General features: G+C 43.4%; 1 protein-coding gene across 1 annotated transcript; it reads left to right on the top strand.

Annotated features, from left to right (window-relative positions):
- Positions 1 to 12,334: 12,334 nt before the first annotated feature.
- On the top strand, positions 12,335 to 33,923 carry kcnv1 (potassium voltage-gated channel modifier subfamily V member 1). Its single transcript, XM_056286944.1, has 3 exons — positions 12,335 to 12,648; positions 17,371 to 18,026; positions 33,373 to 33,923. The coding sequence occupies exons 1-3, from the start codon at positions 12,335 to 12,337 to the stop codon at positions 33,921 to 33,923; spliced, it is 1,521 nt and encodes a 506-aa protein (XP_056142919.1).
- Positions 33,924 to 72,089: the final 38,166 nt, after the last annotated feature.

Raw genomic sequence — 72,089 nt, 5'->3', positions numbered from 1 at the left:
TCCAAATCTGAATTTGAAATGAGACGGTCTCTATCTAGCTATCGATGTTGTATCTTTTCATATAGATCTTCAAGCTTGTTATCCACGTTAACGTCACTTCTTCATCAAACTTGCTACTTCGTGCCATAATCTTTTGTATTTAGCTGCTTTGGGGAGGACTTTGGACACTACGCGGCCTAACATTTTTCCCTGAGAATTTCTTATCTTACAGTAACTGTTAAAATGAACAAGAACAGCAGTATAGTTTATGATGTGGATATTTGTGGATTAGCTATTATCTTAAAATACACCAGTAAACGAGAAATCATTAAAAGGGGCATTTGTATATGAGAATAATTGAGGATTGTAACTTAAACAGTTGGAAACATGTAAATAGTGCCTCATACATCCAGGACTCAGATTTACTTTATCTACCAGAGGGGCGGCACGACTGTCAAAATTTCTTCATTTGTTCACTCAAAACTTGCGATGTGAGATGAAACCCCTGATACACTGTCCTACTTACATCACAAATATTTACGAAAAACGACATTGTTGACATTATGTCCATCTTGTGACTATCCCACGGCCTAGTTTTTCTCTCTGAAATAACATTTTGTAGTTTCAGTGAAGAAACACGATTTTTATTAATTTCCTGTATGATTTCAAACTTTCTCCAACTAACTGTCACCACCAATATCAGAATCAGAACCAGAATACTTTATTCATCCCCGAGGGGGAATTGGGTTGTATTACAGACACTCACGTTCTAATAACTAAAAACTAATAAGACTTAAGCAACTAATAATGTTTGTGCATCTTTTTGCATAGCATTTATACAGACGGGTGACAAATGAAAAGAGAAAGCTGAATGCTTTATTCCTATAGTGAGGTGGTCCGGGGGGCATCTGTCATTTTTCCAACCCAATTGCGATCAAACTTACATGTGATGAAAACTCTGACATCCGGGGCATGGTTTGGGTGCATGTGTCCCCTTAGAGGGAGGGGTCACTGCAAATTAATACAAAGTTATTCTGGGTGATCATCTTTATCCTATGATGAAACGTTTCTATCAGTTCAACACCTATGAGAGATTTTGGACTGGTGTGTTAGACAGTGCTCTCCACCACCATCATCAAAACACCAAATGAGGGAATATCTTTTGGAAGAATGGTGTTCATCCCATCAGTAGAGTTCAGACTTGTAGAATCTATGACAAGGAGCATTGAAACTGTTCTGGAGGCTCGTGGTGGCCCAACACCTTACTAAGATACTTTATGTTGATTTTCCTTTCATTTGTCACCCGTCTGTATGTCCGTCTGTCTGTATTTAGATAGATAGATAGGTTATTTCTGGAGCACCCAGTCCTGCCATGGTGTGTATGTGAGGATGATGAGAAGAGGGATAGAGAGAACGTGGAGTGGTATAGGCCTCAGGTTGACAGTCCTCAGTGTTTCGTGTTCTCATGAATGATGCAGGGTTAGTTCTCATAACCAGGTTTATTAACCAACACGACGAGGATGCAATAAGACGACATACGTGTAGCTGGCATCCAGCACTATCGCTTCGCGGGCCTTCACCCGGTAACCTGTATGACTGAGTGTTCCTCAGTACGGTGTCTGCAGTGGCTCAATAAACATCAGCAATAACAGTCACTGATCTACACTCAGGCTGGATGCTCCAGTAATTGCCTTGAGAAATGAGGAGCAGTCTGCAGACATCCTCCATATGGTTGGCAGGTGGGATCCAGAAAACTACCTGGACCTCAGTAAATTAGCCAAGGTATTTTTATCCTGGCAGCCTTCTGCATATAGGTAGTCTGTCTCTCCAGTATCTCCTGCTGCATTTCCAAAATGTCTTTAAAAAAATACACACCTGAAATTCATTACAACACACATAATAACTTTGCACAGATGTTGTTCAATTTTATAAAATTGTATCAGCTTAATTTCCCACTTCATGTCTTTGTGTTTTTATCCTTATATTTTTATTTGATTTTGTGTACCCTTTTCTAATAAGCTCATCTTTTTTCTGTTTGATTCAGCTTATTTCCTGCTACTTCAATAGCTCAAATGTACTAAGTGGAGCAGTGGTTCTCATCTAATTAACTATAATGCATTATAATGTAATCTTGTTTGATATTTCAAGTCTAGAGGGTCCGGTCCCAAACGTGTCAGACATTCATACTATCCATTAAAGGTGCCATGTGCTCTCTTAAAACATAATGTGAGTAAATATCATCAGGTGCTGTTGAGTGGCAAGCATTTTTTATGATAAAGCTCTAAATTGATGGGGCCGATAGGAATATTGGAATTTGCATGTAATACAATTCAGAGCCATTAGATCATTTTATTATTGTCATTAACATTATTATTATTATTATTATTGTTGTTATTATTCAATTTCAGAGCTCTTAGTAATAGACAATGTAGATGTGGTGTAATAGTGACTGGTTCTTTTGAATCCCTCCCTCCAAACTTTTTCATGTTGTGATCCAGCTGTGGGGATACTTTTTGGCTCTGGAACCACTAAATATTTTGAGCAGAAAAACATTTTGTTTTGTCCCCCCCATTAATCCCTTCAGGGGAGATACTTCAATTTAATCCCTTCAAGGAAGATAAATAAGATAAACCCCTTCTGTGGAGATATCTAAACTTAATCTCTTCTCAACTGTCTATTTGGTGGACTGCATCCTAATTCAGGAGGCTGCATTGTTGGAATACAAATGGGACAATTTAACTCTGGAAGAACGAGACTCTGATTCTTCCAGGACTGTCAGTTCAACCCACAGACCACTCAGCATAAAGAGGGGCAGGAGTATACATCCATCAGTAATCACTGATCAGAGAGAGCTGGCACGGGGGGGGGGGGGGGGCAAGAGGACATTTTCAGGTTGAAGCAGGATAACATTAATGTAGAAAAATACTCACTTCTAACATTTTTGAGTTACACTCCCAAATAGTCTGTTGGTCGGGTTGTCGTAGCTGTATACCACAGAGACAAAAACAACTTATTTTAGATAAATAAATAAATGGGTGTATGGTGCAAGCTGTGAACACTGACTTAGTTCTACTCAACTGAAAAAATGTAAATAAATAAATTAGATAATTTCGCAGATATGAATTTATTTGAAGATTATGCCCTCAGATCTCCATATCATTTTTAGACCTGCATGACGACACATGGTGGCGCCTCCAGATGGGAGAAAATGCAAGAAAATCTGGAGCAGCATCAGTCTGACTCAGGGAAGCGGGGGCCGGTTGCTGGGTAACACTGCTTCGCGCTGATTGGCTCCCCCCCGTTCCGACCGGCTCCACGGTGATTTTAAACGGCGCCGGGAGTCGACGGGGCTGCAGAGAGACGCGGTCTCTTTTCGGGCATACCCCGTCTGCTCCCTTTAACTTTGAGACGTTTCAAAGTCTCAAACTAAAGTCTGCAAGCGTATTTGGATCGTGGCCATTTGTGTGGCACCGAACCGGTTGTTTTGTATGAATGATCTAGGAGCGCTGTCTCCTAAACTCCTAACCCTAATGTCAAGGATGTTTGACATTTAGACCAGGTAAGGCTCTCCACTTTTTTTGCCCCCCCCCCACTGAAACTAAAACGTAACTCGTATTTGTCGTTTAAGATGACGTAACTTTTGAACGTGTTCTGCCACCGTTCACGAAGTCGGAGAAGATGCTTTGATTGTTTTGAGCGATGCTTTTTGTGGAAGAATGCGTGGCCACTTGTTAATTCATTTGTGACAATGATTTATGTATGCTGCCCTGTAGTTTGTTTAGGAATTGGTTTTTATGGGTCTACCTCATTCAGAGTGTGCCCTACGACGTTATTGCTGTGTGTAATAACAATACATACTCACGATCACATCAATATCGCCCAGATGTCCAGTTCCAAAATACAGCAATATATTGATTAATTGTGTCGATCTTTGTCGTTTTTGTAAAAAAAAAAAAAAAGTTAGTTTAAAAAAGAAAAACCTAATTTCTAGACTGTTTCATGTAATGCAAATTATGTCTGGTCTGATGAGTGTTGGTTCGTCTCTCCCAAATAGGTTTCTTAAATCACACAGGCCATTACTCTAAACCATCCAACAAATGGAGAGGAAATGACTTCATCTCCGAAGCGATATTCCCGTTTCGGAAAATGATCACTTAACGTCCATCATAGTCTCTTAAAATAAAGGATACAGTCTGTGTAGGCCCACGAGTTCAAAATATGTATAGCAATGACTCAAAATGTAAAAAAAGACACGTCATTTTTATTTTGTGCCAACAGTAATTAAAAAGAGCGCCATTTGGCGTCCCCATAGGACATCATTGGGATAAAAAGCCTCTCTTCCTGCGGTCCTCACATCCGATTCATTTATTTTAGCGATATACCGACAATATGAGTAGACTTAACGACTTTTCTTCTTTTTCATTAGCAAGTTTGGATTAACGTTTGTTTTGCTATAGCCTGCGTTTCAACTGTAGCGTTCACAGCTATAAAGATCACACGTAAAGACTTTACAGCCGAATGTTATCTTTATTCTCGGCTGACGTCGGCCACAGCCACGCCGTAGTAACCAGCGGGTCAACCCCCCCCTCCCTCGACCAACCACAGGCACGCACACTGACCGACATAACATGCATTCCTGTGATTGGCAGAGAGCAGGGACGATAGACCGACTCCGCTAATCAGAACTCCCAACAGTACAGGGTCGCTACACAACGCAACTCTATTTGTGAACAGACAGTAATGAGGTAATAAGACGACATAAGTTATTATTAGATGTAGAGGCACATGATATACGTGATATAGAGTTTATCAAACTAGTGCAGCCCGTTCATGACTTTGATTTGCCTCCTTTTCTTCACGAACTTGCACCTGCTGTGGAAATTTGTAATCTGAGCGTGGGGAGGGTTGAGCTGCAGTGTGTCCTGTTTGCAAAGAAAATACATGCACGTGAGACAAACTGAGCTAAATATGGAACTGTTTTATCAGCTTCGCCGCTCTACCGGAACACTTTAACCCCTTCTGCTCCAGCCTAATTCCTATTGGTCAAGTACAGTAATACCACATCTCCCCTTTCTAGAGAACAAGGGGTAGACTACCTTTGTCTCACTACACTTTAGAAGATTATTCTGCCTCTTGTAGAAAGGTCTGTTCCTATCTAATTCCTGTGAGGAAGAACAATGTTAACATGGTGTTAAAGTGCTCAAAACTACCCTTAACAATTAACATAGGATTTGTTTAACTTAACACATGGCTTTCCCCCCACATATTCTTATTTCAGTTCTCAGGTTCTCTTTTTTCAGTTCACAGATCAAGTATACTAGGCTTAACTATATCTCTCCCGGACCTGGTTCTGACTGTGGAAGTTTCTGCAGGTGAGTCTTGGGGTACCACAGCAGATGACATGGGAGCCTGCTCAGAAGTGTGCTCTGGCGTTTGTTGCTGTGGTGTAGAACCTCTGACTTGTACAGGTGTGTGTACAGGTTTCAGGTGCTGGTGGTTGCGTCTCAACATCCCCTGAGGTAGATCCACTAAGTATGACCTCAGAATGGAATGATTCTGGAGGACAGTTCCAGACACCTTGGAGTCGGTTACCCATACTCGTTCTCCCGGTCACAAGTCACACAGCTTTAGCACGCTGACACCTGTTATAGTTGTCAGCATCTGACGTCCCCTTCTCCTTTTCCTTCCGGGTGAATGCAATGTTGTCAGGCAGTGCAGGGTCCAGCGGAGAGGGAAGAGTTGGCACCATGGTACGAAGACATTGGCCCATGAGGAGCTGAGCTGGGCTATAACCACTCTGGAGAGGTGTGGCTCTGTAGGTGAGTAGAGCCAGGTAGGGGTCTCCTCCCTTTTTCAGGAGGTTTTTCATGGTCTGGGCTGCCCGTTCTGCTTCGCCATTGCTCTGCAGAAACCTCAGGCTACTGGTGATAAGTTTAAACCCGTACGAAGCCGCAAAGAAAGTTAAGGCTTGCCCAGAAAACTGTGGCCCATTATCTGACATCAGGATCTCTGGGATGACATGGCGTGCAAAAATCGACCTCAAATAAACAATGACGTCGGTGGACCTGGTGCGAGTTAATTGTGGAATCTCAACATACCTGGAGAGGTAATCAATGACAAGCAAGTAAGTTTTGTTTCCCAGGACAAACAGGTCCGCCCCAAACTTTTGCCATGGTCTTTCAGGGCATTCTGATGACATGAGTGGCTCTTTGATTATGTTGTTCTTGTACGCATATCCTGCATTGAGCACCATTTCGTTCACATGCTGGCTGAGTCCTGGCCACCACACAGACTGACAAGCATGTGCTTTACACTTCACCACACCTCGGTGTCCTTTGTGTAGTTTGCCTAGCACATCGTTCTGCATTGCTGAAGGTATTACGAGCCTTGTGGCTTTCAGCAGTAAGCTGTCTTTTACTGTATGTGTGTACCTTGCTCTGGCCAGTAGCTTTTCGGCACCAGTTCCTGTTTTGTATGCACACGTGAGCAGACACGGATGGCTTTCAGCTGCTCTTTCAGGTTTTCCATGTATGTGGGACTGACAAGTAGGCTTTGCATGACACAGTCCACATGAATGTTGGTGCTTTCCATCAACTCCTGATCTTCTGTGGACATGCATGCTTTCACAGGGCAGCACGACAATGTGTCCACTGTCCAAAGTGACTTTTCTGACACGTGCATGAAGGAGTATGAGTAGTATATCAGCTGGATCCTGAAGCGCTGGATTCTCAGTGGTAGAAGATCCAGTGGTTGAGCTCTAAGTAGGCTGAGGAGCGGTTTATGGTCAGTCTCCAGGCAGAAATCTTTCCCCATGAGGAAATCCTAGAACTGTTCGTAGGCTCGTGTGAGGCCCGGGGCCTCCATCAATACCTGCGCGTACCATTGTTCAGTTGGAGTGAGTGACCGTGATGCATAAACCACAGGTTTCAATTTGTCCTCCCATCTCTGCAGAAGAACGCCTCCCAAGTAATACAATGATGCATCGGCTGACATTTTGGTGTCTGTTTGGGTAATACATGGACAGCACAAGAGGAGAAAACAGTGCTTTCTTCAGCGACTTAAATACTGTGACCTGGTCCACATCCCAGACCCAACAATTTTTCTTCGAGAGGAGGTCGCAGAGTGGCTTATTTTTTTCCACTAGCCGGGAAATGAACTTTCCCTGTTGATTGACCATCCTGAGAAAACTCCTCAATTCGCCCACATTTGTGGGCTCCATCTCTGTGATGGCCTCCATCTTTCTTGGGTCAGGGTGGATGCCCACAGCTGTAATGATGTGACCAAGAAGACCACCTCACTCTGGGAGAGTTCACACTTGTCCACATTCAGGGTGATGCCTGCTTTTTCCAGTCTTTGTAGCACGGCATGGAGTAGAGCATCATATTCTCCCTGATCCTGCCCCCACACCAGTAGGTCATCGATGTGGCAGACCACTCCTTCTAAACCCTCTGTAACCTCTGCCATCCTGCGCTGGAAGTGTGCGTGTGCTGAGGCAATACCAAATGGAAGAAAGTTAAAGTGGAACTGACTGAAGGGTGTAATGAATGTGGTGTACTTGGCTGATTTCTCTGTAAGTGGAATCTACCAGAACCCCATGTTGGCACCCAGTTTGCTGAACACTTTCGGTAGCTTGTGTTGTGGGTCTTTGTGTCCATATTGTCGACATGGCTGAGTAAGCTTAGAGCTACAATGGCTGGCAACCTGAGCAGGGTGTGCTCAGGTTTTTTTTGTTGGTTTTTTTTATTTCCCTCCTTTTTTCTCCCCAATTGTACCTGTCCAATTATCCCACTGTAGGGATGGAGAGGGGGTGGAGCAGCGGCCGGGACAGCAGCGGCCGTCCCGGTTGCTGCTCCACCCCCTCTGTCGACCTGGGGAGGGTTGCAGACTACCACATGCCTCCTCCGTTACATGTGGAGTCGTCAGCTGCTTATTTCCACCTGACAGTGAAGAGTTTCACCAGGGGGGATGTAGCACGTGGGAGGATCACGCTACCCCCCCCCCAAACAGGCGCCCCAACCGACCAGAGGAGGCACTAGTGCAGTGACCAGGATACATACTCACCCGCCCGCCCGCCCGCAGACACGGCCAATTGTGTCTGTAGGGATGTCCGACCAAGCCGGAGGTAACACGGGGATTCGACCTAGCATCCCCGTGTTGGTAGGCAATGGAATAGATCGCTACTCTACTCGGACGCCTTGTGCTCAGGTTTTTGACCACACAGACCTTCGCCATGGTCTGCTTGGCTCCTCTCCTCAGCTGCAGTCTGGCGAACCCCGACACATCCAGTGGAATGCATCCTGGACCAAGCAAAGGTTTCTCTGCTTTCAGGAGAACAGGCTGCTGTGCATTAAAAGAATGCTGTTAAAAACACTGTGACACAGCAGTGACGTCTGCTCCAGTGTCAAGTTTGAAAGTTATGTTTTTGTCCATTATGCCTATTTCAACAGTCCATACATTATCATGAGATGTCACAGAGCTGAGAAAGAAGCTTTGGCTGCACGGCACACGTACTGGTAGTGACCTTTTTTCTAAACAGGAATGGCACTTGGCATCATTAGCAGGACATACAGGGCAGTGACGAATGCATCGACAGGCTCGTTTGCTTCTTGCTTGTGCATATTAAATGGTGCGCATTCGTAAACGATATCCTTTTTCACTACAAAGAACGACTGAAAGCTATCCCTCACTTTGGCGTATTGGTGCTCCATGACTGAGCTTCAAACTTCTCGAAACGTCAACTTCATCTCCCATACAATAGATCAAAGTCTTCACCTGGTTCTCTTCAGAGCTTGTTGTTAAATTGCTTGTCTGATGGAATCTCTCGAATCTCCGTATCCATTTTGTCCACTCATGTAGCTTGGAAAAATCAAAGGGCTCCAGTGGCTGAATACTAAATGTAGCGCTGGGTGTGTTAGCCATTCTGCTAGCTCCTTCCCCACTCTGCTCGTCTTCACTGTAACTCATTTAACTCACACACCAGTCTCTTTTTCCCCTTCCAGGTGGACCTTCTCCATTCCAATTTAGTTTCACAGCACTTCTGACACTATGACGTGTATCAAAGAAAATATATGGACATGTGACAAACTGTGAGCTAAATGTGGAACTGTTTATTAGCTTCGTCGCTCTCCAGGAACACTTTAACCCCCTCCGCCCCAGCCTCATTGCTATTGGTCAAATACAATAACGCCACAGTGTTTATACCAACGACATCATCACGTCTGTATCACATGCGAACGTCATCATATCTGTATGTTTCGCATAAACGTATAGCATGCTAACTTTAGCCTAAGTCTAAACGACTTCACACTCGACACTGCACTTCCGTGGATCCTCAGCAGTACACCCGTCAAGTGTGAAGCTGATCGGATGAACAGTTATCGAGAAAATCGAAGGACAGGTAATACATACATACATACATACATACATACATACATACATACATACATACATACATACATACATACAGAGATTTCTTCCATTTTAGTGTGTTCTGTGTTGTTATACAAAGACCACTGTGTTGTAATGACATCTTATTCAACAGTCTATTCACTATTCTCGTTCACATGTCATCAAACGGGAAAGTTTTTTTCCCCCCACGGAAACAAAAAAGGATGAACAGAATTTCACCAATGAAATCTACTAAATTGTTCCTCTGCACAAGACCTGCTGACAAAGTTCAGTTGAAATCCATCTACATGTGTTTTGAGACATGCATCTGACAGACAAACAAGGGCAAAAACATTGAGTTATATGGTAAAATGCAAATTTTCATCTTTAGCATTTAAAATCTTCCACTCCTGTCAGAAAGGCACTCACTCTTTTCTACCCATTATTCTGTTTTTCTTCCTAACACATCCTTCTTATGACATTGTATGGTCATGCTATCAGGGAACTAAGCCCCAGGTCTTTGCTCTTTGCTGATCTATTGTAGGAAGCAAAGCTTATTCTAAGGTCGGTCTTATTGTGAGCATCTCTGGACAAATGAGTCTGCCCACATGCCAAAAATGTAAAAATGTGATATTCAAAAGCTTTGGGGCATCTTTTTGATACCGTAAAACTAAAACTGGTTTCAGGAAGAACTTACAAGTCAATTTCCACAAAATACACTAATGATTGCTGGGGTGTGAAACCAAACTGTGAAAATATTCATATGAGTTCTCTATTGAGGTGACATGTTGATATTAACATTAACATGTTTGGTAGACTAGTAGTTATCTAAAATTTCTTGTTACAAGCTGTTTCTTCAAGTTGCCCTTGACCTCACGCTGATCGCCTCTCGTCTCACTGATTTTTTTCTAAATTGCTCTAGATAAGCTGATGTCAGCCGCCAGCCAAATTGATATGAAAGACAGACTTGTCCCGAAACTAAGTCGCCATCGTCTGTTCACCACTAAAATCTTGACTCTTACATGCACCACTCACTACAACAGCTTTAAAACAGTGTGAGTCTGTCTTCCGTTCCTACTGCTGACTCTGATGGGCTCATGTAATATTCACATCAGAATTACCAGGATGACAATGTTAGGCTCAGGCACTTACCAAAAAGGGAATGAATGATCACAGGAATAGTGGCATTAGATCTATTAATTAGGTAAGTCAGCTAAAATATTTAAATCTCCGTACAGCGAGAGCTTGGGAAAAATAGGACACAGCCACAGGCTTCTTCCTTCTTTCCCCTATCTCTCTCTCTCTCCGATATACTGTGCTTTATTCATCTTTTATACAACTGCCATCTCGCTCTGTTCTCTTGTTTTCCTTGCATCTTCATCGGCCGTCTGTCAGTTCAGTTCAGCTCAAGCTCGATCTTGCCGTCTCCCTCTTCGTCTCTCTCTCGCTCTCTCTGTCTCTGTCCTCATCACTCCCTTTCTGTTCTCTGTCTCCTTTCAGTCTTCCTCATTCGCTAGTCGATGGAAAGAAACGGGTGACATGGTTTGCAAATTCCTCCCCTGGTACGCCGTCTGAATATAGAGGTTAAGTGAAATCAGATTATCTCCAAAGTAATCCTGGAAAGTGTACTTCTGCGACAGCTTTATAGGATGTAGCCAACATATCAGAGGACAAGGAGGTCATTTCCCATCCATTTGAATTTAAGACAATGTTCTCTCTGGGCTGTTTGGTAGGTCTTATGCTTTTAAGCTTCGTTTCCAAGTGTCTGAAGAAGTTGTTGGTGCACGTTCAATCAGGAAGGCCTTACATTCATTGCACGCTTAACTCCACCCTACCACATTATCTTTCAACAAAGCTGTGATGGTGTCCGCCTGTCTATTTAAACCTGCCAACCTTACAAGCCCCCCCCCCCCCCCCGCTGTAATCTCAGTGTCCAGTGAATCTTCCTCTCTTCTTTGTGTGTGTGTGTGTGTGTGTGTGTGTGTGTGTGTGTGTGTGTGTGTGTGTGTGTGTGTGTGTGTGTGTGTGTTTCGCACTGGGTGATGTGATGCTGGACAGGAAATTTTTATAGTAAAATTTTATCTTTTAACTGCTATTACTATGGAAAATGTCCTCCAATGAAAATAAAGTTACATGGATTTGCTGATTTGTCAATTGCTGAGCACGGGTCCTTTCCTGCGAAATTTTTACTGGCGTACAGGAAGTGACATATTTATGTATTTATACACTAGCATTTATCTAATGTGTATGCTACTATTTAGATCTAAATCAATTGCATTGATTTTGTTATTTATACAGAAAAAAATATAAGAAGTCACAGTGTTGGAGACCGTGATCCACAATTGTTTTCTTACATCATTGGAGTGACATGAAACAGAAGTTTGGAAATTGGAGCTAAATAAAACAGCGTGTCTACCATCTTTTTTTCCTCATCTTTTCTACTGTCTTTTCCATTTGGGGAAAATTCCTGTAGAGTTTCAAAGTTGCAATGTTTAATTTCTGCCTACGTGTTGACTGTTATCATTTCAGGATGTGAGCAATAACAACATAATTGACACGCAGCTTGGCTCCTCATCAAGGAGGTCTTCAAACTACAACAACGAAAACAGATACTCCACCTCCTGGGTTTTTGAATGCAGAAATCTGAGTAGTCGGTGGGATGTGAGTTGTTTTTGTTTTTTTTCCTTGTATGAAGTGTGGGTTTGGGTTTGAGTCGAACCTATTTTGAAGTTTCAAGATGTTACGCTGTTTGAAATGTAGGCTAGATGCCAACTAAAGCCAAATGGTGGTCAATAATAAATAACTGTGTCTGTCCAATTCCCATGTGGCCCCATGTGGTTGGCTTTCTCCATCAGGCTCACCATACCACCTCTTTTCTTTCATCCCTTTCTAATTCCCTTTTCTCCCTCTGCCACTCAACCTCCTTTCCACCCCTCTTCCGCCCCTCTGCCTCCTGCCCAGGGCCCTGATGAGCTGCTCCTCTTCCAGTCCGGCAGTTGGCAGGGCTGACCTCTGCAGAGACAGGGGCTCATTCCTGTCCCTCAACTCCAGCGTCTTCTACGGCGAGATGCCGGCATCTCTCAGCAGCAACCCCCTGGACTTCTTCATCATCAACGTAGGGGGGAGCCGCTACGTCCTGTCCCAGCAGCTACTGGCTTCTTACCCAGAGACAAGGCTTGGAAAACTGGCCTGCTCAGGCCGCGACTCGGCCCTGGAGCTCTGTGACGATGCAGACTTCCTGGAGAACGAGTTCTTCTTTGACCGCAGCTCGCAGACCTTCCAGTAGGTGACCTTGCTACTGACCTATGAGAGGTCAAACTGAGGAGAATGAGTTCAAAATTCATGACCTGCCCCCAAGCATTGTTGGTGCATAGTAGACTGCAGTTAGAGGTATTAATATTGCTTACATGAAATCTAAACCCAAGTGATAATGACCTTTACACTGTAATAACAGACAAAAAAGGTACCTCTGATTTCCCTGGTGACAAATTTAACAACAAAAAAAAGAAAAAAGAAAAAAAAGATAGCATCTGATGGCTGCTTTCTCTTTCTTCCAGGGTAAAACGCACATTACCCTCAATGCCTATATGTCATATGGGAGCACCAAAAACTCTGATATCCCTTATTGCATGTAACACAGGTGAAATGCGTTGGAATCAGCGAATTAGACCAACAAAACATGAGCCAAAGGCGACATGATCGTGTTAGCCAACTAAACTCTCTGGGTAGACTTGTGAGAAGCTGGGGCAAGGTGTTCTACTACACCATTGCCACTTGGCGTCTAAAGGCCCGGAATCAGACTACACAATATTTTTGTCTTTCATGATGGTCACCATGTCAAATTAGGCAAGCATAGTGCCACACATTCTTGCCGTGTCTTGGTCGGAAGACTGACAACACTACAAGTATGACCCCGACCAATCATCATATGCTTCCTTTCATGATCTTGCACGAGTTCAGAGGTTGTCGGGGAGGAGGGTCAACAAATTATCAGTCATGGCTACAGAAACGCTATGTGTGATGCTGGTGGTCTTGTGTTCCAAAATGAAAAAGAAAAGAAAGAAAAAATGAATGTTGACGTTGTTGGGTTAGGCTTAGTAATACAGGGAATGATAACCTAGCATAGCTTAACCAGCTACTCACTGGGTTGCTGAAGTGCCCCCACTATTTCTCATCAACATTTAGCCTATCTTTCTTGACTCAGTCATGGTAGTCCCTTGAAGAAACATCTAAAAGCCCTGCAGGGGTATTGTTGTCACTGCTCAACGAGCCTTTCCTCAGTTTCGTCATTCCACCTGACAGCAGCAACAGCAGCGTCCCTCTTTCTCTTTGCCATGTTTACATATGTGCACCAGAGAGCAGTCTGTCATCCTATTGGTCAATGTCAAGGAACACATCATAGGAGTTGTCAGACTAGGCAGGAAAATACAAAAAACTGACATACTAGACCTTCCGACAGGCTGTCGTGGGGCATCCTAGATGCCACATCGGTGTTCTTCACTTATGTCACACCACATCGTTCCCAATGTTCATAATCAAGCCTGACACCAGACATTTGTTGCCAATGACAAAATCATGTTAAAATCGGGCTGAAATTGTGTAGGCTGATCCTGGCATAACCCACACCACCAGCACTGTCCTCTACTTAAACACCTCTTTTATGGTCCTTTTTCAAAATATGAGTGAGCAGAGACGGGCTCTAAAAGAATTCTGCCTGTATAAAATTTTAATCTTGAACTTTTCAGTGAAGGGTTTTGCAGAAAATTGCTTATTTTCAGCACCGCCACTTCACATTAATAAAACTACAAGTTAACACCTGGCAACTGTCCATTACAACCACCATGCTGAACACTGAGCAGCTTCCCTGGAGCAACTGAGAGCTTAAATGCCTTGAACAGTGGGCTATCAGAGGTTGTTTAGGGTTGGAAGAGACTTACCTTTTGACTTTCACAGACCAGATTTTCCCTGCTGATTCAGCAGTTCAAACCAGCAGACTTCTGGTCACAAGCCATCCTCCCTAAGTCAGGCCGCCACCTCTTTGCCCAGTATTAGAGGTACAGCCTGTGGGCTGAGTTTCTGGTCAGGAGGAAGCATCTCAGTTTGCCTCTACATGTCAGAATCAAAGGTGCTGCTGAGACAGGAGTAGTGGGAATACGTTCATGTGGGGCTGGACAGTATATCGTTTCAGAATCGAAATCACAATCTACACAAGTGCAATTGTAACATTGCAAAGGATGCAATGTAATTAGGTTAAAATGCTTAATACTTGATATAAAATAAAGTGTAGCAACATCTACTTTTTTATGACTACTCTTCAAGAAAAAACATTCTAGTGCGTCTCAGAAATAATATAATTTAATCTGATTTAATGACTTTTTGGACAACTGCCATATTTCACCCTCTTAAATCACCCTAATCATTGCCGAGTGGTAAATTCCTCATAGAAGGAGCTTTGAAAGTGAAAAGCTGCATAGATCTGATGAATTTATTTTACTCCCTTTTATTTCGTTCATATTGCAATACATTGTTAAAAACAAATACATTGCAATGTTAATTCATCATTCTGCCTTACTTTCATGGGCTCCCAAGCAATAAGTCATACATATAGGCATCATGAACGTTCAACTAGTTTAGGTGCATCAGGATGGCATGAGGGAAGTTATATGAAAAAGTTTAAATTGTACTTAATGTAAAAAAAAAACAAAAAAAACAATTACTACTGCAAAATGGAGGTGATAGCTCCAGCAGTAACAGCCGGATGTTGGCAAGTCATCAAGTGCTAAAGAAGGACAAGTGATTTGTTTCTCATATGAAATAAGTAGCAGGAGAAACAGGAACACACCAGATGCAGACTGTTTACTTTAATCACTTGACTATGAATTTGCAGCCTTTATGCTGACACAGCAGGTGCTGCATCTGAGGTGTTGGCAGTACTGGCACCTGATTGATCCTTCTAGATCATAATCAGCTTCACAGTCTTTTCTTTGGTCTGTCTTTGGTCTATTGAGACCTGCTGGTCAACTGGTGAGACAAGACAAGTGACCTAATATTCTAATATTATTTATAAATTATATAAATGATTTTGAATAATATTATTTTAAATTATATTAAATAAGACGAGGCCAACTAATGGCAGACATGAAATCATATTACCGTTCTTTGGCCTCCTGTTTGGGGCTTTTACTTCCTACTTTTAAAAAAATTCATCATGACATTTTGTATTAAAATGATTCTTTGTAGTTTGCAAATACACCAGAAAACATTTACAAATCATGTGACTCTTTCCACTACAGACTGAGACACTCAGCACATCTGACACTTCTGAAAATACATGCATCACGTGTATGTGTGTGTGTGTGTGTGTTTGTATGTTTTTATATTTTTTTACCCAAACAAATATTAGAGCTAGCACAAAACCTTGTTAAACTCGAGGTGATCTTCAGGGCTGTCAGTTTGCGTTAACTGAGATTAGCACCTACACCTGTTTGATGCTCTGCCCTTTACACACACTTAGAGCATACACTCATTCACACCAACCAACCTTTAATTTAGATATCGGATGCTGTTCATGTTTGTAGACATATTTAACGAAGTAAAAGAAATCACTTTCCCGTGTGTCATATGCATATTGTTTCATGTGTTTTTCAATTTGATGCATTATTCAAAGTAATCTGCAGTGTTGCTTGGTATGTTCTTTACTCTCAGTACATATGCTATCTACTCATATATTTTCGGAATGTGTGTGTGTGTGTGGTGTTAGTGTGTGTGTGTGTTAGTTAGTGTAGATAGCGGGACCGAAAACTAAAGCATTTATGATCCTAATTCTTTTTGGAGGTGGTAGGTATTGTCTCAGAGAGTAAGGGGGAAATCCCAGAAAATTAAAATTATGCATAAATATGCAAAATACGCATTTTTCTAAAAATGGCTAAAAACCACTTTTCTCGGCATTTCAGATGATTCTGAGCATTTGGGGGGAGGGAGTTGGAGTGGGGGGGGAGGTAAACCACTTTTCTCGGCATTTCAGATGATTCTGAGCATTTGGGGGGAGGGAGTTGGAATGGGGGGGGGGGTTTAGGGGCAGGGGAAAGGCGGTTAGCTGGCAGGATGAAGAGGAGGGAGATTTAGACGGGTGGATAACCAAATCGCTACATTGTAGCGGGGTTCTTCTAGTAATGTTTATATATCATGTCTTGATACATTTCCTCATCTACACATTTTTACACAACATGTTCTGATTCAGTAATGTCATCAATTTCCATGGACTGCATTGGACTGCACATGCAGTCCATAGGTTATTCATAGGTTATGAATAGAAATGCAAATAGAAAGACACAAACGAGTGTCTGATAACACAATCTTAAAAAAAGAAAAGAGCAAATTTACATTTGCTGTTATTCTATGTTGTATGTTCCCCTCACATTTTCACATGCCGCTAGTTTTGCAGTGCAGATTGGGTTATCACATGCTCGTTCACATCTTTCTATTTGCATTTCTATTCATAACCTATTTTCCACCTTGCTGTATCCAATTATCTGCTGCTTCCACTATCCATTTATCCCATGAGGAACATTAGAATCTAATATAGTCTAATCTAATCTATTATATATCATCTATTAGCTATAATCTAATCATCACATTCTTCATACATTTTATAATTCTATTATAATTCTGTTGTCCTCTTTCAATGTTGTATTCTGTAAATTGTGTAAATACAACATCCATTGCATGTTGTCCATCTTGGGAGAAAGAGCCCTCCTCTGTTGCTCTCTCTGAGGTTTCTTCCTATTTTTTCTCCGTTAAAGGATTTTTTTAGTGAGTTGTTCCTTATCTGATGCGTGGTCTAAGGACTAGATGTTGTGTTGCTGTAAAGCCCCTTGAGGCAAATTTGTAATTTGTGATATTGGGCTATACAAATAAAACTGATTTGACTTAATCTAATCTAATCTAATCTAATCTAATCTAATCTAATGTGTTTTATTCTATTCTATTTATTGTTCCTAACAGGTATGTAATGAACTACTACCGAACTGGCCACCTGCATGTGAAGGAGGAGTTGTGTGTGATATCCTTCCTGCAGGAGATTGAGTATTGGGGCATTGATGAGCTCCGTATCGACCCATGTTGCCGGGAACGGTACTACCGCCGCAAGGAGTTTAAGGAAAGCCTGGATGTGAGACCAGAGGTGGAGGCAGCCAACAGTGATGAGGAGGATTTTACAGGTGCAGCCTGCCCGGCCTTCCGCCAGCGCCTGTGGGACCTGCTGGAGAAACCAGAGTCTTCAAGTGCTGCCCGCACCTTTGGCTCACTGTCCATCTTCTTTGTGGTGGTGTCTGTAATAAACATGGCCCTCATCTCGTTGGACCTGGGAGAAGACCACACCAGCGGGAGTGTGGTACTGTTTGATGCATTGGAGTACATGTGCGTGGTGTGGTTCACAGGTGAGCTGGCGCTCCGGTTTCTGTGCGTGAGGAACAAGTGCCGGTTCAGCCGCAGTGTGCCCAATGTCATCGATCTGCTGGCCATTTTGCCATTTTACATCACACTGGCGGTGGAGAGCCTCCATGGAGAGACCACTGAGCTGGAGAACATGGGCCGCGTGGTGCAGGTCCTCAGGCTGATGAGGTCCCTCCGCATGCTGAAGCTGGGTCGACACTCTACAGGTAAAGTCAAATCAATCATCAATAACTCAAAAGAGATTTAAACAAGGATTGTTTTCATTTTGTCAAGAATATACATTCTTTAGTGTATTACACTATTAGAATAGACAAGTGTGCAGGGGTTGAATAGGTATTTGCATGTTGGCATGTGAACTGATAAGGGATCTTGTGTAATCTTGTGTGATCTTATTTGCACAGGGCTTCAGGCATCCCCTATGCTGGGGATGATCTGGGTTGTGTGTTTTCTAATACAGAAGTCTTGACAGTAGATCAGGGCTGTGAGTCATTTATTTTTTTCAATCAGCTCAATCCAGCAACCCCATACTGAACTTCTAGTCTCCTTGGCTTTGTCTCTGAGACAAAGTTAGGGCCGGCAAGAATTAGAAAGGAAAGGGGAAAGGCCGTGTTTTCAAGACAAATTTGACTTAAACCAATTTTTCTGTTTGTGTGTTTGTTATTCAATTGGATGCGAGACTGTAGACCTTTGCTGAGAAAGACATTTACATATAACATTTAATTAACACCCTGACCCAGAGCAAGAGGATGGGTCATAGCTCTCCTGTCTTGCACAGAAGCTCACGGGCACTTGACTTTTGATGGGATTAAACTTGTGACCATTTAGTCACACACACTCTCTAACCCCTGGGCTTCCTAGGACATAAGCATTTAGCTTTGTAATTTGTTTTTTTTTGGGGGGGGGTTCCCACCTTTTCTCCCCAACTGTATCCAGCCCACTCTTCGGAGTCGTCCCAGTCACTGCTCCACCCCCTCTGCCGATCCGGGGAGGGCTGCAGACTACCACATGCCTCCTCCGATACACGTGGAGTTGCCAGCCGCTTCTTTTCACTTGACAGTGAGGAGTTTCGCCAGGAGGACGTAGAGCGTGGGAGGATCACACTAGGAGGTTCAAACCGGCAATCCCCGTGTTGGTAGGCAACGGAATAGACCGCCACGCTACCCAGATGCCCTTAGCTTTGTAAATTCATTTTATCAAAAAGTAACCATTTACAAAGGGACACAGTTTGCCTCACCATGAATTGGCGACATTAAAACAACATAATCACAAAAACTGATGAAAAGCGGTCATCAATGACGTGTTCTCCATTAGTAGAAGTTAAAGTTTGGGTCGTACAAAAAAATGCTTGCCTTCAGTTAGCCATGACACAACCTGTTTTTTATCACATCTCGTTGAACTAAAATTACAGCAACAAATGTAAGTCAGCCATTTGCTTCATGCCCAAAATGGGACAACTGAATAAAAATGAACTTTTGCTAGTTAAAATCTATAATGAAATTTAATGATATTTGCACATCTTGCAAAGTAAATAACCTTGTCTGTTTTTAAATGTTGTTGCTTCTGGCATTTGTCTTTTGGAGCAGCTCTCAGTCTTAAATTCTCAGTGTCGTCTCTTGGTAGTTTGTCCTCCAAATCTCCACGAAATATGGAGGCATTGTGTTCATGTTTGGGACATGGCAGATAAGAGTCACGTTTAACTGAAAGAGCGTATGATGCCATCTGATGAGTAAATAGCGGCTCTATTAGTTGTACCCAGATCTTGTGAGACACAGTCAGCTGAACAATCTTATTTCAACAAGACTTGCCAAAAGGTAGAATTAAGCTAATTGTTGAAGAATGGGACAATACACACACACACACACACACACACACACACACACAAACACACACACACACACACACAAGTACACACATTGCCCTTATCAATATGGGAATTCAAATCTTCCACTTTCTAGCCCATTCTTTAAAGAGTAATGTAAAAACTATAAGCCGTAATCAAATGTGATTGACATTTTTTTAACAGAACAGATATTTTTCAGACTTTACATGTTGGTACCAGATAGACGGAGGGCCAGGCACTGTTTCAGCTTTTAAATCTGCACTCAGTCAATTAGAGTCCTCTTTGCAGGCCAGTGCAGTTTTCATAATCATGAATAAGCAACAGTTCACACAAACCACAGTATAAACCATCCAGAATGTGTAAGATATATTACACAACATCACGTGCCCAAGTTTATCTGATCTTTATGGAAACATTTACATCGCCTATGATACATCCTAAACAGATGGATGCATCAGCGTAGTCTGAAAATAGGCATTGCAAAAGCCCAGATGTTTCTTTATCATCAACTTTGCATTCATTTGGTGGGTGAATAATGTTGTTTAAAGTGTAGATAATTTTTTTACAGAACATGTGTTGAGTGTCCACGACTCAACAAGTGCGAGTGCGACTGATAAACTTTGGTGTACATTGTGCAGATGCAGGCGGCGACATCATCATTTACTACCCTGAAACTGCCCCAGTATTCTGTCAGCCGAATTTTCCACTCTCCATGCCGGCTGACACACACACACACACACACACACACACACACACACACACACACACACACACACACACACACACACACACACACACAGAGGCAGGGAGGTTAACCATACTCTTGTTAATCATAATTCTTCCTGCCTGCAAGCCGATGTCTGAACCACACCCAGCTTGTCGCGCTGCGGTTGTGGAATTTGAAGCATACACTCTTCCCGGTAATGTAGGCAGTGTGTGGAAAAGATAGAGGTTTGAATTTGTGAAGTTGGTGGCATGAGATTACTTCTGGCATGTATTTATGAGGCTAGAGCCTATTGTGTGTGTGTGTGTGTGTCTGCTTTGATCTGGGTGATTTTGGGGAGGGGAGAGGATTTCTCATCCTGACTGCTTTCTCCGAACCATGAATAACAAAAAGCAGAGATGTACAGGGGAGGGAGAGAATTTTTTTGACCTGTTGGTTTTCTTTCTCCCTTTTTCCACCAGACAAACTGACATTATATCCACTTTGTAATACTACTGGCATTCATCATACTTTTTTATTAAAGATTATTTCTTTCGGCATTTTCCACCTTTATTTGATAGTGATAGTAGAGAGAGAGACAGGAAAGGCAGGGGGGATGACATGCAGCAAGGGGCCTGGGCCAGATTCGAACCCAGCCCATTGCAGTAAGGACTCAGCCTTATGTGGTACGCGCTCTACCAGGTGAGCCACTGGGGCGCCCCCATCATGCTTTGAACTTGTAGTTCTTTCTGTTGTTGCTGCTTTGTGAGATTGCCTTGGTGATACTGTCTTGAACTGAAAGGGGGAGAGAGGGAGGAGAGAGAGGAAGAATAAATGAACTGCACCAGATGAGCGCGGTGGTGACTCAGGAGGTAGAGCAGGTCGTCTAGTAACTGAAGGGTTGCCGGTTTGATCCTCGGCTCTTCCATGCAAAAATGTTGTGGTGCCCCTGAGCAAGCCTCCCAACCCCAAACTGCTCCCGATGAGCTGGTTGTTACCTTGCAGGGTTGACACTGCCATCTGTGTGTGTGTGTGTGTGTGTGTGTGTGTGTGTGTGTGTGTGTGTGTGTGTGTGTGTGTGTGTGTGTGTGTGTGTGTGTGTGTGTGTGGTGGGGAGAATTTCATTTGTTCCTCAAATCTTCTAGAGGAAAGTAGATGATGTGTTTTTGGCAAGCCTTTGATCTTAAAACCCCCTCATTCATTAGAGCTCAAATCAGGCTGCCAGCACTACAGGGGATTACATCAAGTTTTAGAAAATATCATCTACATGAAAGCATTGCCTAAACAAACATATTCTGGGTTTGTTTTTTTTTTAAATCTATATTTGTCTGCAGTAAAAGACAACACAGTACAATTTTATTAGAGTTAAAGCATATTTAAAAGGTTTTGACCATACGTAGTGTTTTACAGAGGGTGAAATAACCATTAAGAACAAACAATATTCAATTTCAATTCAATTCAATTCATTGTCATTAAAAACAATGTGCAGGCACATGTTAAAAATGAAATGAGGGCTGTGGCTTCACCAAACAGTGCAAGACAGACACAGACAAACACAGCAAACACAATATAAGATATACACACATGAAGACCAAAAGCTAAAAATAAGTTAAAAGAGAGCTGGAGTACAAAATATTTAGAAATATCTACAGACATTCAGTGGGTAGCCAGGTTCAGGTGGGCAACAGCTTGTGGAAAGAAGCTGTTTTTGAGCCTGGTAGTGCGGGCTCTGAGGCTCCTGTAGCGCTTCCCAGAGCGCAGGGGGGAGAACAGGCCATGGTTGGGGTGGGTGGGATCTCTGCTGATGCTCAGACCCCTTCAAAGGCAGCGTTTGTGATAAATGTCTTTTATGGCTGGGAGCTGGGTACCGGTGATATGCTGGGCTGCCTTGACGACCCGCTGCAGAGCTTTCTGGTCTACTGAGGTGCAGTTGCCGTACCACACTGAGATGCAGATGGTCAGGATGCTCTCTATGATGCAGTGGTAGAAGTTGGTGAGAATTTTGGGGGGTAGACGGGCGCTCCTCAGCCTCCTCAGAAAATGCAGGCATTGTTGGGCCTTTTTCACAAGGGCCTGGGTGTTTAATGTCCACGAAAGATCCTCGCTGATGTGGACTCCAAGGAATTTAAAGCTGAAAACATGCTCCACTTCCACCCCATTGATGTGAATTGGGGAGTGGCTGCAGCTTCTAGACCTTCTGAAGTGCACAATCAGCTCCTTTGTCTTCTGCACATTAAGGACAAGATTGTTGGTAGTACACCATGATGTGAGGTGCTCAATCTCGTCTCTGTAGGCCATCTCGTCATTGTTGGTGATACGGCCAATGACTGTGGTGTCATCTGCAAACTTAACTATAACATTTGAAGGGTGAGTTGGCAGGCAGTCGTGGGTAAAGAGGGAGAAAAGGTGGGGGCTCAGAACACAGCCTTGAGGGGCACCTGTGCTGAGGGTCAGGGTGGAGGAGGAGTGGTCACCTAACCTAACAGACTGAGGTCTGTTGGTCAGGAAGTCCAGGATCCAGGGAGGGGTTGAGGCCAAGGGAGAGGAGTTTGGTGGTTAGTTTGGCGGGGATGATAGTGTTGAAGGCAGAGCTATAATTTATAAACAGCATCCGGATGTATGTGTTTTTAAGTTCAAGGTGGGTCAGAGCAACGTGCAGGGCAGCGGCAATGGCATCCTCAGTAGGCCTTTTGGGACGGTAGGTAGTCATTCAGACATGTGGATGTTGGTTTCTTGGAGACAGGAATGATAGAGTTGGTCTTAAAGCATGCCGGGACATTAGATTGGGACAGTGAGAGGTTAAATACAGGTGTGAAGACCTCAGCCAGCTGGTCGGCACATTCCCGGTAGACCCAACCCGGTATGCCGTACTGTCCGGCAGCCTTCCGTGTGTTCACTCTGCGCAGTGATTCTCTGACCTCTGCGACTGATAGAGTGAGCACCTGGTTTTCTGGGTGGCTGGGGATTTTTGTGTCTGGGTCAGTATTGTCCTTGTCGAAGCGAGCATAGAAATGATTTAGCTTGTCTGGCAGGGAGGCATCATGGACAGTGGGACCGCGATTAGAGCTTTTGTAGTCTGTGATAGACTGAATACCTTGCCACATTCGCCGAGGATCAGGGTTATTGTGAAATTGGTCCTCTATTCATAGGGAATAGGGCATCTAGATAGCATAGCTGTCTATTCCGTTGCCTACCAACACGGGGATCGCCAGTTTGAATCCCCGTGTTACCTCCGGCTTGGTAGGGTGTCCCTACACACACAATTGGCCGTGTCTGTGTGTGGGAAGGTGAATGTGGGTATGTGTCCTGGTCGCTGCACTAGCACCTCCTCGGGTCGGTCAGGGCGCCTGCTCAAGGGGGAGGGGGAACTGGGGGGAATAGCATGATCTTCCCATGCGCTACGTCCCCCTGGCGAAACTCCTCACTGTCAGCTGAAAAGAAGCAGCTGGCGACTCCACATGTATCGGAGTAGGCATGTGGGAGTCTGCAGCCCTCCCCGGATCGGCAGAGGGGGTGGAGCAGTGACCAGTAAGGCTTGGAAGAGTGGGGTAATTGGCCAAGTACAATTGGGGAGAAAAATGGGGGGGGAAAAAACCACAAAAAAAAACCCAATAGATTAAATGATAAAAAAAATCACTTACTGGAACAGAACAATTTAATAAGCACATCTAATTTAGATGAGATCGGCCTCTTTATGATAAGGTTTATTCTAAGTATATCTGTGGGTTTTTATGTTTTTAGCTGACAGCGTTACTTGATTTAAAAAGACCATCTCTTTGCACAGACGATCCTACCTGGCGGATGATGTCTCAGTCACTGGGACACTAGTTTACCTTTGCTTTATCGAAGCCCCAGCACAACACTGATTTTTGTGGTATTGCGCTACCATTGCTGCAGTTGTGGTGCAACTAAAATTTGTGTTGGTTTCAGTCTCTCCTAGACTTTCTGGTACAAGTGTTACCGTGCTGTTGATTGAACTCAACTAACACATTTCATTACTCGGGCCTGCAGAATGAGCAGCTGCAGAATTAAGTCTTATTTGCATAAGCTTATACGTTTATTCTCAGAGGTCCCATGTGATGGAGGTTTTTATGCATAGAGCTTTGCAGAACTGTCGGTACAGACATTTTCAGCAAGGAAGGCCTTGGTGAGAAGGACAGTCCTCAGCGCATGTTGGCATGCTCTACCCATCGAGCTGCATAGGGAATACAACCACTAACCCTGGCAGAGTTGTTGCCTTGCTCTGCTCAGTGACCCGGTGCTTAATTTTTTACATCATTAGATTTCATAACATCGAGCAGGTTGGTGATCCAACCAGTCGACTGTAAAGGGAGACAATCACTACATCTGGGCAGCATATTAGACACAACAGTGGTATTATTATCATTATTATTATTATTATTATTTTTGATTTTGAGATACTTTATTGAGCCTCGTGGGGAAATTACACTCGGCATTTAACTCATCCTAGCTGTGTAGCTAGGAGCAGTGGGCAATTGCCATACAGCACCTGGGGACCAACTCCAGTTCTTTTTCCATTGCCTTGCTCAGGGGCACAGACAGTAGTATTAACCCAACACATGTCTTTTTGATGGTGAGAGGGAACCGGAGCACCCGGAGGAAACCCACCGCAGACACAGGGAGAACATGCAAACTCCACACACAGGACGACCCGGGATGACCCCCAAGGTTGGACAACCCCGGGGTTCGAACCCAGGACCTTCTAGCTGTGAGACGACAGTGCTAACCACTGCGCCACTGTGCAGCCATTATGATATATAGTCATGATATAGACACGTTTGGTTCTATTAAAAGGCTGAGGGTCGATTAAAATATACAATATATTATTGCTAACTTATACTATAACCTTCAAATAATCAACCCATTGCAACCATGCAATGCAAATGCCCAGATGAATGGCGTACGTCATGAAGAAAATGACAACATAATAGCAATCCTCCCTTGAATAAGCAAACTTATAAGCAATCTATAAGCAAATTCAGACAAATTAAAACACAAATAAAAACAAAACAAACCAACAATTAAGATTGCCTTTTGACCGTCACAGTGCCCGCTTTACATTTCAGCTGCCACGCATTCGCATTGAAAGAGGCACTTAGTTCACAGACGTGTGCTACATAAATATGTTATAAGCACCATACTAAAAGTTCATCACTTGTCCTCATGAAAAGACGAACCAAATAAGTGTTTCGGAGGCAGGAAAGCAGAAGTAACTCGGCATCAAATTAAGCAGTGCACTAACCTGCACAGTGGTTTTCTGATGCACTGTTGTACATGGTGTCAGCATTAATTTTCCATTATGGCTGATGTGATGGTAGTTTCTCATCCCTGATTTCATAAACCTTGTTTTAAGGTTCAATGGCACATCAATGAACCAGCAGGCTCTGATCCCTTACGTAATTAGATTATACATAACCATCATTCTTAATAACATAAGACCTTATAATTACGTAACTATCAGGCACCGAGCAAGGGATACAGAAGAGATGGACAGAGAGAGAAGGGAGGAAGGAGAGAAAGAGATCAATTCCGAGAGAGTAAAATTAAAGAAAGAGAAAGAGGGATGATATTTACTTTGGTTGAAATAACTATACTGCATATCTGTGTGTGTGTGTGTGTGTGTGTGTGTGTGTGTGTGTGGTAGGGCAAAACACAGAATCTGTAGCGTGTCATGGGGTGCTGTTCTGTAGCCAGCCCTGACCTCTGACCCCTGAACTTTTACCTCCCTGGGGAGGGGGGGAAGAGAAAGGATCATTTCCCTACAGAGATGAATAAAGAATGGCAGTGTTAATAACGGGCTGTCTCTGACAACCTGCAGCTCCTCCCTCTTATTCGCTAACACGCTCTCCTCACCTCTAAGTATGAGTGTGTGTTTGTGTGTGTGTGTGTGTGTAGTAGTAGTAGTAGTAGTAGTGTAAGCCGTCTTCAGTGACCAGATAGGGTCAGATTAAAGTTCAGTAGAATACACAGATGATTAATAAAAGCGAAAAGAGAATCACATCGCTCAAGGACACCAAGACCTGACATCTCCCCTGAGCATTGGTAACTGGGATCGAGGAAACCCCCAGGAGTCCTTGAGGAGGTCCCACCGGGTCCCCAATGAAATAACGATTAGTTACACTGGAAAATAACCCCTTTTTTCAGCTTTTGTTTCTATTTCTACCTTTTTTCCATGTTTTTACCCAAGTGTCTGTGATTATTGATTTTCCTTTTGTCTTTCAAACAAGAGACATACTGGAATGAGAAAAGAAGTTCACTTGACGAGTACTTAAAGTGCTCAGACCAGAGGTTTGTTTCCCTGCAGGCCTACAATGAAGGCAGATGGGCTTGAATTTAATGTTTGGAGCTCAACAGGCTGCAAACCTTTAGCAAGCAGGCTCTGTGGGCTGAAGTATATCTGTCTGAGGTTCCCTCACATGAATTAGTTTGGCAACCCTGCCTTATAAGTGCATACAGCAGACACGCCTGCTAAACATACCCCGTCTAGACGGATATAGCTGCTTGAGTCTGTAAAAACAAACGGCGTAAGAAATAATTCATGAAGAAGAAGCGTGTAATTTGTCTACTTTATAGCAATTAACGTCACCAACGAGGAGATTGTTTTCTGCAGCACTGCTGACTGAATGCACAAATGCTTGAATGAATGAACGAGTTAATATTTGTCTTTTTATTCCAGACATTTATCAGACCTTCTTATTCAGAGTGACTTACACTGAGACCAGGAGGAAAGTAAAACTTCCGTTCCTACATCCTTAACAGTGCAGGCAACCAACAGTAAAGAGGTCAAAGGTCTTTAATGGCTGGACAAATGAAAAGAAAAATGTATAAGGGGGGTCATGAATTACCAATTAACCCATCCCTCACTGGATTACAAATATCATTGTAAAAACAATTTCACTGCCTCTTTTTGTTTTTGATGGAATAATAGGGTATATCTACCCTAAATACACTATACTATACTATACTACTCCACTGCCATGCTATGCTATACTTTGCTATATTATACTATGTTGCGCTACGCTACACTACACTATGCTATGCTCGTACATGAGCCGTTTGGATTTGGGATGTGTGTAATTGCTTATGGCATGAAACAGGTTTGTACTGTCTCAAAGAATTTACTTGACTCACTGGAATATATATATATATATATATATATATATATATATATATATATATATATATATATATGTGTGTGTGTGTGTGTGTGTTATTATAAATGAAATAGTAAATATTATTTACTACTCGGTTGTTACTGCTTACATAATATGAACCTTTAATATAATGCACTTTCACTTTTATGGTAAAAAATAATCAGTTTATCCATCAACCAGTTTTGGGTTTAAAAAGTTGATATTATTATAACATACCATATCAGCCTCTGGAGATGCCTGGAGGACAAGTAACTTTTAGAATGCTCCCTCTCCCTGTGTCCTCCACAGCCTCTCGCTCCTCCTATTAGTTTTTCCTGGCGCATGTTTCTTTTTTGTTTGGATTCTTCTCCCCAACTGTAACCAGCCAATTACCCCACTCTTCCGAGCCGTCCCAGTTGCTGCTCCACCCCCTCTGCCGAGCAAGGAGGGTTGCAGACTACCACATGCCTCCTCCGATACATGAGGAGTCACCAGCCGCTTCTTTTCACTTGACAGTGAGGAGTTTTCCCAGGGGGATGTAGCATGTGGGAGGATCACACTATTCCCCCCAGTTACCCCTCCCCCCGAACAGGCACCCTGACCGACCAGGGGAGGCGCTAGTGCAGTGACCAGGACACATACCCACATCCGGCTTCCCACCCGCAGACACGGCCAATTGTGTGTGTAGGGACGCCCGACCAAGCCGGAGGTAACACGGGGATTCAAACTGGCAATCCCCATGTTGGTACGCAACGGAATAGACCGCCACGCCACCCAGACGCCCTGTTGGTGCATGTTGCTTGATGTCACAAATTCCTCCGTGACTAATGGAGAAAACCCGGTGGCAGACGGTGTAGTTGGCCTTGCACATATTCTCTAAGTCACTTTAGCCGCTTGTCAATCCTTTTGGCCAGGGACCCTCTGCGCGCTCCCTCCCGCCAGGGGTGGGATGGTGCGGTTGGGCCCATCTTAGCTCACAGCTCGTCAATCGGTGTGGGTGCGGCTGTGCAGAACCTCTCCCCTCTGAGGAAGGGCTATGCGCTACAGTTTTGTCGTCAACCTCCTCCTTTCAGCTGACGGTGGCAGGCCCGTGGCCAGTCCCGGACCTCCCCACAGCCCTGCAACAGACAGAGGGTGCAATGCTCTCGCGTCCAGTTCTGGGACAGCGCCTTAGTGTTTGGAAGTTGAGAGGATGAGGTTGAGCGACATGGGCCTCCCAGAGGCGGTAGTTGCAACTATTCAAAATGTGTGTACCCCTTCCTTCTCCAGAGCTTATTCTGTATGCTGGTGGGTTTTTGTGATCTGATGCGAGGCCAGGGACCTCAACCCGTGCTCTTGCCCTTTGCATGATGTTCTGCAGTTCCTACAGGACCTGTTTGATGGTGGCTATGCTGCTTCCATCTTGGGAGTGTTTGCAGCAGCAATGACTGTGGGCCATGATGGATTTTGCCTCTTCATGGTCCTTAGCCACCGCTTGGTCAAGCACTTACTGTTGTGGGTCCGCAGGCTGTGGCAGGGGATTTGTTTGCCTTGTCGGTACATCCCTCTTGCATGTATGTCAATGATGACAAGGGGTCAGTAGACATATGCTCCAATCCGTCCTTCTTGCCAAAGGTCATCAGCTCCTCATTCAGGTCAAGGGTCATCCATCTGAGAGTGTTTTTTCCTCCTCCTCACACTGACAGGAAGGAGGAGTGCCGCCACATCTGGTTTCTGGTGAGGGCACTTTGCTGTTATGTGGAGCACTCGGAGATGTTCAGGAAGTCCGACTGGCTGTTTGTCTGCCATCGCTGTCAGACTCAAGGGGCCCCTCTATCTGCGCAGCAGCTCACTCACTGGATTTGTTATGTAATCATCAAGAGTTAAGATGCATTGGTCTGCCTCACTCCAGTGGGCCTCAGGGTGCACTTGGGGCGTTGCGTCCTCAATGGCACTTTTCCAGGGAGTGTCAGTGGAGGACATCCTCTTGGTGACTTCCTGGTCCTCTACTTCTGCCTTTGTGCAGTCATATCTCAGGGATATGACTGCTGACTCAGTGCCCCATTCAGTGCTTGGTGCACTGTCGGGAGGGGGGCCTCATCTTCAGCTGATTGAGAAGTCACTTGTGCCAAGCCCTTGGTGGGTTGTTGCAGTACGGTACAAGACCCTCAGAGGGGAAGTGCTCAACTGTTGGACTGTTGCTGTGTAGGTTGTTGTTTTGGCTAGTGTCTACTAGTGTCAGTCGGGCCCAGCTGGGAGTACATTCATCCCTAACGGCCTTCATCTTAGGTGCCCGTTAGAGGGCAGAGCACGTACAGCATAGAAATAGCAGTTACTCTGGATGTAACTCCGGTTCTTTGAGTACATGCGTAGCTCTCTAACCTCAAGCCCAGCTGATCCCAATCTTTGTTGCTGAGATCAAAGGGAGACAAGTAGTGAAGACACAGGAGTTTTATAGGGGGTGGGGTGTGGCTCCTACCACCTGATTGGGTGGTGAGCAAAAAGATCTGTCTCAGGGTGCCGAGGTGAAGCCTGGATGGGTAAAGCAATAGCGAAGCCCATTAGACGGCTATGGACGAACTCATAGAACTGGAGTTACATCCAGGATAACTACTATTTCTGTTTATGTAGTTTATGCCAACGCAGACCTAATGAAATGGATTAACATGTCGAACGCTGAACAGCACAAACAACAAACTCTCTTTGAGGCCACAGCTAATCTTTTGTTTTGCCTTACTTAATTATCTCCAACTGTTAGTGGAAAAGAGAGAACTCAAGTCATTCCAGGGAATGAATGTTGCGCCTTTTAGACATTCAGTTGTTTGGGCTTTTATATATTTATTTACCACGTTGCCTTTTCCTTTCACAGTTGTGCAGCTGCAGCATTTTTCATTCCTCTCTATACTAAACATGGGGAGGGTTGACAATAAGCAGTGATGAGATGATGACATGCTGTCACCCATCTTTCCTCAAAGATAACATCCAGAGAAAGAAAAATTATGAATTAAAAATTTTCCTTACAAGAGGAAATTTCGGTCATGGAAAAAAACAGTCATGGACACCTGCTGTGGTTAAATATTTACTGTTATGAATGTAAGGCAGAATAAACTGTTAGTCGCTTTTGAAGTGAGGAGTTATCTTTATATGACTGCGCAAAAGATAAATGTGCTTTTAAAGACATGTATTCTTTTAAGTGTATAGACAGTCTATGGAAATTGTGGTTGCATTTTTCTTGGAAATCTTGGAATCCACACTCAAGTTATTATTTAGATGTAGTGCATTGCTCTAATCCTTAGCTGTGTGTGTGCTGAGGCCTGGGTAGTGAATTGAACTGACTTTTTGAAGTGGCAACTACAGTAGTCAGAAAGGAAATCGAACAGATCATTCTAACGTGTAATCTTTGAAGAAAAGACAATTTTATTTCACCTGCTGCATTTTAACATTTTTCAGACTTTATCCATGGAAGGTATGTTCAATTATTATTCTTCTGCAGCCCCTGCTGGCTTAGACGGTGTCCGATACTGCCGTGGCCGCCTACTGCCAGCCAGTCTGTAGCACAGCTCATACTCCTGTTTATCTGTTGAAAAGCATGTGGTTTTAAAACCATGTGTTGTGCACACACAACAGTGACCTCGCTGTTTGCGGAAAAGGGATTTCCCTCATGGTGTGGTAATGGGTGATTAACTGTGTTTATGTATTATTAATCTCTCCTCTCCTATACTTTATAGACTCTTTGGGAAGGTAAAAAGCTTTTATAAAGAATCACTTTTAAAACCTTGGTTGACCCAGTTTGGCCTAGTTATTTTGATTGGCTGAAAGGTGTGTGTGTGCGGCGCGCTCTCTTATTGGTCCAAGGGCTGATACTGGTTTTCCTTTTTCTGATAAAAATCAAGTTGGCAAGTTAACAGGTCATGGTCAAGGTCATCCTTCCTTCAAGAGGAAAAGCCTTGTAAAAAGCCAGTCTTTAAGGAGCTTCGGCCTTGAATGGGTTTCATTCAGCAGACTGGCTTTACCTACAGATACAAAAATCTCAGGAACATTGATTCCAAGGCTTTTCAGTGACAATAGCCTCTTTTCAGTGGCTAATCTTTGCAAAGCAACAACCAACCTTAATATAAGTGCCCTAAAAACGTACTTCCTTATTCAGCTTCTCACTGTAAGCTGTATGGTCCTGCATGGACAAACTACTGACTGTAAAAGGAAACACTTTTAGCCATGCCAAATGAGCGATTTCAGCATTACGTGTTTTCACTGTTCTCTCATTGGTTTGAGTTGGGTGGGATTGTGTTGTAGGTTACTGACGTCAGGTAACTATGAACCAGTCAGATCTAGGGACACACTTTTGTCAGCTATGTCTACCGTACTCCACTGACTTACCAATACATGCTTCTTTGATATGCCAAGAAAGTCAACAATAAATGTGGAAACATTAAAGGGCACAAGAAACATTACAAGCACAAAGTTATCAAAATTTGATATAGAGAGATGTTACCTCCAGCATACGACCTGGAGGTAACAATGTATTCAAGCATTCTGGGTTTGTCTAACTTGACACTTAATAATGTAATGAAATAGACAACGAGTGGCCGCTCTAGTGGCCGAGCGGAATAAACCACCGTTCTTGCAACCCGCTCGTCATGTGGCTGGGAGGTTCGTATCCCAGACTCGCCGTAACCGGTCACGGCCAGAGCGTCCACGGGATAAGGCATTCATTAGGTCACCCTTACCCGAGGGATAGTGGGTGTAGATCGGTGTAGTGTTCTGGGACTAGTCGTTCTCCAGCGACCCCTCTGACCCACCCGGGCGCCTGCAGCCAAGCAACTGAAAGCATTCTCCCTACGCTTCCTTCGTGGCATGAAGGCGATGCAATCCATGCGAGGCTTCAGCGTGTAAAATAGCGAGAGTAGCCGACACGAGTTTGAAGGAAGCTGGTGTAACGACTATCTCCTTCCTGTGGAAACGTGAGCCAGGGGAGTTATTCGACAAGAGTTCCGGCCATATGCCATTGGGTTAATCGGGTGGGATAAGGGGGAAAACTAGAAATAAATTTATAGAAAAAAATAAAATAAATGGACAACCAGTATTAGAAAGAGAACCGAACACACACACACACATGATTCTTACCTTCAGCAAGTCCCAAGGCTAACTAAAGAAAGACACTGGGCAATGTTGCCTGCTCTCAATCATGGCTATGCAGGCACATTGTAAAAACAACGACAAGTCTGTTACATTATACATCTCAGTTAGCAAATGTAAGTTTACCTCTCATCAGAATCAGAAACACTTCGTCATTTCATTTCATGCACAAGAAGTGAAACAAAGCATCGTTTTCCCCAGCCCACAGCAGTGCAACACAAAGAAAAAAAACTACAAGAACTACAAGAACACATATATCCAAACTAACACCTAAAAATTGGTATCTGTCAGCTCGAACACGTACGGCTGACCATGCCAATCCTACCTGATGCTGCCATTGCTAGCAGAGCACTAACTAGCTATCACTCACCACCATGTCATCGGGTTATTTGCTCATATTGTTGGCGAGACACTACTGTCATCGGTCATTACGTGTTCAGACCATGGCCACACAATCCTGATCAGTTTCATGGGCGTGTTTAATTATATTTAGTTTGTTTTTTTTAATTGACGCGAATGAAGCTTTGGTTAATAGTTATTGAGTCACACATTTTTAATATCATTTTATGATTTGTACCACACTGTCATTGGCTTTAAGAAGTATAAAAGGGCTATGGGCAGTTCCTGTCTGAGCTTTGCCCTCAATCATTCAGCATTGTAAATAACTGTAATAACTGTTTTTGAATGGAGAAATCTGGGGAGTATCTCACCTTAACATCTCCGTTCCTCTCTCTCTGCAGGCCTGAGGTCCCTGGGCATGACCATTGCCCAGTGTTACGAGGAGGTGGGTCTCCTCCTCCTTTTCCTGGGGGTGGGCATCTCCATCTTTGCCACCCTAGCCTTCGCTCTGGAGCATGACCTTCCTGGCACCACCTTTGCTAGCGTCCCAGCTGCTTGGTGGTGGGCAACGACCTCCATGACAACAGTTGGCTATGGTGATATCCGGCCTGACACAGCCCCGGGAAAAATCCTGGCATTCCTCTGCATCCTATCAGGTATCCTGATCCTGGCGCTGCCCATCGCCATCATTAACGACCGCTTCTCTGCCTGCTACTTCACCCTGAAGATGAAAGAGGCTGCACTGCGTCATGGGGAGGCGCTGAAGAGGCTGACACGCGGCTCGGTGGGCGAGGCTGGCATGTTAGTCAGGGCTCAAGGCGGGGTTCAGAGCGGGACAGTGGGTGGGGTGAACCTGAGAGACGCATATGCCAGGAGTGTCCTGGAGATATTGAGGCTGCAGGGGAGGGAGAGAGCCAGCACCCGCAGCAGCGGAGGAGATGACCTCTGGTAGTTGAGCTGAGACATACACTACCGTTCAAAAGTTTGGGGTCACATTGAAATGTCCATATTTTTGAAGGAAAAGCACTGTACTTTTCAATGAAGATAACTTTAAACTAGTCTTAACTTTAAAGAAATACACTCTATACATTGCTAATGTGGTAAATGACTATTCTAGCTGCAAATGTCTGGTTTTTGGTGCAATATCTACATAGGTGTATAGAGGCCCATTTCAAGCAACTATCACTCCAGTGTTCTAATGGTACAATGTGTTTGCTCATTGGCTCAGAAGGCTAATTGATGATTAGAAAACCCTTGTGCAATCATGTTCACACATCTGAAAACAGTTTAGCTCGTTACAGAAGCTACAAAACTGACCTTCCTTTGAGCAGATTGAGTTTCTGGAGCATCACATTTGTGGGGTCAATTAAATGCTCAAAATGGCCAGAAAAAGAGAACTTTCATCTGAAACTCGACAGTCTATTCTTGTTCTTAGAAATGAAGGCTATTCCATGCGAGAAATTGCTAAGAAATTGAAGATTTCCTACACCGGTGTGTACTACTCCCTTCAGAGGACAGCACAAACAGGCTCTAACCAGAGTAGAAAAAGAAGTGGGAGGCCGCGTTGCACAACTGAGCAAGAAGATAAGTACATTAGAGTCTCTAGTTTGAGAAACAGACGCCTCACAGGTCCCCAACTGGCATCTTCATTAAATAGTACCCGCAAAACACCAGTGTCAACATCTACAGTGAAGAGGCGGCTGCGGGATTCTGGGCTTCAGGGCAGAGTGGCAAAGAAAAAGCCATATCTGAGACTGACCAATAAAAGAAAAAGATTAAGATGGGCAAAAGAACACAGACATTGGACAGAGGAAGACTGGAAAAAAGTGTTGTGGACGGATGAATCCAAGTTTGAGGTGTTTGGTTCACAAAGAAGAACGTTTGTGAGACGCAGAACAAATGAAAAGATGCTGGAAGAATGCCTGACGCCATCCGTTAAGCATGGTGGAGGTAATGTGATGGTCTGGGGTTGCTTTGGTGCTGGTAAGGTGGGAGATTTGTACAGGGTAAAAGGGATTCTGAATAAGGAAGGCTATCACTTCATTTTGCAACGCCATGCCATACCCAGTGGACAGCGCTTGATTGTCCTACAACAGGACAATGACCCTAAACACACCTCCAAATTGTGCAAGAACTATTTAGAGCAGAAGCAGGCAGCTGGTATTCTATCGGTAATGGAGTGGCCAGCGCAGTCACCAGATCTGAACCCCATTGAGCTGTTGTGGGAGCAGCTTGACCGTATGGTACGCAAGAAGTGCCCATCCAACCAATCCAACTTGTGGGAGCTGCTTCTGGAAGCGTGGGGTGCAATTTCTCCAGATTACCTCAACAAATTAACAGCTAGAATGCCAAAGGTCTGCAATGCTGTAATTGCTGCAAATGGAGGATTCTTTGACGAAAGCAAAGTTTGATGTAAAAAAAATCTTATTTCAAATACAAATCATTATTTCTAACCTTGTCAATGTCTTGACTCTATTTTCTATTCATTTCACAACATATGGTGGTGAATAAGTGTGACTTTTCATGGAAAACACAAAATTGTTTGGGTGATCCCAAACTTTTGAACGGTAGTGTAAGACTCAGGTCATAATGGTCTCCTCCAGTTCGGTAGATGGTCCTGCTTAAGAGAGCGATTCGGTTTTGACTTTAACAACAGTCAACTGGTCTGTAGTAAGTTTTTGGGCAAGGATGGCCAGAGAGTAAACAAACACAGACATTTCCATCTGTTGATATTCTTGTACAGTTCACGATGAGTTCCGCTACCTGTTGGCGTCCTATTACAAGTTGTTTTCCTTTTGTATTGTGCCTAGTTCACACTACATGATTATCGCCCTGATTTTCCACTCCCCGACAGTTTTGGAGCTCCTCAGCAAAAACCCCAGATCAGAGGGAAATCGGCCTTGGTTCAGCACTTGCATATCGTCGCTCGAGCGCTATGTGTGAACTGTTCAAATACGAGAGCCGAGAGGCTCACTGATGCATCGTAGATGCATCCCAGATATATAGCAGGCCAAATATCTGGATGTGTCGGGGAGTCCAAATCCTGTACTGTGACATGTGTGACTGGCAATGTGAGCGCAAGACATGGGGTGAGGGGAAACCTGGGGGAGGAGTCGTAACACAACGTCGTAACATATCCCAGTCCTCTCATCCATATTCTTTTTCCCCCCCCCTTGTTTTTTCCCCGCTTTTAATCAGCGCACAAACAACTTGGATCGCTCGTTTATTGCGGACATCCATTTTTGGAAGAAAAAAACTCCTGTCTCGCGCATGGTATCGCATTATTCTCGCGTGTGTTTTCGTGAAAAACATAGTTTGGAGACCAGACAGACTCATCGAGAATTCTTTCTGGTGAAAGATCTTGTAATGTGTGACCCCCCTGTCGCCGCTCAGTCATGTGGTGTGAAAACCACAACAACTTCAAGATGTCCCGATTACAAGACAGCAAGTTGTGTAGCGTGAACAGTACATCGATCTGACGACTTTGAAAGTCGTGTAGTGTGAACTAGGCATTACTTTCCTTTCACACTCATCTGAGAGTGGGTCGCTTGTTTGGTGCCAGTCTCACTGCCTAACCAAGAGCTCACAGTATAAACAGCTTAAATCAAATTTTCAGTCCTTTGCCGTGTGTCTACAAAGCCAGATGAGCTGTTCTCAAGCAGCTATCGCACAAAACCAGGTTCCTGCTATCATAGTATCCATAAACTGTCAAAGTGCTGCTGAGTAAGACACTGAAATCCAACACGCTGAATGTTGTAGTGTCTACAACACAGTTTAACCATGCAAGACTCAACCACCTGTGGAGCTTTGGACATAATGGGGGGAAAAGATTACCAACTGTCAGTCAGTACCAGCAGCCATACCAACATGTACTCTGGCTCTGCCAAATGACGGAAGCTAAACAGGTATGGGCTTGGCTAGTACTTGGATGGGAGACCTCCCAGGAAAAACTGTGTTGCTGCCGGAAGTGAGGTTGGTGGGCCAGTAGGGGGCAGTCTTCCTTCCGGTCCTAACAAAATAACAAATATCAAATCCCAATGCTCCGGTGCAGTGACGGGGACACTGTGCTGTAGTAGATGCCGTCCTTCGGATGAGACGTTAAACCGATGTCCTGACTCACTGTGGTCATTAAAGATCCCATGGCACTTGTCACAAAGAATAGGGGGTTCCCCGGTGTCCTGGCAAAATCCCCAACCTGGCTCTCCCCATCTGGCCACCTAATCATCCCTCATGTAATTGGCTCAATGATTCTTCCCTCCACGTCAAGCTGATGTGTGGTGAGCGTTCTGGTGAAAAATGGCTGTCATGCATCATCCAGGTGGGTGCTCCACAATGGTGGTGGTTGAAGTGAGTTACCCTCTTCAATGTGAAGCACTTTAGGTTTCTTGAAACCGCTATATAAATGTACTTATTATTATTATTATAAATACTGGCAAATTTCATTATTGGCTAATACTGTATGTCTACTCTACCAGCAGCTTCATATGGTAACCAACCACCATTTGGAGGACCTCTTCCTCTTTAATACTCAGTTTGACTTGTGAAATAGTGAAAGTAATTTGTGAAATAATCATGCAGTGTGGTCATAATCTGTAATGTGCCATCGGGTCCCTCAACAGGAATGTGAGAGATCTGGCTTGGAGAGGGCAGACCTCCATAAAAACAGCTCTGTGGTAAAGAAACATTCTTATAAAGATGTCCCTGAACTGTTAGTGTTTTTTTTAAAGCCCTGCTGGCACATGCAAAATATTCACGTAGACAGGACCTTGTACTGGGATATTTTGATGTATAGTAGTGGACAGTTTAATCTTAAATACTATGTTGGCCCCAGTCTTACGTATCGTGTTTGGTTTATTTGCTTGTCTACATATTATTCCTCCAAAACAAATGTCACCTTATTTAATAAAAAAAAGTGTCTATAATTAAAATTAAGTATCGTTATTGGGGCAGAGAATGTTCTTTCTTGTGCTTTTAAGTAGGGCTGTCCCGAATTCCATTTTTTGGGTAGCTTCGGTAGTAATCAACCGTGAATATTCGGAGCTACGCCAGGGGGCATTGCGCGGGAAGCAGTCAGCCAGACATTTTTCTGTTGTCAGCTGAGATGCACGGCATAGCGGTGCAACACGTGTCTTTCGGTTCTGTTATTCTGCAGTATTGTTGTTTGTATTGTTATTTGTTAATAAATAACATTTTCCAAAAGGTTTGGTGTGTTTCATGCATGTTTGTAATCCCGAGGGATTTGGCTGAACGATGTCCTATCTATGCACTTTTTGTGACGTAACAGCTTGTGACAATTTGTTATTATCATGGATAAATAATAGAGCTACTTAAATGCTCATTAGAATAGGCTCCGCATCCAAGATAACGCCCGAGAAAGTGCTGTGAAACAAAAGCGCAGAAACAGCATACTAGCTCCGACAAATTTAAGATTTGAGATTTATATTTATTTATGTAATTTCTCAGTACCCGCATACATTGGAATGAAATCTATCCTCCGCGTTTAACCCTTCCTCTATACTAGGAGCAGCGCGCGGGGACCAACTCCAGTTCTGCATTCGTCAGCTATTAGCCTAATACAACCTGACCCTTGGGCGTAACTGCGACCCCCGCACTTTCACAGAAACATGATTCCATCCCCACCCCCCACCCCCAATCTTTTCCTGAGGTAGTCATTGATTAAACGAAACCGAGTTCCCATACATGAAAATCCATTGGTCAAGTTAGATTGATTGAACGGCCATCCAGCCAGTCACAGCCATTTGACCAGAGCCGGCCCAAGGCTTTATGGGGCCCTAAGCAGAATTCGATTTGCCCCCCCCCGCCCCCCATGCTAAACCCACCTCCCACCACCGAAAAAATTATGTCCGTGCTTGATCGTTACCATACCATTGTCATGACTTACTACTGTGCTGGAAAGTCTTAAAATAAACCACCAGACAATGCATTTATTGAACAAGTTAACTATTTTAATTGCTTTTGAACTGTGCCGAAGTGCAGAGCAGTAACAAAGAAATAAATTATTTTCTTACATCAAATGCAAATGCAAAATCAGACAATATTAAATAAATTAAATAGAAACTTAAATAATGACATACAATGAACAGAGGAACTTCTAACAGTTAACAATATAACAATAAAGATTAAAGAATATGTAGATGAATAAAACCTATTTGGAAAACTATGGTGTTCAAAGGTGTGCTAATGGTTCAGAAAATATCCCAAAATAAAATGCTTTCAGTTATCATTCTCCTTAAAATCGTTGTTTTCTGGAGGCAAAGTCATTTATGACGTCATTGTAGGAGATCTCGCGGCCAACTGTATTGTTAATGCTTATAAGTGCCAGTCCACTCAATCTCTCTTGAGCCATGGAAGATATTAAGTTTGTTTTTATCAATTTCAGCTTGGAAAAACTGTGCTCTGCAGAAGCTACAGTCACAAGGAGAGTGCAGACTATCCTTAGAGCTACCCAAAGATGTGGATATAACTCACTAATCTGATTTTTTTTTTAAAGTAGCCTAATCAGCAACAAGTTATTTCACATAGAAAAATCTTGACAGTCCAACAATATGTTGCATTATAATATGTTGAAAACGATCAAGGACGTGATTTAAACGCGAAGACCAGCTATGTTCTCTAGACTTTTAACTGACTAGCAAGCTAACTGTTGGTTACTAACCATAATGCCTTCTTTGGTCTACATTATATACAACATAACCTAGCTAGCATGCAGGAAAGTTTGCATGTTGTTTAAACATCCTAAAACAGTATTGGCATCTTAAATCACCGTAGCTCTATGACTAGTAGCAATAGCTATTTCTATCTTAAAGGGGTAACTGTCGCTACTGGCATATTTTGACAGCTAATGTTAGATCAAAGCACTAGCCATCTAGCTAGCTAACTATGCTAGCTGACGTTAGCTCACCATACCTTGGCTCGTTTGAGGCATCTATTTAACTAACGTTATTGTAAGTGAATGTTCATGATAACATGCCATAATTGGTCGTGGAAACATACCTTTAACCTGCTGTTTTTTGTTTTTGTTTTTTGTCCTCCTCTGCTTTCCTCCTCTTTTGCTTCTCTGCGCCAGACGGAGAAACCCTTTTAGGTGAAATACTGTCGCAATGTACTTGCTTACAGTTTTAATGCGCATGAACCTGACCCCAGCTCTGACATAGACAGCGGAAATGATTAAACCAGTAGCATTAATTTGTCAGTCTGTTAACAACATGATATCAAAATATTTTGTTTTTGTTTTTTGGTGATTACTACTGATATGATATATAACACACACACACACACACACACACACACACACACACACACACACATATATATCAACCTGTCGTGTTTGACATTTTAATCGCTCTTGGGGGCCCCCTGCTGGCGCGGTGGCCCTAAGCGACCGCTTAGTTCGCTTATGCCTTGACCAACACACCCGGCCAGGCAAAAGTAAACAGTTCAAGTGTGGTGAAGTTACGTGCATTCAGAAACTGCTTCTGTCACTCGATGCTGGCTGTGATAAAGTATTAGGGAATAACACATCAGAGGGATGAAACGGGTATTTAACTAGTTATTAATGTATAATTTTCTTTTGTAACCTTATCTTGTTATGTGATGTGTTAGCTAACATTAGTCACTGAACATAAAATGAAATAGGTAAACAAACTTAATGCAAGCTAATGGTAGCGGACATTATTTAGCTAGATAGCATTTTCACAGCTAGATAGCAAGTTAAAGTCTGAATGCCCCCCTCTTTTGGGACATTTCTTGCACCCTCAGTTTACAATGTCTCTTGTCTCACCAAGCTGCTAATTAGTAGGCTAGCAGTCTGTAGCAGACCAATGTTGGCTAGTTTGATAGTATTTGCTAGTGTTAGTGATAGTTTGCCAGTGAAATTCAGTGCGTTTGACGTTGCTCAACATTTTCATTGTTTTTGTTATGCAAAATAGGAGGAAATGCAAAAAGGAACATTACATTCTTTTATTCAGGTCTTTTGATTGATCGGATTTCCATACTTGCTGATGACTTAAGCAAATTAGCAAAACAGCAATTTTTTTGAATTCAGGCAAAGCAGTAAATCTTATTGCATAAAGTTGAAAAAAAAACCTTTATATCAATGTTGTTTTTTCTTTTTCATTTTTGTATAGAGTCAGCTAAAATCAGTAAACCATCTCAAAAGTAACTTTCAAAGCACAAACATCAACAGCTGTTTATAACTACAGTCATGAAGATTTATATGCAAACAAAAGTCTGTTTTAATATTTTCTATTGTTGTTGCATTTAAGATAAGGGCCAACCAAAAATATCCGAATCATGAAGGCTTTTCGAGATGCTCATTGTAATTGTTTCTGTCGGACAGGACTTTTCAGGGAGTAATGACGTGGCACATGAATTTTTATGTATGCACCATAGTAGCCAATTGCAGAACTAGCAGCGAGTCTAAAGAGGAAGCAAAGTTTTTGATGCTAGCAAGCAGATATGAACAAGCTCATAACATACCTTTACCAACATATGCTACAACATCAATAGCTAAAACTCACACAGTCAACCACAGTTTTATTTGACAGCGTGGAAGAGTTCAGTGTGACACCAGTCGTAACTCTGCTTCAGTTCATATGGCTGTTTGGGATTTAGATAGCGCTGACATAAACACAAATCTCCTTAAGTGTCAAGTCAAATAAAGAAAGACAACCTTCGGGGCTGTAACTAATAAAACAGGTGGAAAATTCCGAGTCTGCACTGTGTTGTGGGTAACATACAATTTTACAGACCTCTGCCGTGTCAGTGCTACATTACATTACTTTACATTACATTACATTACATTACAGCCAGTGGCTCCGGCAGCCGTAGTTCTGTATGCTCTCTCTCTCTCTCTCTCTCTCTCTCTCTCTCTCTCTCTCTCTCTCTCTCTCTCTCTCTCTCTCTCTCTCTCTCTCTCTCTCTCTCTCTCTCTCTCTCTCTCTCTCTCTCTCTCTCTCTCTCTCTCTCTCTCTCTCTCTCTCTCTCTCTCTCTCTCTCTCTCCTTTTGCAACTCCGGGGTCAGCGTGGCCTTTTGTCATTACATATATCAGAGATATCTGCAGGGGTTACCCAAAACAAAAACACAGGTCTCTCTCTCTCTCTCTCTCTCTCTCTCTCTCTCTCTCTCTCTCTCTCTCTCTCTCTCTCTCTCTCTCTCTCTCTCTCTCTCTCTCTCTCTCTCTCTCTCTCTCTCTCTCTCAGCCATGACACAGACAGATGGATGAAGAAACTAAGGCTGTGGTCACACAGAAATTGGCAGAGAGAAATTCCTTTGCTTTCCCTTGTAAAATGGTTGGGACCAGAAGCTAGGCGACCGAAAACCCTTAACACAATAAAATTAAGAAGAAAGCCACTTTATTTTGTCATTGTACAGGTTACAATGTAATGTGTTCTCTGCATTTAACCCATCCCATTTTATACGAGCCATGGGCAGCTGCAGTGCCCGGGGACCAACTCCAGTTGTTCTTTTCATTGCCTCGGTCAGGAGCACAGGCAGGAGTATTAACCCTAACAAGCATGTCTTTTTGATGGTGGGAGGAAACCGGAGCACCGGGAGGAAACACACGCAGACACGGGGAGAACATGCAAACTCCACACAGAAAGGACCAGGGATGGCCTGGGGTTCGAACCCAGGACCTTCTTGCTGTGAGGCAACAGTGCTAACCACTGGGTCACCATGCTGCCCATTAATGAAACATAGTTACTATACCATCTACTTCTACTTCGTGACTGACAGCAAATCGTGCCATTTATTTTTTTGTGTAGCAATTTATATTTTGGAAGAGCACAATAATATAAAATTGGATGGTTATGCACTGCTAAAATGATAGCTTCCTTTATTTATGCTCCCTAGCAACCATCCTGTCATGAGGTGAACACAGTGGTTGACAGTTTTGCTATTGGTCGATTGGACAAATTTGCCACCCAAAGGTCACCAAATTTGAATTCGACGCAAAGGTACCGAAATGCTTAGCAACGAATCCATTGATGTGAACTGAATTTGCCGCAAATTTTTTTGTACACCAATGCTGATATAACTTGGGCCTAAATGACAAAAACACAACGTCAACAAACACTTGTTACATGGAGGACTACTACGGCGCCCCTAAGGGGACATGGGCGGATTTTTTTTTTGTTAACTATTTCGTGCTCACGAGATACTAACTGGTGCGCACGAGATAGTATCTCGTGAGCACGAGATACTAACTCGTGAGCACAAGATACTATCTTTTGAGCACGAGATACTATCCTGTGAGCACTGTAGTGATATAATGCTATGTATATCCACTGGAACTGCACTAGGTGTTATGTACTACCCTGACTGTTATTATGGTTACACCACTACCATGTATGGTTATTACGTCTGCCTACTGAGCCACGATTAAACCTGAGTTCTATAACCCGGTGTGGTCATTGATCCTCTACCAATACTACCCCAAGTATTACTTCACAAAGTTCTACGTTGTAGACGTACCAGGGCCAGCCATAGTTGGGCTGCCAACATGTGAACTGTTAAACCTAGTGACTGTCAATGTAGATGCAGCGACCGAGAAAGGAAATGCAAACCAGGAAAAAGTCAACACAAGACAGACAAAACCCAAAATGACCATATCAATCAGTGCAGATCTAAAGAGAGCATACCCAGACCAGTTTGACAAAATTGGCAACTTCAATGGAAAGGCCAAGCTCTTCCTGAAAAAGGATGCTGAACCATTCGTAGACCCACCACGTAAGTGCAGCATTCACATCAAAGACAAACTGAAAGATGAACTGAATAACCATACACGGTGGTGGTGTAACCATAATAACAGTCCGGGTAGTACATAACATCTAGTGTAGTTCCAGTGGATATACATAGTGTAAACTACTAATAAGAGACGTTAGCCGCTGGCTAGCGGGTTTGACCCTTTAGCCTAGCGGTTAGTGATGTCGCCTTGTGGTGCAATACACCCCGTGTCGAATCCCGCACCGGGCAAGAAAATAACCGGTTACTATAGCATTATAGCACTACAAGCACGAGTTACTAACTCGTGAGCACGAGATAGTACTTCCTGTGGCGCGTTACCACCTAGCCTTGGGTCAGCTGAAAGAATGGCAGCAGAAGTGGATTGTTGTCTTTTCTGAAAACCCGAAATATACCTGATAGCATCATCAACCAACTAAAAGATGAAAAGGTAGGCTAAATGGTGCCGCCGTTCTCTCATTGCATGCTTTGTAGATGGGCTCACGTTTCATGTTTTAATCCTAGTCTAGTTTCGCTAGTTTCTGTGCCTGGGATTTTTAATTTCCTTTTTAAAAACATGTGTTGACATTTTCCCTGCTTCTTACAGATCGACATCAGTGTCATAAACGTTATGACTGATGAGGAATTAGGACGGTATATCACAAGATATGGGGACCGACTTGCACTCCGAGCATTTTGTCGGCAAAGTAACTGTGACAAACGAAACGTCAGGAGCTGGCGGGTCAGTGAGGTCCGCTCTCATGCAGCAAGTAAGAGACAGACTACTGGGGGCCCAACAGAAAACTCCTGTCGACACAGCAGCAGCAGGCCCTCGTGCTGGAAATAAAAACACATCGAAAGACACACAACGAGTTGAAATGGGATGGCTCCACTTTGATAACGGCACTTATCATCAGGTCGGAACAAGAAATGGAGGTGGCACACGACACCTGTCTGTCCAGAAAACAGTAACTGTGGGTGAATTACTGGAGACTGGCAAAGACTTGTGTAAACTACTAATAAGAAACGTTAGTCACAAGTTAACACATCTGACCTTTTAGCCGAGCGGTTAGTGATGTCGCCTTGTAGTCCATCGGCCAGAGCCCAAAATTTCCTATTTCGGTACACTCAAGGTGGCAAAACTTACTTATAATTTTTGAAAGGATCCATGTCTGTAGATGATATTTTGGTATGATAACCATTCCTGAGTGGCAGCTGTATCACAGTTATCAGCTCATGAAGTTAACCACCCCCTAAAGTAAATTGCATTTTAGACGCTGGTGCATATCCTGGTTTAGCCTCATGGTCAGGACATTTTTCCATGTTCTATAATATTGTCTTTTGTATCATTTTAAAGGGGACCTTCTTAGCTTTCATTCAAGCCCTGTTGTGGATATTTCTCACAAATATAGAGGTCACTTGAGCTCTTCAACCCGTCAATAACACACATCTTTCTGCAATGTTCGCCTAAACTATATACTTTCTTTTAGCCCTGTGGCATCTAGGAATATCAGGGACACAAAACACAAAAACTGGAATACTCACAGGACTGTAAAGATTCAGGAAATGTATAATATACCCATACTATTTCATTGTGTGAGGTGATTGTGAACCTTAAATTAGAAGGGCATTATTACTAAGAAACTAACTAGACCAAAGCCACTTAGTCCATGGGTCAGACCAGATATCGATATCACCCAAGGTGACACAACTTCACTGGTGCCATTTTATTTGGTACACTAACAGAAATAAAATAATACATGATAACCTTTCCAAATGAGCAGCTATTTCATTTTTCTTTCAGGAAACCTGTTTCTGTGCCTCTCACGATTGTGTATTTGCCCAGATTTTTACAAATATAGCATTTCAACACCCCTTGTACTGATTAGCCTAGCTTAAACTCTGGGAAAGTTCTTAGTTGGCCAACAACCAAGGATAACCAGTACTGTGTACTTCCATTCATTGTGCTAAGCTAGGCTAACGTGCAGCCAGATAGCTTTCTACTAAACACATATAGAGGAAACTGGTATCTATCTTCTTGTCTCACTCTGGAGAAGATTGTAAGCTAATTTCCCATAATGTTAGCATGTTCTTTTAATGTATATGTTAATATGATTAGTTAAAGTGGCTACGAGGAACTTTCATCTTGTGTTGATTTTAGCGGCCTCATGTGGACAAAATACAGCTGTTGCATAGCAACTAGGTAATGTATCTATTTGTGGCTATGTAAGATAAATAATGGTAATATGACGCTGGTGAAGCAAAGTAAACTTTGTTTTAGTAGTGTTCATACACCTAAGTTACATGTATTTGTTTGTATGTGGCAGGTGAAAACTGACTGAATATGGCCACTGGTGAACAAGCAAGTTTTTACCCAATACCAAAGCGCCCACGGGTGGAGTGCATTATCCACTGTTCTGATGATACAGATAAGCTGGTTTCACTACAAAGTGTCGACTCATGGAGAACTCTGCTCAGGGCAGCTCAGATACGAAATCATGCACCAGATTTGAAACTGGTAAAAGACATTCCTGAGGGACAGATTCCAGCAATCTACTACCACAGAAAGTGTCGCAGTATCTTCACTATGAAGCAAATTCTTGATGGCCTCCTTGCAAAAGAAAAGAAAAGTTGTGTCTCTGCTGAAGAGAAACAATCTAAGAGAGTAGCTCGACATGCTCCAAGTACATCTAGGACTTATGATGCAGAGTGCATATTTTGTCAGAAAAACAGCAAATATTCCAAGAGACAGAATACGAGAGAAGTACTGGTGCAGTGTCGAGAACTGCGAGCTGATGCAAAGATCAGGAGTGCAGCCACAAAGAAAAGGGACAGCAGAATCCTTGCCATTGTGAGTAGAGACCTTGTAGCAGCTGAAGGGCACTACCACAGGCCATGCTATAGACTTTACACCAAAGAAGAGGTTTCCAAAGGAGAGGTTGCCAGCAATGAAGATGATGATGCTGCAGCCCAGTATGAAGCTGCTGTGAATAAGGCATACAATGAGCTGTTCCTCTTCATCAGGATGGAGCTTTTTGGCAATCCTCAAGTGATGACAATGACTGATCTCTCTTCTAGACTGGTAGCTTCAATGAACTCCCAAGGCATTGCCCAAGTCAAGGAATCAACCAAGAAGCACATAAGGCGAAACCTGGAGAGTGAGTTTGCTGTAGCCTTGCAGATATTCCCTGATGAGAAAGGAAAATTCCTCCTCTATCCCGATAACTTGTCCATGAGGGAACTTGCCAAAGAAAATCAGTCTCTCAAAAGGGAGCTGCAGACCCTGAAAAGTGTCAGTGCACAAGATGTTATAGCCAAAGCAGCCATCAAATTGAGAGCAGACATTAAAAGTCAAGATGTTCCTCAAACCTGGCCGCCTGAAGTCAAACCAGAAGCAGAATGTCCTACCATTCCAGAGTCGCTCATTATCTTCCTGTACTCTCTACTCACAGGCTCAAATGATCCTGATCATGCATCCCAGAGAGTGCAGTGCCTTCTGCAGTCATTTGGCCATGACATAGTATATGCAGTGACATGTGGAAATACCAAGCCTTCCAAGCACATTGTTCTGCCATTCAGTGTCAAATCGTTGACAGGAAATGTAGAGTTGATAAACATCCTCAACCGATTTGGTCACAGTGTGTCCTATTCACAGATGGAAGAGATCAACACTGCCCTGTGTCTCCAGAAACTCTCATCATCAGGGAGTGGCATTGCCCTTCCAGCTAACATCCATCCTGGCATATTCACAACTTTAGCCTGGGACAATATCGACCGTCTTGAAGAAACTGTCAGTGGTGAGGGAACATCTCACAGAGTCAATGGGATTGCTGTGCAAGCAAAGCCAGTCAACCCACTTCCTGTCCAACCCATGCCCACTGTTCCCAAAACAAAGAAGAGAAGCATTGATGGACCCCCACCAATGTTACCAACTTACAATGCTGGACAACGGGTAGGGCCACCACAAAGCAAAAAGTCAGATGCCGATACTGCAGCCAATACTAAGCTTGCCAGAGAGAAAAACCTTCTTTGGGTCCTAGCACGCATGTCACAACCAGAAGAACAGTCAGTCAGCAGCTGGACAGGCTTCAACATCCTGACTCGAGGAGAGATGACGGGCATCCCCAACAATATAGGCTATCTGCCTACCATCAATGCTCCAGCGACACAAATGTCTACTGTCAACGAGGTGCTTAACCAGTCACTGAGCATCATGCAGTGCTTAGGCCTGAGGAAGATTGTCTGTGTCTTTGACCAAGCCCTGTATGCGAAGGCTGTCGAGATCACATGGAAACACCATGACAAGTTCCATGATATCATCGTTAGGCTTGGGGTATTCCACACCATCTGCACACTGCTGGCAATAATAGGAAAGCGTTTCCAAGATGCTGGACTCAAAGACCTCTGCATTGAGTCTGGCATGACTGCAGAAGGCTCAATTGCTGGTGTTATGGATGGCCGCAAGTACAACAGGGCTCCTGTATGAGGCTCTCATGCCACTGACCTTGAATGGTTTCCTGTCCTGATTGGAAGAAACTCACAGGAATGACATGGTTCACCTGAATGAGACACTGAAGACCATTGACAGCCTTGGGAAAGAAGTCTCACAACATGCTTTGAAGGAGGTCCTCGAGAACAGCTCTTGTACACGCATCATGGATCTATTTGAAGTCTACCGTGAGTTCCTTAGAGGTGGAAACGGCAGCCTCTCGAACTTCTGGATGTCCTATTTGGACATGGTTGAAATCTTGTTGGGGCTCATCCGAGCATCCAGAGAGGGAGACTGGATGCTACACTTGGCTAGCATTCGAGCAATGATCCCATGGTGCTTTGCTTATGACAGGATGAATTATGCACGCTACCTCCCCTACTACTACGCCCAGATGTCTGAGCTGCCCATCACACACCCAGATGTGTACACAGAATTCATGGAAGGAGGCTTCTCAGTCCAACTGGGCTCCACCAATCCCTTTGGCCAAATCCCTGTTGACCAAGCTATAGAAGACACGGTGAACAAAGACACCCAAACAGCTGGAGGGACAAAGGGATTCAGCTCGAAGCCAGGAGCTGTGACCAAATATTATCTCACAGCTGAGTATAGAAGCATGTACCTCAGACAGCTGAGAGACCTGACAGGTCAAGGCAGGTGCAAATGGTCTCATCCAGATCTACAGAGTCCAAGGATCAAGAGAGATGAAGCAGATGTCCAGTCTCTCATGGACCTTATGGAGAATAACTGGCTCAATCCTATGTCCCCTGATGAGATTGATTTGGTTAGCCTCTCCACTGGCAACATGGCTCCACCTGATGTGACCATAGATCTCTTGAGAGCTCTTGAGAAAGGAGAAGAGGCCTACCAAGCATTCCAGCAAACAAGGTTAGATGCAGACCCACCACCTGTGAAATTCCACGACAAGATGACCAAGCAAAGTCTGAAAACATTCTCCAATGTCAGCACAAAACAAGCTCATGGAAAGAAAGCACAGGATGTGGTTCTGAAGGCAGATAGAAACCTTTTCAGTCACATGATCGTGGTGGCTGAAAGCAGGAAGGTGAATCTGAAGGATGTCCTTGCCTACCCATTGGGCCCACTACCATGGGCACTGGCAAATGCTGATGGGTCCTTACGAAAAACAAACAAGGCTGCACTTGCCAGAGAGCTTGTAAAGAATGTATCTCATGCAGAAGACATCCCAATCCCATCTACTTCCATCAGTGATGGGATGAGCCTGGTCCAAAAAATGAATGGCAACAACAAAACCTTTGCACAGGTGGCAGAGTCAGCCTTGACCCAGGTCCTCCATGAGGGAGCACAGAGTGGGAGGATTGATGTTGTTTTTGATGTCTATCACCAGACTTCGATCAAAGATGCTGAACGACTGAACCGGGGTGGAGACATCACTCTCCAGTACAAGAATCTTGCAGGGGGACACCACGTCCAGCAGTGGAGAAAATTTCTGTGCAGTTCCTCCAACAAGACCAGTCTCATCAAGTTTCTGGTGGAAGAGTGGAAACTCCCACGATACAGAGCTATGCTGCATGGCAAGGTGTTGTACATGACCTGTGAGGAAACCTGCTACAAGTTGACAGAAGATGGGTGTGAGGAAGCAGCAGAACTGCACTCCACACATGAAGAAGCTGACACCCGTCTGCTCCTGCATGCATTGCATGCAGCAAATGCGGGCTCAAAGTCAGTTATCATCACAGCTGAGGACACTGACGTCATGGTGCTTTGCCTTGGCTTCCAGAAGGACATCACCTGTCCCATCTACCAGAAGTGTGGGACTCAGAACCGCACACGGTTTGTCGACATCACCAAACTGGCAAGTTCACTTGGAGACAGCATCTGTGACAGCCTAATTGGCTTACATGCCTTCACAGGCTGCGACACTGTCAGTGCATTCGCTGGTCGAGGGAAGCTGAATGCCCTGAAGATAGTGAGAAAGCACACTTCCTGCCAAGAGACTTTTAGTCAACTGGGACAGACATGGAATGTGAGTGATGAGCTGTTCCAGAAAATTGAGCAGTTCACCTGTCGGATGTATGTTGCTAATAGCAGCACTGCTGAGGTGAACAAACTGCGTTACCAGCTCTTCTGCACCAAAAGGGGAGAGGTTGAGTCCAGCCAGCTGCCACCATGTAGAGACTGTCTCTTTATGCATGTTCAACGAGCCAACTATCAGGCAGCAATATGGAAGTGCTGTCTGCAGGCTAACCCTGTGGTGCCAAGCCCTACTGAGTATGGATGGGCAGACGATGAAGGCAAGCTGGCCATTTACTGGATTCGCTCCCCACCTGCACCAGATGTGGTCTTGGAAATGCTAACATGCAAGTGTGTGCATTCATGCAAAATGCCAAGCTGCATGTGCCTGTCAAATGGACTTCCATGCACAGACATGTGCAGGTTACAGACCTGCAGTAACCAAAAACAGCAGGATGGTCCAGAACTGGACTTTGAACTTGGGGAGTCAGATGATGAGAGAAACGAGCAGTTTGATGAATGACAGTGTGATGATTCTGATGGTATTACTGTGGTAGTAGTCTATTGATGCACAGGATGTTGATTCTGGACTTGGTTACCCAGAGCTTGATAACAATAATGTAACCATATTCACATATACCCATTACCCTACCCATTACCATTACATATACCCACTAATGATATGGGATTACATGTATCATTGACTAAGTATATGTAAATGTCAATGTTGTTTAAAATATTAAAATAGTTCATTACCTCACTATGGTATTCCTTTTTATCATGTATTTTGATTGTGTATTTAAACAAATGTATAGAGACCAGTTTGTGACTTAACTGGCTTTGGTCTAGTTCTCATTTAAGGCTCACAATCACCTCACACAATGAAATAGTATGGGTATATTATACATTTCCTGAATCTTTACAGTCCTGTGAGTATTCCAGTTTTTGTGTTTTGTGTCCCTGATATTCCTAGATGCCACAGGGCTAAAAGAAAGTATATAGTTTAGGCGAACATTGCAGAAAGATGTGTGTTATTGACGGGTTGAAGAGCTCAAGTGACCTCTATATTTGTGAGAAATATCCACAACAGGGCTTGAATGAAAGCTAAGAAGGTCCCCTTTAAAATGATACCAAAGACAATATTATAGAACATTGAAAAATGTCCTGACCATGAGGCTAAACCAGGATATGCACCAGCGTCTAAAATGCAATTTACTTTAGGGGGTGGTTAACTTCATGAGCTGATAACTGTGATACAGCTGCCACTCAGGAATGGTTATCATACCAAAATATCATCTACAGACATGGATCCTTTCAAAAATTATAAGTAAGTTTTGCCACCTTGAGTGTACCGAAATATCGTCTGGCCCATGGACTATTGTGGTGCAGTACACCTCGTGTCGAATCCTGCACCGGGCAAGAAAATAACCGGATACACTTGTTTTTTTCCAAATGGACATTCATCCAAAGGACCGGTGGAAGACTTCCAGTTAGATATTGGTGATTTTAGGCAGAACACAGTATCCCATGACGTCACGGTGAGCGAGCTGTACGAGCAGAGCAAACTACGAATGCTGCGCGTCTACACGAGCTCCCAGTCTAAAGACGTCCCACTGATTCTTTCTGACACATCATCGGACTTCGAGCAAACAGACAAGGGGCCAATGAAGAAGGTCATTTATCTTCTGTCACATTTGTGTTATCAAAACATTGTCGTTGAAATCAGGAGACATAACTAAACAGAACAGATGACAAATGTTCGCTTGTAACGTGAAACTTTTAGTCTATGATTTATGTCGTCTCTGTTTATGTGTAGGTGTGTTATTGTATCACTGAATCAATCTAGGTTTGCCTTCATGGTTGCATAGAACAACTGTCAGTAGCCTATAGCCTAGCTTACTGCTATTCATGAGCAGAATTAACACTGTTGGTAGTATCCCCACGTTAATGTAGGATATGCAGAGATTATGAAAATTGACACTATAGTTCACGCATTTATACTTACAGGTATGTCATAGGCTTAACACATAAGTAGACCATGAAATAAACACAAAGAGCTAATTCACAAAATAACAGGGCAGCTATGGCTCTCTCTTTTGGCAAGAAAATGTGTGGAAGCTGAAATTATAAAGTGTTGAATGTGTGTACAAGGAGAAAGTCTCATTTAGCCTAACTGTTTTACGGAGGGAAAAAACTAAATCAATAGACGATCAAATCAGCTGTATGAGTGTGTGTGTTTTTAAACAGCGCAGACATCATAGCAGCAGACTAACGAGATGGTGTTTGCACCAGCATATTATTATGCAAAATCTTTTGGAATGGTGTGGACAATACGACATTAAGCAGGGGCAGATTGTGAGTGTAAATGCTGCACAGTTCATGTGCAATCTATTTTTTGTGGATCCGGCCCAAAAACTCTTTGTAGAAAATCATCCCTCCTGCTCAGACCTGGGTGGATGGTACCAAGCCTACTATCAATAAGGCACACCTGACCTAATCAGCAGCCACACTTGGACTGATTCAAAGGCCCGATGATAGCTGTGTTTGAAATCATTCACTCATTCACTATTCCCTACATAGTGTATGTCATATAGTGCACTACTATATCCGTGATAATGGACGGGTTGGAACACAGCTGTAGTCTCTTCTCTGGGTGAGCTGTGGCCTGCTGAGTTGCGGTTCCTTATGTTTAACCCACAGGTGCATTATTTGAGTAAGTGTGGACATACTTTATGTTCTGATCCGTTATTCCCACCTATATGCTTATTTAGGTGTCCTTGATTATAAATGATCAGGCACACCGTTATTACACAATGCCTAACGTGGCTTGCTTTATTCCACCGTATTGCAAGACTGCCCGAACAATATTCGTCGCGCTTCTCCCCACGTCAACAGGTGACGTCACATACATACGGGTGCCCTTACATGCCAAACCGGTACATGACACTTTACAGTTAGGATTGTTTCCCTGATTTAGCTGCCTTTTAGTTGCATCTGAGTGTCCTAGTTTATTGATTAGCATTTTTCCATTACCTTTTACCATTTAAATCATCTGAGTTACCATAAACGAACTACAGTCAACTGTTTGAATGGAACCCTGTGAGAACAAATTAACTGTTGAAAGATTTTCCTCCATGTTTTGATCAATGTGCCATTGCAGATGCTCTGAGTATAACCCAGCCATCAGAAAGCAAGTTTTTACATTCTCAGTATTGCAGCCATATGACAGCATATGTTGTTTATCTGTCTTTCTCCACATAAAATTCAATAACTAGAATTAATCACTTCCTTTATTTTTGTGTGAATGTCTATCAAACCTGTCTCATCTGCAATGAGTACATCCTATGTCGTAAAAAGGAATGCATTTAATTAATTTGTATTGTTTTCAAAGAGTAGCACATTTATAAATATTTGCTCCACTTCTCTCCCCACTTATGTATATGTTCAATTACAATAAGTTCAGAAAGAATTGTTTTGCATAATTTGCCGATCTGCTGATTTCTTTATAGACTAGGACTATGCAGAGACGATCCTTGTGAAACAGAACCAGGAGACGTTATCACTGGAAGACTGGAACTGATCATCAAGTGGATCATCCAGAGAGATCCTCTGATTCAGATCCAGCACCAGGTTGCTCAATGCAGGAAAACCATGAAAAGTAAGCTCCAATAGAAATGACTGCATTTTTACAGACCCCGTCTGTGATATACAATATACACCGCATTTGAACTAATCACCGCAACTTGCAGTAGAAACCACATGGCTTGCAATCCAATATACTGTACAGCAATGCAGCACACAGTCTGCAAAGGAATGTGGACCATAACGTTGTGTATCACAGATTTAACTTTTTAATAAAATGTGATTTTGTTCCAACAATGGTAAATCCATATTAAATTTAAACTGCAGCTACAACGATGGAAGAGGGTTAAAAGTTCAAGCTCAATGACACATTAACTCAATATGCATATACAAAAAATATCTGCTCGGGTGTAAGGTGTTTTATTCCCATGTACTGTATGTAAGGACCTCTAAAAGCTATTGCACATACGTTGTGGTACTTCATTTACCAGCATGCTTTGTGTCTTGGATATTTCCTATGTTGGTGTGGTTTCCAAACATGTGGACCATTGGAATGTATTTGTTATTTGTATTTGAATTTTGTTATTAGCCAATGATGTGGTGTGGAGTTGTTATGCCCGCGAAATCGCGAGGTGCGCAACGGTCGATCTCCTCACGGGAAGGGAGGAGTTTGGGCATTCGAGGCAAGACTGAGGAGAGACGTCCATTTTTCTCTACAGCTCCGTCTGAGTACCCGTTTCGCGGAGACTTTATACACAGCCGTGTACTAGGCCCGCATTTGAAGACAGGAGTGTTGCGATTGGCCCGCGGTCGTATGCTTGCTGGTGGGGTTTGATTTAGTCCGATTATTTTGTTTCTGCCCCATAGCCAGTGTCGCCAATAGCTAGCTGAGTGGATTTAGCATCCAGTGCTAGTGTTAGCCGACTAGAGTTGTGGACGCTACCCAGAACTCATCGGGCTGCGCTGGACGTTGATCTAACTAGGGGAGCCGCTCTGCTCCATTCCTGGGACCTGCCTGCTGTCCAAAGAGGACTCGCTTCATCTGCTCTCCGGCGCTGGCCCACCGGAGGACCGTTATCTTCGCCAGGGTTGTCTGAACATTGCAACCTGTGGCCATCTTGCGGGTGGAGGCCGCTACCGGGGAGCCGACAGCTAGCACTACGCCTTCCATCCTCTGGACTGCACACAGCCTCCCGGTCGAGGGAGCGATGGGTTGTGAGTAACCCGAAAATTTCATTTATACTGACACACACACACACACACACACTTTCATCTCGTCGCCTGGGTATCGTAGCGGTGGCTGCCTTGCCCTCCGCTCAGAGAACTGCTTTAATGTGCACCAACGGGCCCCAACAGAAAGCGCTGGGTATTTTTGTGTTCTTTTGATACTTTCTGTTTATTGTGACCGGTTGTCACACCCTGTGTAATTTTAATTAATGTTTATTTGATCAACAATACTACACTCGTGTGGTACTCTCTCTTTTCTCTCTCTCTCTCTCTCTCTCTCTCTCTCTCTCTCTCTCTCTCTCTCTCTCTCTCTCTCTCTCTCAGTATTATCAAATAAATCCTATTATTATTATTAATTATATTTCGGGTGTATTGGCAGCTCATTTACTTTTAGAGTGCTGGTAATAAGCTTGTACAGTACTTCAGTACACAGCAGGGTTATAAGATCTGCCTTAACCACATGTTTGTTTAATTCTGGGAAGATACACCATTCACTAGCCTTAGGTAAGTGTAGTATTTTCATAGTGGAGGCACCGCGCTAGTAAATTGATAATTATCTTGGTTAATTATTTCTATTATCATTTATCACTAATATTGTCATTAGTGGCACTAGCCTACTAGTACACAGGAAGTTCAGCCAGCTCACCATTCCACCGCTGAGAACTCAGGATCCTGTTGGGCCATTGTATTGTAACACTTTAGTAACTGGTAGCATTAGGCTTTTGTCTTGTTTAAATGTGCTTGGCGTTGACCGCCAGTGAAGAAGGGGTTACATGTATGTGATAGTACACATGATGAGATGATGCAAAGGTAATTGTTTTTCTTGTTTGTTTTTTATCATTTGATTATGAACAGAGAGGAGAACCAAGCAGGCAACCAAGACTAGCCCCTCCTGAGATGAGTAACACAGAGGTCCTGCATCCACCATCTTCTGATGATGATTTCAATCATACTTGCCAGTCAACAAGCAGGCATGAATCTGAGTCTTTAATGTCTGTGTCAAATCAAGACGCAGACCACTTGTCAAGTGGCGAGTTGGATCCCCCTCTTGCCCTTGCCATCCAAGCATCTCTTGAAGACTTTGAAGTACAGTTTGGATCCGTTTATGGTGAAGATGAGGATCTAGACTCCACCCTTCCCTGGAATCCACAGGACTTGAACAGTATGCAGGTATAGTGTAGAACTGAGTTAATAATAGTGCTGCAAACGTTATTGCCATTATTATTTAAAGTATTTTTCCTATTCATTATTCAGTCTATGATATGTACCATAATGGTTATAAATAAGAGTGCCGAAGTCATGCCCCTTCCGGTGGACCCTCATGGGACCTTAGATGGTAAAAAATATGAATGGCAGTGAATGAGGAGAGGAATATTATCTTTTGGTCCCGTTTGAGTTGCGACATGAAATCCAAATATGTTAATGAATTTAAAACATAAATTTTAAGGTCAAGAAAGTCATACTTTGACGTAAAACTGTTGAGATATAAACTTTTGAAAATACGTAATTAGAAAGGCTACACAGGAGACGGTCGCGTATGTGACGTCATAGCTTTCGCTTGCTTCCTGCAGCTTGGAGTGACTGCAACCTGGCACAAAACACACAGGCATCTTCAATCATAAATCCATTAATCATAAAACAGTGGAATTTCAGAGGGAGGCTATCTTGTGAGCTATCTTGTGCTCACGAGATACTAACTGGTGCGCACGAGTTACTATCTCGTGAGCACGAGATAGTTAACAAACAAAACAAAAAAATTCGCCCATGTCCCCTTAGGGGCTCCGTAGACATCAAATATATGAAGGCAGAACTCATTTCCATTGTGGTTTTGGTCATGTAAATATAGCTTAGTAAAATTGCCAGAGTACTTCAAGTCAGCCAGGAATCACAATCGGTAGCCCAGTGGGTTAGTACTGTTGCCTCACAGCAAGAAGGTCCTGGGGTTGAACCCCAGGCTGTACAAGGTCGTTCCTGTGTGGAGTTTGCATGTTCTCCTTGTGTCTAGGTGGGTTTTCTCCAAGTGCTCTGGTTTCTTCCAACCATCCAAACATGTATGCTAGGGTTAATACTCCTGTCTGTGCCCCTTTCAATGGAAAGAAGAACGGGAGTTGGTCCCTGGGTGCTGCACTGCTACTGCTCACTGCTCCTATACAATAGGATGGGTTACATGCAGAGGATGAATTTTGTTGTATGCTTGCTTACAATGACAAATAGTGTCTGTCTTTCTTTCATCTATCTGTAGAGCTTTTCTCTTGTATCTGCATAAGAAATGGTGAGATTTCTGAGTCCATTCACCTGCCAACTGAGTCACACATGTCAAACTGTCCTTTTGATCCAACAGAGAAAGGTGCACTGATCCATCTGAGCTATGCTATGAAAAGGAAAAGTTTGCAAGAAAATAGGTGAAATGTCAGTCTAAACAATGCAACATGTCGCTGCTGCTGTAAGCGAATAGGCTTGTGTGTGTGTGGGGGGGGGTAGAGGGCTTTGTGTGTGTGTTCGTGTGTATTCACGTCTGTGTGCGTGCGTTATATAACACAACCTTTCCACAATTATTTTGTTGCTCCAATGCTAAGCTCTGAGGCAACTCATTATTCTGTTTTCTTATGTTGCACTAAATCCAATGTGCATTCACATTTACATTTTCATTGTTTTAGCCGAAGTTCTTCTCTGGTGAAATGTAGAATAAGTGTAAGGATGAGAAATAAATCCACAACGTTACAATCATCTGTTGCTTATGAGGTCAAGTGTCAGAGCAACCGTGCACCCAGCCCATAGATAAAAACTCGGTATGTCCCAAAAGCCATTTTTCTCGGTTTCATGTTGAAATTGTTTTTCATTTAGAATAGATTTAAAATGGGGCCTGATATCAGGGGAATAAGGGAACTTTTTAGAATCAGGAATCTAACTTGTTGCTTTGCTCCCTTTGTCATAGTACAACATTTGAGACAAATAGTATCAGTTAAAAGTGCCCTAAGTTGGGCGTCGAGATGGCGTGGCGGTCTATTCTGTTGCCTACTAACACGGGGATCGCCGGGTCGAAACCCCATGCTTGGTCGGGCGTCCTACAGACACAATTGGTCGTGTCTGCGGGTGGGGTAGCCAGATGTGGGTATGTGTCCTGGTCACTGCACTAGTGCCTCCTGTGGTCGGTCGGGGCACCATTGCGGGGGGGAGGGGGGCAACTGGGGGAATAGCGTGATCCTCCCACGCGCTACGTCCCCCTGGCAAAACTCCTCACTGTCAAGTGAAAAGAAGGGGATGGCGACTCCACATGCATCGGAGGAGGCATGTGGTAGTCTGTAGCCCCCCCCCCCCCAGATCGGCAGAGTGGGTGGAGCAGCGACCGGGACGGCTCGGAAGAGTAGGGTAATTGGCCAAGTACAATTGGGGAAAAAAACAACAAAAAAGTGCCCTAAGTTAAAAAGTCAAAAGTTATGTAAACAACAATATGAAAATGAGTTCAGTGTATATCACAATACTGGATTTCTGTGTGCAAAAGAAAAAAGAAAGTGTATACAAAAGACTACTATGACAGTCAGCAAAAGATATTGTAAAGCTTTGTATGTAGGAGTCATTTTAACAAGTCAAGAAGTATACAAAAAAATACCATCTAAATGTACTCTGGAGGAATATGACAAAATAGTGCTGATGTCCTTACATAGCCCATTTCACCTGTTCCCTACGTTTCTTAAGGACCTACACAATAGTGGAGCTTGATGGTGGATCATCTGCCACAACGATCAATGGATAGCTCACATTCAGCCTGGACTGATAGCTGCTCCATTCTGTGGGTCAACGAGGACCGTCTAAATGCAAATGAGATGCAAATGAGTCACCTTATTAGTCTTGATATAAGACACTGGAAAAGCGTTGGCATCATTACAGATCGAAAGTGATTTGAAATAGAAGGCATTTGATTAACTCAAGACAATCCAAATTCACATTTGGGCAGAATGAGAGTGAGGGGCAATTAAACGTGTCGCCTGTTGATGAACAGCACTGGGGAATTAAACCTGTGCCTTTTTGTTTGCGGAATGATCGCTTGGGCCACAAAGTTGTTGGTTTATATCAGCTTTGTTTCCTGTTTCATTTCTGACATAGATGAACAGACAGAAAGACATCTCCTTGTTCACATGGGACTGAAATAATCATAGGAGGCATTGTTTTTTAAAAATGTGTTTTAAATTGGTTCGTTGTCCTCTGCTTAGAGGGGACAGTCTAGGGTCAGATGCAGTTGTTCTTCCAAGTAATCTTGGTTTGTCCTTATTCTTTTATTGATATAGTGCGAATTTACCTTTAATTTATCTTTCTGTGATGGACTGGCTGCTGTGATGGCCTGGCAGCCTCTCCAGGGTGTCTCCCCACCTGCCGCCCAGTGACTGCTGGGATAGGCTCCAGCATCTCGCGACCCCAATTGGGATAAGCGGCTTGGATAATGGATGGATGGATGGAAATGTAGAGAAATATATGTACAAAATGGATATGCATGAGCAAGCATATACTATGTGATTATGTATATCAAGGGTGCCCAACTCCAGGCGTCGAGGGCCGCAGTGTCTGCAGGTATTTGTTCCAACCATGCACTACACCACCTGAGTTAACTAATTAGCTCACCTCTTGGGCCAAGGAGGGAAAGGAATTAGTTAAATCAGGTGGTGTAGTGCATGGTTGCAACAAATACCTGCAGACACTGCGGCCCTCAAGGCCTGGAGTTGGGCACCCGTGATGTATATGTGTGCATATTTGCACACGACATGATCATGGGATGTGAGGGGGGGAAAAAAAACTACAAAATTAAAACAACCCCTAATAAACCATTTTCATTTTGTGCGTCAACTTTGGAAGGTGGTGCTTACAAATGACTCAATTACTGTCATCCAAGACATTATTGGGATCATAAAGTACAATCAGGTATGCAATTAGCATAAAAGACAAGGAATACAGACTGCAGCAGCCTGGCCGATGTCTGTGACGGTCATGTGACACAGGTCCGCTCTATCTTCTATATGAGAGTCTCTGGTTACTGTTATTTCTCTAAAAACACTCTTAAGTGGGTCAGTGATCATTTACATAATTTCCCCCATGTATGTGTGCATTGCCAAGTCTCCCACATGTAATTAAACCCTGTTGTTTACCTGCCTTGGCAGCCTGTGCTGGAAACAGCAGCGAGAGAGAATTCAGGTTATTTCGAACCATGTAAAGGCTTTGATTCCTCCCTTCCTTTCCTTCTTCCCTTCATTCATTCCTACCTAACTTCATGCTTCCCTGAACTTACTCTTGGAAAAAGCCAAAAGGCCTGGCCACCTAAATCAAAATAGCCTATATAAGATTAATAGTTAACTGAGATAACACATATGTTTATAGCATGTCACTGGCGGCGCGAACTCACGTTTGCAGTGACCTCACCCAGTACCGATGTAGGAAGATGGCGGTGTGAACTTGCGTTTGCAGCAGCCTCACCCAGTACCGTCCATGCAGTGTCTTTGTCCACGTCTGCATCTAAATTTTGTCTTCATTTGATGGCTGGGAGAGCTGGCGCTGAATCGGCTGGGAGGGCTTGGTCTGCTGCATCCTGTGGGCCCAGGGACCATGGCCCTGCCTGGAGCTGCGCCCAAAGAGGAAACACCAAGGGCAGTCTGACAGGACACAGAAGCGGGGCAGGCTAAGCTAACTGCTAGCCCATGCAGATCAGCAGTTCCGACAGTCATCCTGGCTGGCGTTCGCTCTCTTGGACAGTGATTTTTTTTTTTTGTAGTTTGGGTATATGTGTTCTTGTAGTTTTTGGATATGTGTTTTGTCTTTGTGTTGCACTGCTGTGGGCTGGGGAAAACGGATAAAAAAAAGTGTCCCTGATTTGGCTAACATTGTTCTGTACAACAGCAACATCAACAATTTCTTGCATTTTTTACAAAAAAAGTGTTTCTTTTTTACATTGGCAGATCAGCTTTAATTGGCCTCCATTTTGCTCAGGAACTCAAAACAAATAGACTGTTAAGGGATGAAATGTTTATTTGAAAACTTTTCTCTGAAATCCAAATAGTTACCATTACGGGAGACTCTCATGGAGCGGTGTCAAAGTTCACTGGTATCAACGTTTTCTCCCCATGCTGCCAGGTCCGCAAGAGGTCAGCCGCCTCACATTCAAAGTGAATGGTGGCGGTGGTGCTGGATGGCTTCACTGCCTCCAGTGTGACTTCAGCCTTTACACCTTATGCCTCAAAACTTCCTTCGGTAGCCGACTTTCAGTTGATGAGGGTTCTGCTGAGTCAAAATGAAATCCTCCTGCATTTCTATGTCAGCCATTATAACTTGACCCACTTCCCCTCCATGGTCAGTCTGTCTGTCATTTTTCTATCATCCATGGTCCCCTTTGAGTCACAGGAAGTTTTTTTGTTCCATCTGTTGTAAGGACATTCTTGGTCTGACCTTTGACCTCCTTATGACTGATTTATTGTAATGTTGAGCTGTGTCTGAAGTCACTCCCAATTTGCTATATAGTGCACTGTATTCACCTTGCTCCATTTTGTTTGAGTGTCCAAATTCAAACTGCTAAATTTATTCACTGTTTAGAGCCCTTAGGAATTTCCACAGAGCTACTGGAAATCTAGTGGCCAATGCATGTACACTACTTTATGCTAAAAATACCACAATGCACTGCTTTGCTTCTGCTCCTCTCTGCTCGTGCACTCTTTGCTCTTTCAGATACGGTGTGACAGGAGGAAAAACCCACAAAATGACGATTCAGTAGTGTCCGAAATCTATATTTATTAGTCCCTAAAGAGTGCCCTATTGAGAGTTTCATAGGTAGAGAATAGTGAGTGAATGAATGAATGAGGGAACGATTCAGGACACAGCTCTGGTGATCTGGATATTGACGCCAATGCTGCTGTTGCTGCTCCCTCTGTGTAAGGGCTGTAGCTAAATGGCTAAGATGGGAATGTTCTGCTCCTGTTATCACAAGATGTTTTTGCGTTCTTTTACCATCTTTTCCACCCAAGTTTGAGGGGTGGAGCGATCTGACCTACATAGGTCTGTTGCTGTCTAGACAGGTATGTTGTCCCCAGGAGGCTGTCGTCATTTCCCCTGAGTGCGTCTAAGTCCACACCATAGGTGTAGATTTGGGTATGGATGGTTGGGACATGTCCCTACCAATGTCAAGGGACTACTGAGTTGTCCCTACCAATATTTTTAGCAATCTCAAATTACTTTTGTCATTTTAACCCCACAGTCACTCCCATCCGTCAATGTTAAGTCCATGCAGAGTTGCAGATTCGCAGGTTTCCCGTTGGATAGCGACGGCAGTAGCTTCTGTACAGTATACGGCGGGGAATTAGAAGAGGTTGGCGTTTGTCATAGTTTAAAAGATTCATGTTAAATGATTCTATCAGAATCTGTTATCTACATTTATTTTAGTCAATTAATTTGAAATTCAGAGCTCAGGTCTAGATCGTTTGCTAACTTGTGTTTGTTGCTCGAACATGTCAATCATTTTAACATTATCAACTAACATTTTATTATTGGTAACATTATGGCGATATGCTCTCGAAAAAGAGGAAAACTGATACCAGATGCCTTTTGATGGAAGTTGCACATTCCATACACAAAGACAGGTGCTTTACATAAACGTTTAAAAAGACGTTAAAGGAGAGATACAAAACAACATACAGAGATTAAATAAGAATATTAAAAGAATAAGATAAAGAAATAAAAAAAAGAAATGAAAAGATAACCAGAGCTGGTTAAACATTATAATAAAAGGCTAATCAGATGGAGTCAGAACTTCCCTTTAAAACCTGTTGAAATTCAGTTTACAAGTGCCACTAGACATGGAAAACTAGCTGGAGCAGCACCTGCAGAATAACATTAAGTACACCTTTATTTTTGCTGGGTGTGACACACACACACACATGCAATTGTTACCTTCAGCAAGCCCCAAGGCTAACTAAAGAAAGACACTGGGCAATCTTGCCTGCTCCGAATCATGGTATCTATTATAGATAGACGATTCTATCTATCTAATAGACAGTATCTATCATAGATAGATACTTTATTGTCCTACAAAAGGATAATTGTTTTTGTCTTTTGTACAGAGCCTCACATACAGTAAATACATGTACACATACTGTACATACCACAGGACATACATAGAGGACAGGGAGACAACAATACATTAACACAAGAGTTGAGCAGTTCAGTGAGTTTAAAACTTTAATGGCTGTAGGATCATGACTCCTTTTAAAGTGGGCTGTCCCCAGGTGAGGGACCTGTTCCTGAGACCAGATGGGAGTAATGTGAAGAATGGGTTAAGGGGGTGAGTGGGATCCTGAGTTATGGTTAGTGCTCTTCCTATCATGGCTTTGCTATTGAGGTGTGATAGGTTGGGGGTGGGAATGCACATTGTTAGTCCAACAAACAATTCAAAAATGTCCTTACCAATGTTGAAACTAAACCTACACCCTTGGTCCACACAGCACTGATTTTTCTCATTCATGGTCCTTTCTACCCGTTGTTAAATACAAGCACAGCGGAGCAGACACGTAATTGCTGCAGCCCTTCAAAAATCCAGCAAATGCACATTGTGTTTGTTTTTTTTCTTTTTTTCTGTTTCCTGAGGGACCCTTTTTAGGAACTGCACAGGCAGAAAACAACATCACTGTAAGAATTAAAGTTGATAATTTCTTGGCATCGTTTGCAAAAAAGACAAGTAATATCTAACAATGCTCTGCTTTTTGAAGTTTTTCAACTCTAAAATTAATACCATTTATGAGAAGCTAGCCTCTGCTAATCATCATGCAGACTGACTTACCATCAGCAAGTGCCATGACACTGTCCCCATCCACTGTCCTATGTGACTTCAGTCTTCCAACTGAAAATCACATTTCTGAACTTATTAATGAGTCTAGCACCTCCACATGTCCCCTGGATCCAATTTCTACAAACCTAGTTAAAACATGCCTGCCCTCTATCATCTCCCTGGTAACCTCCATCATCAACTCCTCTCTGTCCACTGGTACGGTTCCCCCTTCGCCGAAGGTTGCCATAATCAGACCAACTCTGGGGGAAAAAAAATCTAGATTCTACTGACCAAAACAACTATCTATTTCAAATTTACCATTCATTTCCAAAATCCTTGAGAGGGTAGTTACATCTCAACTCCAGATCTACCTTGATAGCAATAATCTCTTTGAGCAATTCAACTCTGGCTTTTGCCCTAAACATAGCACAGAAACAGCCCTGGTTAAGATCACTAATGACATCCTTCGTGCATCTGATTCCGGTCTACTCTGTATCTTCATCTTCCTTGACTTCACTGCAGCCTTTGATACTATATCCATCAGCTCCTCATGGATCATCTAGCTAGCATTGGAGTTGGGGGCACTGTTTATCAGTGGTTTGCTTCCTACCTTACAGACAGCACACATTCTGTACAAATTCAGAATTACCGGTCAGAAAGTTTGATAATTCCTCGTGGAGTTTCACAGGGTTCAGTGTTGGGGCTACTCCTGTTTATTATTTACCTCCTCCCTCTTGGCAACATCTTCCAGCACTATGGTATCCATTTCCACTGCTATGCTGATGATACACGGCTTTATGTGTCCACTAAGCCCGCGTCCACTCTCCTGTCCAGTACCCTCACTGCTTGTCTCCATGATATACAGATATGGATGACTAACAATTACCTGAATTTCAACAGTAGTGAAACTGAGCTACTCCTCATTGGCACTAATCTATACTCTCAAAAACTAATATTTGCTCACTCCCCATTGCTGCAGCCATCATACCTGTCTTCGCTCACGCTAAGAGCCTTGGTGTTACCCTAGATAGAACCCTTTCCTTTTCCAGTCATATAAACAATGTCCCCTGGATTCCATCTGTGAAACATCTCTAGACTATGCCTTGTTTTAACACAACATTCCACGGTATTCTTAGTCAATGCTTTGGTCACATCACGCATTGACTACTGCAATGTGATCCTGGCAGGCATCCCCAACAAACTTGTTCACCGACTTCAACTCATCCAGAATTCTGCAGCACATACACGTTCAAAGTCCACTGACCATGTCTCTCCTCTGCTGATTCAATTACACTGGCTTCCTGGGTCACAGCGCATTAATTTTAAAATGTATTATTAACATTCAAAGCTCATCATAATCTATCCCCTACTTATCTCACAGACCTCCTTCAGAGTTACACTCCATCTCGCTCCCTGCGATCTTCACCAGCAGGTCTATTGGCACCACCAGCCATCAACCTCAGGATAATGGGTGCCAGGGCTCTCTCCTATACAGCACCCAAACTCTGGAATTCCATTCCCCGTAACATCCGCTTACTAGACCCCATTACAAAATTCAGAACTGCTCTTAAAACCCACCTTTTTAAACTAGCATACTCAATTTTTATGGTGTATGCTCTATTGCTTATTGTGTTTTATTGTTGATTGCACTAATGTTTTTTTACTGCTTTGTTTTATTGTATTTGATGTAAGTTGACCTTCAGTTTCATGAAAGGCACCTTTAAATAAACGGTTTATTATAACTGTTATTATTAGGAGCGAGAATATATATATATATATATCTTTGGAGGTAATTAGAGAGCAGCCCGTTCTCTCTGGAGGAACTGAATTTCATTTATAGGTGTTTGACTCTCGAGGCCAAGATGTCCCACCGATCAGCTTGTTAGTCCCAAATCACCCTCCAGGAAATGTATTAACCACAAAACACACACACACACACGCATGCACGAACGCATTTAAAAAGTTATGTAATATGCTGTGTCTTTGTGCCTCTTGTTCATGGCTCCTTCGAAGGAGAGATTGATCTGGAGAGAGAAACAAGATGAGCATAGATTCACTGACAGAGAAAATGAGGCACAAACAGCACGGAAACGGGTAATGGGATGCCTTTCCCATCTCCACATGTCACAACACTTTGCCTTCTGCTTGCCTGAATGACATGAACCGATTCTCTTCTGCCTTCCTTGGAGCGTGATGGCTTGCCTTGGAAGAACTCCAGTAAAAGTCAGTACAGACAAAACCCAGACCCTAATCCTAATACAAACAATTAAACCATGAAGCTATTAAACCAAGGTAACCTTACACATTGGGGTTACCTATGAATGTTTCAACAGCTGAAAAGTTGACGTAAGTTAACATGTTCTATCTATCTATGAGTCTCTGTCTATTTATCTGTCTATCTACTGGAAGGTATTTTATTGCAACAAACATCTGTTTCAAATGGCTTGGGATGGTTTTTAATCCCATTGAAGTTATTTTAAAACCCAGGCACTGAGGATGCATAAGCCAGTGCATTCTTAGCGCCGGTCCCAAGCCCGGACAAATGGGGAGGGTTGCGTCAGGAAGGGCATCCGGCGTAAAATCTTTGCCAAATCAAATATGCGGATATAAATCAGATTTCCATACCGGATCGGCCGAGGCCCGGGTTACCAACGACTGCCACCGGTACTGTTAACCAGCAGGGTGCCGGTTCGAAACTATGCTACTGTTGGTTGAAGGAGAAGGAGAGGGGGAAGGCATGTCCAGAGGCAGATAGAGAGGAGTAAGGGTAGGCATGTGGAGGTGAGAATCAGAACTTTGAATGTTGGCACTATGACTGGTAAAGGGAGAGAGCTGATTGATATGATAGAAAGAAGAAAGGTAGGCATACTGTGTATGCAAGAGACCAGGTGGAAGAGGAGTAAGGCCAGGAGTATTGGAGGTGGGTTCAAACTCTTCTACCATGGTGCGAATGGGAGGAGAAATGGGGTAGGGGTAATTCTGAAGGAAGAGTATGTCAAGAGCATGCTGGAGGTGAAGAGAGTGTCAGACAGAGCGATGAGTATGAAGCTGGAAATTGAAGGTGTATTGCTGAATGTTATCAGCACATATGCCCCGCAAGTTGGGTGTGAGATGGAAGAGAAAGAGAGAGGTGGCAAAGGAAAAGGTATATGGTGAGTTGTGTGACAGGTTAGACACTAAGGAAGGAGAAAAGGACTTGTACCGATTGGCTAGACAGAGGGACCGAGCTGCAAAGGATGTGCAGCAAGTTAGGGCGATCAAGGATAGAGATGGAAATGTGCTAACAAGCGAGGAGAGTGTGCTGAGAAGGTGGAAGGAGTACTTTGAGGGGCTGATGAATGAAGAAAATGAGAGAGAGAGAAGGTTGGATGATGTAGGGATAGTGAATCAGGAAGTTCAGTGGATTATCAAGGAGGAAGTGAGGGCAGCTATGAGGAGGATGAAGAGCGGAAAGGCAGTTGGTCCTGATGACACACCTGTGGAGGCATGGAGATGTTTAGGAGAGATGGCAGTGGGGTTTTTAACTAGATCATTTAACACAATCTTGGAAAGTGAGAGGATGCCTGAGGAGTGGAGAAGAAGCATACTGGTACCGATTTTCAAGAACAAGGGCGATGTGCAGAACTGTAGCAACTACAGAGGTATAAAGTTGATCAGCCACAGCATGAAGATTTGAGAAAGAGTCATAGAAGCTAGGTTAAGAGGAGAGGTGACAATTAGCGAGCAGCAGTATGGTTTCATGCCATGAAAGAGCACCACAGATGCGATGTTTGCTTTGAGAATGTTAATGGAAAAGTGTAGAGAAGGTCAGAAGGAGTTACATTCTGTGTGGATTTAGAGAAAGCATATGATAGGGTGTCGAGAGAGGAGATGTGGTATTGTGTGGGAAAGCTGGGAGTTGCAGAGAAGTATGTAGGAGTGGTGCAGGATATGTATGAGGGCACTGTGACAGTGGTGAGATGTGCGGTAGGAATGACGGATAGGTTCAAGGTGGAGGTGGGATTACATCAAGGATCAGCTCTAAGCCCTTTCTTGTTTGCAATGGTGATGGACAGGTTGACAGACGAGATCAGGCAGGAGTCTCTGTCGACTATGATGTTCGCGGATGACATTGTGATCTTTAGTGAGAATAGGGTGCAGGTTGAGGAGAGCCTGGAGAGGTGGAGGTATGCACTGGAGAGAAGAGGAATGAAAGTCAGTAGGAGCAAGAGGGAATACCTATGTGTGAATGAGAGAGGACAGCGGAATGGTCAGGATGCAAGGAGTGGAGGTGATGAAGGCATATGAGTTTAAATACTTGGGGTCAACTGTCCAAAGTAATGGGAGTGCAGTAGAGAGGTGAAGAAGAGAGTACAGGCAGGGTGGCGTGGGTGGAGAAGAGTGTCAGGAATGATTTGCTACAGAAGGGTACCAGCAAGAGTTAAAGGGAAGGTTTACAGGATGGTTGTGAGACCAGCTTGTTATATGGTTTGGAGACAGTGGCACTGACGAAAAGACAGGAGGCGGAGCTGGAGGTGGCAGAGTTAAAGATGCTAAGATTTTCACTGGGAGTGACGAAGAAGGACAGGATTAGGAACGATTATATTGGAGGGACCGCTCAAGTTGGACGGTTTGGAGACAAAGCAAGAGAGGCAAGATTGAGATGGCTTGGACATGTGTGGAGGAGAGATGCTGGGTATATTGGGAGAAGGATGCTGAAATAGAGCTGCCAGAAAAGAGGAAGGCCAAAGAGGAGGTTTATGGATGTGGTGAGGGAGGACATGCAGGTGGCTTGTGTGGCAGAGGAAGACATAGAAGACAGGAAGAAATGGAAGCAGATGATCCACTGTGGTGACCCCTAATGGGAGCAGCCAAAAGTAGTAATAGTAGTAGAAGTTATTTTAATAGGCTCTACTTGCAGTTTACGCAGAAAAAATTGTAAAAGATTGTGACATATGAAAAGAAGTTCAAGTGTGATGAGCTCAGCTCCTGGAGGTGAGTCCTCGTTAAAGATTTTGTGAGTAAATGTTCCCAGCTCCCAGTCCGTTTAAACCACTGGCAGCTGTGTTTAACTCGTGAAAGTTTTCCTCATGTTCATGATCTCCGCCAGGCCATAAACCTGGAGGGGATTAAGCGTTTGGTCGTGCATGCAGATGCGCGCATGTGCGTGCATGCATGAGTGTGCGTGCGACTTACCAGGGCGTAAAGTGTTTGTTTGCACCATTCTTGCTCAAACTTCGAGACAGAGTTGTACAAGCACCCCTGATGACACCTGGTCAGTTTGATGGGCAGAGAACTTGAAAGGCAGTCATTGTAGAGATATACATGCATAGGTAATGGATTGAAGAGACAAACTCCTGCAAGAGAAGTCTGTCCTTTCACACAATATGGATAACTAGTATTACAAGCGGATAAGGGGACTACTCATTGTACATAACTCCAAATAACCAAAGATGTAAACTTGATTATATACTCTACTGGCAGCAGAATATTGCAAAAAATACCAAAAGTTCAGATGTAAAAATATGTTGTTTGAAGCAAACCTATGGCAGCTTCACTCCAGTGTGTTTTTTATCATCTCCATATGGCCATGCCTATCTGTGTCATGTTACTCTGAATGACCACATTTTACATCACAGTCCTTGAGTTGGTCTGCTTTACAATAGAATAGAATAGAATAGGAGAATTTATGTACAGCACATATTAACATCATTCATAACAGAGATCTATAGTACAGAATTAACATTTGCCATCATATAGTTATACTTTCACCTCTGTCATTATAGGTATTTCTCACTTTTTTCTCTAAAAGGGACATACTGTGCAGTGATGTAATGGTATCACTAGGTTACCAACTACTTATATGGGCAATATTTTCAGAAAACCATTAATTTATGTATTTCCCAATTGAAATGTAGTATTGTCTATAACAACCATCAGTTTGATACTAGTTACTTTGATTTAAATGATAAATCTAAATGATGACGATTCATGTCAGTCCTATAAAAGGTGAGTGAATTATCGTCTGCAGAACAAAAGGTGGGTAAACTGTGTTTAATCTCTGCTACACCACTCTGCATAATGTCTCCTTGAGTGCTGCACTCCATTATTCAGCATTGTGATAAACAACAGCAAATCAAAATGGACAAGAGCTAATTCAAATCAAAAGGCAAGCGATGACAGCTCATTTGCAGTCTTTTCGTATGTCATTTTTAAACACCCTCAGTCTGCTGCGATCGCTCCATAGTTTGCTGAAGAGCGAGTGTGAGTCTTTTGGGGAAGGACAGGACATCAGACAACAGTACAAAACAAAAACAAACAAAACAAAGCGCCAGCCCCAGCTCCTGTGATTTTCACTACGGAAAGCTGGGTAGTTGAGGAGCCATGAGCTGTTCACTTTGTCACAATCACTGCCATTTTTCAAGCCTTGCTGATATGTGCTAGTCATGTTATGCCTCTGGACTTGTTACGGCACCGGATGTTGCTTTTGGTTTCTGTTCTGTGTGTGAGTGTTTGCAGCAATACAGAAAAACAATTGACTCGAATGAAATTAAAATGACAGTATGGGATACCATACCAGAAGGCTCCCATTAAATTTTGGTTAAAATTGGGTCAAAGTCAACAAACAAGACCTTTCCATTACTTAGCCAAATATTGTCCAATTCACTTCAAACTATGGCCAACATGTTCATTTTTCTATTTCCAAAATGTACATTTATCCATTGCTATAGTAAAATAGGAATTGTTTTGAAGATTGGTGGAGGTCAAAGTTCAGGGGCGTGGCCTGTTGGTTAGTTGTAGAGAGAAAGCAAAATCCACAGACAAAATTAGCTTTGATGCCAGCAGGTTGATTTTGAGGTTGTCAGTTGGTGTGTGTTGGCTGTTTATTAGTCCCAAAAAAAACCCCCAAACCAACAATGACTGATCTCCTCTCATGTCCTGCTTCCAAGGAAAGTAATTTGGATCCCTTACTCTTGTCTCCTCCGCTCTCCTCTTTAAGGTGGTTTGCTCATCGCTATTCTTTCCTTCTCTGCTCCACTTCTGCGCCCCCCTCCTGTTCAGTCCTCTTCACTCCTCTCACCTTGCTTCTTCACAGGTCTCCTCTCTCTTCCTCTCCTATATATCGACTCCTCTCTTCTATTATTGCCCTGTGCCTGTTACATATTTGGGGTTGTGGATTGTATATGTGTGTGCATATGCCCATGAATGTACTATCTGTGTGTTGGGGGGGGGGGGTATGGGACTTGGTTCTCTAGAGGTTGCAGATGTTAGCAGAATTTGTTTAGCTCCTCTGATATGTCTGTGTGCACATACCTGCGTGTGTGTGTGTGTGTGTGTTGTGGGCTCCCAGTCTGGGAAAAGCTAGTGTTGCAGAGCTCCAATCCTCTTTACTAATTAAACAGTGGGGCAAGGAGGGGGCTGAATCAAACCGAGGTTCTTCCTGGTTGGGGGTCCTTCTTTACGGTGTGCTGGGAGACTTAACGGGGGTTGCACTGGATGACAGAAAGGAGAGGGAGTGAGACACAAGAGGGAAACAAGACACTTTTTTTTAACACTTTGTATTTTAAATGTTATCAAAAATAAAAACAAAGTACAGAACAAGACAACACATTTTTTTAAATTTGGCATTGTATATACATACAACGAAATTTCTCTCTGCATTTAACCCATCCTATTGTATAGGGGCAGAGGGTAGCTGTGGTGCGTGGGGATGAACTCCAGTTCTTCTTTCCATTGCCTTGGTCAGGGGCATTAAACCTAACACGCATGTCTTTTTGATGGTGGGAGGAAACCGGAGGACCGGAGGAAACCCACACAGACTCAGGGAGAACATGCAAACTCCACACAGAAAGGACCTTGGGCGGCCTAGGGTTTGAACCCAGGACCTTCTTGCTGTGAGGCACCAGCACTAACCACTGGGCCACCGTGCCCCAACAAACAAGATGCAAAGCTATCGTTGCCATTCATCCGTTGTCATCTCTCACTCTGCCATCTCCTTGCCGGTTGTCACTTTTCCTCCAATGTCTCTGTCACAGAATATGGTCAGAAACTCACATCTGCTTTTGCAACATGTTATACTCATGTTTCGTCCCTCCACTCTACTCCCTCTCTCCCCACAGTCTTAGTGTTTTTGGCTTATGTAGAGTGATTGCAGACTAGATGCAGCTGGTAGTTAATCAGATATGGCCATCAGCTGCTCTCTCTCCAGGTCTGCCAGAGGTAGGCCTGGTAGTATTGGGAGTTCAGTACTACTCCCAATGGCTTCCTTTTAGGTGAGCCCTCAGTGTGTGTGTGTGTGTGTGTGTGT

This window comes from Lampris incognitus, chromosome 9, assembly GCF_029633865.1.
Source record: "Lampris incognitus isolate fLamInc1 chromosome 9, fLamInc1.hap2, whole genome shotgun sequence".
Lineage (NCBI taxonomy): Eukaryota > Metazoa > Chordata > Actinopteri > Lampriformes > Lampridae > Lampris > Lampris incognitus.
This window is presented reverse-complemented; position numbering and strand designations above follow the sequence as displayed.

Excerpts from the sequence above, each read along its gene's own strand:
- kcnv1 (XM_056286944.1), top strand. The coding sequence starts at position 12,335 with ATGAGCTGCTCCTCTTCCAGTCCGGCAGTTGGCAGGGCTGACCTCTGC. Across the intron at positions 12,649-17,370 it reads CGCAGCTCGCAGACCTTCCA|GTATGTAATGAACTACTACC; the intron begins GTAGGTGACCTT and ends TGTTCCTAACAG. Across the intron at positions 18,027-33,372 it reads GCTGGGTCGACACTCTACAG|GCCTGAGGTCCCTGGGCATG; the intron begins GTAAAGTCAAAT and ends CTCTCTCTGCAG.